Raw genomic sequence first — 66322 nt, forward strand, 5'->3', positions numbered from 1 at the left:
GTGCTGTCCAGCATCTGTGCTCCGGGCCTCCTCCTGCTGAGTGGTTGTCTCCCAGCATCCTGTTGGGGAATGGCCACCTCTTAGTGCTCCTCCCACAGTTTCTGAGGAAGCTCTTGACTTGGAAGAACATCAAACGCTGCCAGGCCAGGTTGTGGAACGTGGAGAAAGCTGTTCTGGATGTAGAGCTTGTAGAGAAGCCCCTGGGGGATTGGGCATACTGTGTGTTACAGTCCCCACTGCCTCTCTCATCCCCATTCTAGTAAATTTTGAAACGATGTAACTATTAGAACTACCAGACTTACACACCAGTCACTAAAAGAGACTATGTGACATCCTAGGATATATGAGGGAATATAGGCTGTTACCGGGCAGCAGACAGAACACCCTAAAGACACAACTCAAGCTAGCGGAGGAGAATACAGGCCAGGGAGTCTGCTGACTGAGGTCCCTGCCCCGTTATTGAGCTGAGTGTGCACCTCTCATTCTGTCGGAGTGTGCTCCTTGGGAAGCCCAGACCTGTAATTAAGGGCAGGGGATCTGTGTGCTGACCTTTACGACTTACGGGGAGAGACAGTGTAGGGGCTGACAGGAAACCAAAAGGCAGCGGGGGCCTGGCACCCAGGTCTCTCCAGTTCAGGAATAAATTCTGGCCTTGGCAGCCCGCCTGACCCAGCCGAGTGACCAGCACGATGGCATTGGCACCTCTGAGATCATAACCCCTGAGGATGGAGCTTTGGGATTTCAGCTGAGGTTGAGAAGGGGATGTTTCAAGATGAGAGAGAGCCAGCAGGGCTGGTCTTCTTTGTGGGTTAGGTGTGTAAAAAGGACCAGCTCTGTGGGAGTTCCTTGAACATCTCCCCCAGGAGCTGGGGTCACTTCTCTGCTATCATAACATGGCCGGGGTCTGATCTTCTCACTGTCCATGAGGAAACAGCATGCAGGCCACATTGCCCAGCCTGCTCAGAAGGGGGCTTCCAGCCAGATTTGAGAGGACTCGCCTGCTGCTCCCACACAATGGGGCCCTTGTTTCTCTTCCTTGAACCAGTATTACCCGAGATTGAGTGACAGCCCAGGAGAGGATGTGGGTCTCACGCAGGGAGCTGGAATCTTCTCGGCCATTAAAGTCTACTGTTCACTGCTCCCCTGCGGGAGCCTCGCTCAAAAGTTTCCTGCCCCTGCACATGTGCTGAGTCTGTGCTTGTTTGTGTATGTGGGGGGACCGTCCCCATGGGGCGCATGTAAGCTCTACTGCTGGGTCAGGCTCTTCAGTCCTGGGTTCACCTTCTTCCAGTCTGGAGCATGGTTTGGTTTTGGCTGTCTCCTTCAACCCAAAGAATTTCCTCCTGTGGTTGCTGTAGGTGTCTCCTCTGAGCAGTGCCCTTCCAAGTTTAAGGCTTTGAAGGAAGAGCTGTGAGGGGTGGCTTGTTGATGTACATTTCAGAGGGCAGAGGTCACGTGTCTCAGCCTGTGGAGACCTTTTCTGCGATGCTGCTTCTCATCCAAATCCCTGTGTCTTGTGTGCGTACTTAGGACCTGTTTGTACTCGATAAACTTTTACACCTTCCCACGATACCGTGTTTCCCTGAAAATAAGACCTAGCCGGACCATCAACTCGAATGTGTCTTTTGGAGCAAAAATTAATATAAGACCCAGTCTTATGTTAGGTAAGACCCGGTCTTATAGTAAAATAAGAACAGGTCATATTAATTTTTGCTCCAAAAGACGTATTAGAGCTGATGGTCCGGCTAGGTCTTATTTTCGGGGAAACACGGTAGCTAGCCTTTAATGTGGAATTAAATCATGTATATTTTTAAACACTTAAAATTTTCTTTTCCTTGCTCTAAATTGTAAAAATCAGTGCATTTATGTCTTCTGTTTCTAGGAAAATTTTTATTTTTGCTTTTTATTTGCGGGTAGTGGTCGAGAGGCATCTCTTCCCGAGAGGGCCACCAGGGCTTAGCATCAGAACTGGGCAGCGGCTGTGGGTGAAGTGGGGCAGGCATTACAAAGGGTTGGGCGACCCAGCCTCAGCATGGCTGTGGTTCCGATTTAACTGGAGAGCGCCTAGCTCCTGGGAAGCTGTTTGCACAGTGGCTGGGTCTATAGCTGCTCCTTCTGCTCGTATATCCACAGCTACCCATCATACTTGCTCAGCCACACTGTAGGTGTCACTTTTTCAGCCTTGCCTTTCCTGCCCACCCCCCAGGAAACTTGGCCCCAGGGTCTGGTCTCCCCCAGATTTAGGCAAGGAGAATCCACAGTTCCCCACTCCCCTTTCCCCTGAAGATCTAGTGTCCTTTTCCTAAACTGGCTAGAACCTAGGGCTTTCTCCGGCCTCTCCCTGCACCCTCTTGCCTGGGTGCCTTTCTTTTCCCATTCTCCAGATCTTCTCCACAAAGTTTTGTTTCCAACTTCAGCAGAAACAACACCCGGGAGCTACAGCAGGAGGGGGGACACAAAGTTGGGGTGCCGTGGCTCATGGGAGCAACTGTGATCACAGAAACCACAGGCCAAACCAACCCTGCCTGAACAAGCTCCGAAGGCCTCAAGCTCAGTAGCCCTACCTACCCCACCCCTAGCCCACGTAGGGAGATGGCCAAGGGGCACAGGGCCAGATTACAAAGTACCACGTCCATTATTTCAGGATCTTCATAATAATTGTGGAGGTGGGGAAGAGCAGGTATCACTGAGACCATGAGCTCATTTTTCAGAGGAAAAAGGTAAACTTTTTCCCCAAAACATATGGGAAGTTAAGTGTCAGGGTCAGGCCCCAAACTCCGGTTGTCTGCTGCAAGGCTCAGCTTTTTCCACCCCAGGTCCTTCGCCCATAGCAGCAAAGAGGGGACAGGAGAACTTATAGAAGAAGCAAGGGCTTTTATTAGGGTCTGGCAGACACGGTGGAGGTGACATCCCAGGCCTGGGCCGAGGAAAAGGCAAAGCAAAGGGCCCCAGAGCAGGAACCCAGCCCTTCCTGTCTCTACCAGCAACCCCTACCCCATCCCAGGTTTCTCCCTCCAGCTTCCCCCTGCCTCTGGAAACGCAGAGCACCAAGAACTGACAAGCAGGACCCTCCAGGGCCACAGCTTGGAGTGGAGTTCAGGATCCAGGCTTCTGTCCCCCAACAGTGGGAGAGCTGAGCTCAAAGCATTCCTCTCCACCAGGATAAAGTGGGGACGCTCCTTCTCTGTCCCCCAGAGCAGAACAAACTCTTGTTCTCTGTGATAGGGGAGAGGGAGTGGGGCGTGGGCTTCTACGCATGACCTAGGAAGAGACCAGAGGTGAAACCCCCAGGAGTTCCCGAGATTCCACCTTTGCACTTGCAGTGTCTCCACTTTTCCTTCCCATTGGCTCTGGTGAGCAGCTCAGAGTCTGGGCAGGGCGACTGATGGGCCAGTGGGGATCTGCTCCAAGACATCTGTGGGTTTCAGAGTGAGGGTTTCCCCAACACCAGATTCATCGATATATACATAGGGCAGCATCCCGGCAGCAAGGGAGCAGCTGCTAGGGGCTAGTAGGAGTAGCCACCCTTGGGGCCAAAGGGTTGGGCAGGGCCAGCCAGCTCTGGCAGGTAGGCCGGGCTCTCGTCCAAGTGGGACAAAGGGACTGTGTCCTCCTCACTGACCGGCCGGTCAAACTCGGCCTTGAGAGCTGGACGCTGATTGTCTGGGAAGGCCAGAGAGAAGAGGGCCTCAGGCTCGCACACGAACTTGTACACGTAACGTTCGCCAGCCACCTGTGGGAAGAGAGGGACTGGGTTAGCCTAGCTCTCCCTCCAGGTCATTGTAGGGTCCAGGCAGATGGCGTGGGGTCCATTTCTCTCCCATGCAGGTTCCTCCCTTCACCGTTCTTGTTTGCCTCTAATCTCACTCTCTCCATACTTGTGGCTTCTCAGTTACTGTTTAGCACTTTTTGAGGAGAGGGAAATGTCAGGATTGTCCACAATGTCTTGTCCCTTCTGACTGGTTCATTATCCGCTCCTACAGACTCACTGAGAATGCTCTCCTGCCCCCATCACCTTCCCACAGCCACTGCTGCCGCCCCCTTCCCCGTCCCTGGACCTTTAGTTCCTGACCTTCTGCATGATGCCTTTCTCATAATAATATCGGAGTGAGCGGCTCAGTTTGTCGTAATTCATGGCTGGCCGGTTCTTCTGGATACCCCAGAGCCTGGCAACCTGGGGGGATAGGAGACAGTTTTGGGATAGCGATGCTAGCTCAGAAGAGGATAAATGGGGGGCAAGTCAGAAAGAGCACTTGGAATTTTTAGTGCAAAAGGCTAAGCTGGTCCTGCAACTAAGCACCAGCCCACAGACCCAGGTCTGGTAAGAATTCAGCTTAGGTAAAGCGATGATGATGGTGAGGGCACATGCCACCCGTTCCTGGGTTCTCTCATGTCCAGCCCCCAAAGCTGTTGGGAGGTTCGGTGGGGACGTCTGAGAGGCCCACCTCCTCAGGCTCAATTAGTTTGAACTCCATCCCCCGGCCGGTCCAGGCAATGAAGTGGGCATTTGTTGGGTCATCCAACAGGGCCACCAGAAACTGCCACAACTGCAAGGCACCCCGGCGCTGGTAGGGCGGTCCCTCTCGGAATGCTCCAACTCCTTCCTGCTTGATGTCTCCTGCGGAACACAGGAAACAGGAGTGGCGAGTTTGTGCCTTCTGGTCCCCCAATCAATCCCCTCTCCCAGGGGGTCTGTCCATGCTCTTTCTCATGAAATGTCATGTAATTCCTGGGTGGACACAGTCAGAGGGCCTGGAGAAGACCCTGACCCTCTCAGGAACAGTCACTTCTCTGACCTTCAAATTTCTCAGGGACGACGCAGACATCATCTGGGAATGGTCGCACAGGTTTCTCATAGCCATAGCCTTGAGAAGGAAGTTGGGGAATCATCAGATCTGAGGGCTCACTGATGAGATCCTCGAGCCCAGAGGGAGTCCTTGAAACAGACCCTCCCCCAAGGCACGCAGCAGGACTCCCTCCTCCAACGTGGAGGGCATGGGTGGGAGGAGGGGGCTGCCTTACCAATGGTCCCGTCACCTGGAGAGGGCCCAGGGAAACCCTCTGTGTGAAGGTACATTGACGCACACCCGGGGACATCTGGGGGTGGAGAAAGAAAAAAGGGTGACGTAGGGTAGAGGCAGGGCAGCAGGCCTACAAACATCGAAGAACTTCCTGCCAGCCTGTTCTGGTTCTGTTCCCAGATGCCTGCCTACCACCAGTCCCAGGGGAAGTTCACCCAGAGGGGGCGTGAGGCTGGAACCCCTCAGCGAGGGCTGGCCCAGAGGTCAGGGATGGCAGCAACTGGGGCTGGGCAAAGCTGTTCCAGGAGGCCCAGGATTCCAGGGAGCAGCTGTTTCCTGTGAGTTTAGCAGGAGGAGGGAGGGGTAGGGATGAACCTCCGGGGAAAGGCTACAGTGTCCATCTCTAAGACTCTCTTGGAATGGGCTAACCTCCGGTCAGCAGGTCAGGTTCCCTGCCCAGTTTACATGTGAAGGAGGGTGTGAGGGAGGGTGGTGGGGAGGAGACTGCACGTTTCTGTATCTGGGGAAGAGGCAGTGGGCACCGGGCTGTTTTTTCAGGTCTGACAGCACATTCCACTCCGTTTGATTCCGTTCCATAGGATTGAAACCTCCCCACTCCACCTGGAGGCGGTGGTGTGAAGCCACCCATTCAAGTTCCAGCCCCTTCCCGCCCTCCCCCTCCACTCCCACCTATGAATGAGATGGTGAAACCCGACACCTCAGGAAGGAGGCGGGAGGGTGGGCTCATTCATGCCTCCATTTTGTGAATGGAATTCCTGACTCCATTCAGAGGAAGCTGAAGGGGGAGGGACAGGAGTTCAAGGGCATGTAACACGATCGCCTCCGGTCTACATCCTTTGAAGGTCGGCAGCAAGAGCGGCTCCCTTTTTTCCTGCATCTCTCTGCCCGGCCTGGCTCAAGCTTATGCCCCGGGTTTGAGGAGAGGCGCACTCTTCTGGTTCTCACTGGGGCACCCGGGGGGTGGGGTGGGGGTGGGGTGGGGAGGTTGTCGCTCATGCCCCTGCCCCTGAAAGACTGGGCATCAGGATAAGGGAAATTCGAAAGCTCTGGCCAGCTCTGAGCCTACTCTAATGGCTTATTTTTCTCATGCAAGTTTGCAGATAAACTCAAATTTGGGGATGGTAGCAATGTTATCAATCAAGTCAGAGTTCTCTGGGGCCTCCCTCTGCGTTTGGGGCTTTGAATTACAGCTATCTATGAATATGGCTGAGTGCATCTCTCTCCGGTCAACAACAGGTGGAACTAGAATATATAGCAGCCCCTACTTGGGGTGCCCAGCTCTGGCCAGAATGCTGGGTCATCCATCAACCTGGAGGCTAGAACAGGTTGTGGAAACCATCTATTAACCCTGAGTCCCAGTTGCGAACAATGAACCTGGCTAGCTGAAGTTCACGGTTCTCTTCATTCAAATCCCTTTGTATTTTTAAGCTTCTGTGGGGACAGGGAACAAGGATACATCCTATTGATCTTTGTATCCTTTAACTCCACACACTCCCCTCCTGGCACAGTACTTTGTTCTCAGTAGGAAATTCAAAGCCCAAACACTTGCTAAATAGAAATAGAAATGCCTTAACTTTCCTATTGAGTTACATGCTACCTGAGCGCAAGGACCTACATTGCATTTATCTTTTATCTGAATATAAGTTTACGGATTGAAAACAATGACAATTCTTTTGAATCTATGAAAAAAATGAATGGATGAATGGGTTGGAGGTATGAACTGGTAAACAGAGGGAAAAAGCTTATGGGAGGCCACTCCACCAGCAATTCCACCCAAACTCCCTCACCCCCCAGCATGTCTTACCTGAGTCATAGGTGAAGTCTGTCTGCTCCTGTTTGATCACCACCCCCGCCCCTGGGTACCTGTGCCCATTGACCCCACCCTGGCCCACGGCCAGCTGTTCATACAGGGGGTCAAGATATTCCTGCTTGAAGCTCTGCTGGGGGTAGGGTGGGCAGGGCTCCGACAGCTGGTGTTGGTAGGGGGCTGGGAGGGGTTCCCGGCCCCCTCCCTGAGAGGACGTGAAGGAGTGACAAATATCCAAGGGCTGCTGGAAGACAGAGCTGGATGTGGTTGGATGGAGAAGAAGAGAGAATATTAGGTTAAGCGCTCTGGTGCCTGGCACTCCCAGAGCTTGCAGAATGGGTTCTAGTGGGTGTTGTGTCAATATCCCTTCCCCCTACCTTCCCCACCCCAGGTCTCTTAAGGGCAGGTGGACAATACTCTGGGATTGAGGAAAAACTGCTGAGACTTGGGTCTACAAGTCTGGGGGTTAGGGGGTGTCTCCTTACCTATGCTCCCCGAGGTACCCATGGCCAGGGTGGGGCTGAGAGGTGCTGGAGGACCTCAGGAAACTCCGTTGTTCTGCCCGGGGAAAGGGCTGCAGGGGCGACTGTCCAGGGGCACCAGGGGCAGGGGACTTGATGGCGATTTGTCTAGGGGAGTCATAGGCACTGGAGTTGAGGGGGGAGATAGGGATGAGGGGGCAGAAAAGCGGGGCAAGCATCTTTGAACCCTTCATCCATCCCCAGGGAAGTGAGGGCACAGGGATTATGGGAGGAGAGGAGAGGATTCCAGGAAAGGAATGGCATGGACCAGATTCAGCCCCAAATGAACTTTTTCTCCTTTCCTAAATGCTAAAACTGGGTGTAATCTTGAGAACACCTCAACTAGCCCAGACCGCAGGGTTGGGCGGGAGTGGTTTCTCCAGGGGAAACAGATTCTGCCCTGGCCTTCACATACATCCCGTGAACCCCCTGCTGTGTTTTCCATCCTGACTACTCAGAGGAAATCCTGAGCGGTGCTGTTCCCTTACAGGAGCTCGGAAATCCTTTCTGTTCTCTAATTTGCATCTCAACCGTGGCCTCTGCTCCTAGGTGCCTCACTCCCTCCTCCAGACTACCCTTCACCAGAGCTCACCTGGAATAAAGGCACTGCTCGCCATGGTGGTAGGGGAGTGGCGGCTTCCTGCTGCAGGACAGGGCCGGGTCTGTGCGGGGACTCTGGGGCTCCTTCTTGATCCTGGTGGTGGGGCTGTGGAAAGCTACTGTGGGGGTGGGAGGAGGCAGAGCAAGGCCACAGTGTCACAGAGGAGGCAGTAAGAGCTTCCAGCACCTTCTGCTGAGAACCAGCTGGTACAGCCTCATCCCCTCTCTGGATCTCAGTTTTCAGAGAGTTGTAGTCAGACACTTTTAAGAACAGTTTGCCTATTTACATTATGTCTAGTTTTATACATCAGGCTAATGTCCAATATTAACCAAAGGAACGGTCTAAAGTTGAACATTTAATGCAACACCAACACCCCAAAAACACTTTTGGAGGAGTGAGCACCTCCAACCTAGGGCCTGTGGTTTTCCTGAGTGCCCTGGAAAATTCCAAGGAAGAGAAATGTTTTCTTATTTGGGGCTATAAAGAATCTTTCTTTTTCTGGTTAACGTTGGATATTAGCCCGCTTGCAAGTCAGCTGACTAACATTATACACATGCTCCTAATTATCTGTGAAGAACATTGGCCTTTCCTGTGGCTCCTGCTGGGGCTGAAAACTCCAGTCACTAGGCTGAGCAGCACAGAGTTGGCTCCAAGTCGGTGAGTGTGAGATTCTGTCTTACTGCAGTCGAGTCAACGGCCTGCAATCCACCGTTCCGATACCTGCTGTTTTTGATTATTTGTGTCCTGTGTCATTTCATTGGTGAAGACAGTTGAGAGTAAAGTATCTGACATTAAAGCTGGGTATCTCAACAGCAGCACTATTGATGTTTGGGCCAGATAACTTTTTGTTGTGGGGAGGCCGTTCTGAGCATTGTCGGGTGTTTGGCAGGGTCCCTGGCCACAACCCACTAGACAGCATCCACCTTCAGTTGTGGCAACCAAAAAAGTCCACAGACATTGCCACATGTCTCCTGGGGGGCAAAATAGCCCCCAAGTTGCATAAAAGTACCAGAATGGTAGAACTGGACCCTGCTGAACTTGTCCATACCCCTCATTTCAGAAATGAGGAAATGGAGGATCAGAGAGAAGTGTCTGTTCCAAGGTCACAAAGCTAGCATGGAGCAAGCCCAGAAGCAAGGTTTTCAGCTCCCCGTTACTGTCTTGGTCTTTGAGTCCAAACCCAAGAATGGGGAGCCCTGCCCTTTACCCCTTTCTTTAGGAGAGAACAAGTTGATCTTTTGTGATTCCCTATCCCTGTGACTCATTTCCTGCCCTCCCTCACTCCCCATTCCCTCTACCCAGGGCCCTCTACTCACAGTTTTCTGAATGGAAATCAGGAACAAACTGCTCATCACTATCTGGTACCTGAGCTGCAGAGAGAGGTCAGAGGTGAGTCTGGGGTGGGGGCCCTGGATGGCAACCCCTGGGAGACACCATTATAGTGGCCTTGCAGACTAGCACCCGCCAGAAAGAACAGTCTTCCTAGGACTGAAGGCAACTCCACCCCGGGTCCTAGTGCCCGCCATCTCTGGGCTCCATTAAGACCCTGGAGGGAACGCTGCAAGTTCTTGGAACCTGTCTGAACAGATTCCAGAGTCTTTTCCTGGATGCTTTGTCTTTATTCCCTCCATTTTTTCTGACGTGAAGATAGCCCTGCCCCTCAGAGTTTACAAAGGTCTCTCAAAGCTTACAGCAGAGTCATGTCTGAGATGGGGCAGGCATTAAAAGGAATGAGATCCTGTGGGCTTAGAATCATGTGGGGAGATTCTGAATCTTGAGCTGAGCCCAGGAATCTGCATTTCATACAACCTCGGGGTGAAATCTAGACATCTAGAGCCTGGGAAAGGAGATGGAATGGAGGTAAGAGGGTGGTTCAAAAGAGACTGACAATGGGAGAGGAGGAGGCTGGGGACACTGGCAGGTCAGTGTGCTTTGATGTGCAGCTGGGAGAGGAGGGCTTCCCAAGCATGGAGGTCTGAGGTGCACTCCCACTGCGCCCGTGTGGGTGACGCTGGGTTTGGGGATTAGGTAGCAAAACTAAAATAGAACAGCAATTCATCCATGGCTTCCAGCCTGGATATCCGGGCTTTGATTTCTAGTTTTTGTCATGGCCTCAAACACTCCTTCAGGTAGGTATGCAGCTGAGTACCTCCCCTGACCCCAGAGACTGCCCACTTTTGCCCCTCTCTCAAGAATAGAGATCACAGCCGGAAGGGGGAGGGTAGATACCAAGGAGATTGGTCTCTTGTTCCCTGGAGACAGCTCTCAGATTGGACAATGGGGAAGCTGATGGATAAAATGATTAGAGTTGGGAATGGCTGGCTGGTAAGGGCCAGGAATTTGAGGAGACGGCTGCAGAACACCCCCACCCATCCTGGCCTGTACAAGTACACACCCCACTCTCTACTGCTTCGCTCCTGGGCAAGGGCTCCGTCGTTTCTTCCTTGGATTTCAGCCACAGCCTCTGGTCAGAACTCCCTACTTCTCTCACTTCCTATAGTTAGTTGTTCTCCACATAACGGTCAGTGATCTTTTTACAACAGAAGTTGGATCGCTTCTCTCCCTTGCTTAAAGCATGAACCCCAAACTCTTCCCCTCGGCCTCCAAGGCCCCGCATGGTCTGGCGCTGCTTACCTCTCTGATCTGCCTCCCCTTGCCTTTTACTCTCTAGTGCTCTGGTCTCCTTTTGAGTTCTCAAAGCCCATCAGCTTGATCTCTCTTCCCCAGATCTTTGCCTGCCTGTTTTTCTCTGGCCACTTCCGTCTTCGCTAACTTGGTCACCTCCTCAGAGGCCTTCTCTAACCAACCAAACCCGAGCGGTCCCTCCCAGCCCTCTCTCGCATCCCTGTTTTATTATATTTTCTCCAGCACTTAGGGCTACCTGAACTTATTAATTTACGTTTACGTGTTTATTGTCCATCTCCTCTACCAGAAAGTTAAGCTTGCTGAAGGCAGGGGCTTTATCAGTCTGGTTCACGTAATGCCCCAGCACCCCGGAATGGAATGGGGTCTGGCTCAGAATAAACAATGCGTTATTTGTTGGCTCCGTGAACACACACACAATGACCCGTCCTCAGGCTTGTGGGAGCCAGCATGGTGGGCGGGGGAGCAAGAACTAAAGAGATCCTAACCAGCCAGCCCGTCCCTCAACCTGAGGGCTCCCCCTCCCTCTCCACAACCAGTTAAATTAGAAGCAGGTGCTCTGTGGGGAGCCCATCTCACAAGGAATACTTTAGGCCGTGGTAAGAAGATTCTCCATCAACTTGCTTTAAGTATCAGAGGTATCAAGTGTTCTAAAATACACATTTATAGATAGTTGACTTCTTGACAGAGAGACTGGTTGGAGGGGGTTAAGAATCAAAAGCCACCAGCAGCTAAAGAAGAACTTATGAAACGTCAGCAGAAAACAAGTCTACAATGATCAAATAAATCAGTCGGACATGAAATCTCTTCGCCAAAACAAACAAAAACACACAGGCAGCACACATTTTTTTTTCAGGAGCGCCACCAGGGCACAAAGGCAACCATTCCCAAACTGGCCTGAGTCAAGAATTTGGGGGCACTGTTAAAAACATGGATTCCCAGGCCTCCCCCACCCCCCCCAGTCTCATTGCATAGGCCACCCGTGGGGCCCAGGCATTTTAATTTTTAGCAAGTGCCCCTGGAGGCCCTTAACAATAGGCAGGTTTGGGAAATACTGGATAAAGAGCAGGTCGCAAAACCTGCTCGCTGCCCAGGGAAGCAAGGCCCAAGCTCATCCCTGCTGGCCAGGGGGCGGATGAACAACATTTCTCTCCGTTACTGAGGCAAGCAGGGTCCCCAGAGCAGGGGTAGGGGAGTGGGGCTACGTGCAGATCATGGGGGAGGCTGACGCACTCGGGGCTCCCTCTGGGGCTTCATTAACTGCAGCTTTCCACTGAGGTAATGGGCTGAGGGCTCTCCTACTGGCATCACAGGCGTCACATGATGCTAAAGAGCCCTAGGGGTCATCTTGCCGTTGCCAGGGCTTCAGGTTTAACCAGACACCCACCCCCCAGCAGTCCCAGAGGAGGCCACCCCCAGCACACAGACCACATGCCAGAAGAGGTGGTGCCACTTTTTCCTGAGCCAGGAGAAATCAGAAGAGGCAAAAATGGGCTGTGGTATAAACCCCAATCCCGGGTTGGTTCTTCCCCAGAACGCTGGCTTCTCTGAAAGGGGCTGGACAGGGCCTCAGTTACTCAGAGAATGTTAACAAAGATAGAAATAGGAACAGTAACACTGCCTCACGTTCCTGGAGAGCAGGCGCATTTCTGATGACCATGTTTGGTCTTGAGTGTACACCACTCTCTTTATTTGTTGACTTGGCTGAGGTTTGGCTGCCAAGCCTGAGTGCCCGTGTCTTCCCCCAACTCCATCCTGGCACTAAGGTTGAGTTTATCTGCCTGGGGACATGGCAGGTGACTAAAGAGGGATGAGAAGTGCCAGCCAGCATAATGCCCAAAGAGAATTGTAGGGAACGTCCCTCCAACAGGAGGGAGTGCTTGGGGGCGCCTCCCAAGCTGGGCTCCAGGAGAATGGGGAGGTTAAACCATCCACGCAGCTACGGCCACCCCAGGTTAGCTACCCACCTATACCATATAGGCCCTATATCCTTCTCCCCTTCCTAGGGTCCAATCGCAGGGTGAAGAGCCCTCTGAAGGGGTCCCAGTAGAGAGGTGGGGAGACATTCTCCTGAGCTTCTGCACCATTGTGTCACCACTGGCCTCAGCTCTCACCCTTACCCTGACCCCACTCTGGCAGCCTCTGTACTGGAAGGAACCGGTTCTCTATCTGTGGAGGGGACAGAAAGATGTAGAAGGAGGCATTGTAGCTAAGAAAGACTGGGGGAGGGGATTAACCCCATCTCTCCCCACAGACGAGCTGAGGCACCGATGTGCATGCACACGATTCACACACACCCTGATTCCTTTTACTTCAAGGCAGCACACGAGAGAAAATCCTCCAGGACACCCTTTACACACGGGGTCTCCTTCTGGACTTACAAAGATGATGGGGGAAACCAAAGGGAAGGGGACTAGAGACCTTGGAGGATTGGGGAGCAATGGTTCTTATGAAAAGGGGAACACAGACCCATCCCTTTGAGAATCCCATAAAAGCTATGGATCATTCTTCTCTTCCTAGGAAATCCATATTCCTTTGTATATGGTACACCTCCAAAATTTTCCACAATGTCAGAGGACTCAAGGACCCCCGCAGCCTATCTGCAGAGCTTCTGAGACTCCACAGACTCCAGCCTCACACAAAGGACATACATGGCCCAGAGTCAATGTTCCTTACTACAAATAGACCAAAGCCATTGTCCCTGAGGGTTCCGACAAGCCAGGAGTGGAACCCTAGACCAGAAGCAGCACGTCTTTTACCACAACCAGGCACAGTTTGGGTTTAGCCGACCTAAGCCTGGGTTTCCTACAGCAGCCTGCTCCTTTCTCCAGTAACTCAACAGATCCTAGGCACCCCCAAACCAGACACGCCCTCTTAGCCTCACTTCATCCCCCCCACATGCTGTCTAGAAAAACCCCAACCCCTAAGATAGCGGAGCTGTCTCTACAGAGCCCCACTCACACTGACCCCCAGTGATACCCAGACACCGGACTGTGAACCCACAGCCACAACAGCGGGATCTAATCTGGGCATCCCCCAAATTCTTCAGTCCCACCCACACTACAAGGACCTGCTTTCCCCAGACTGGGGGTTTAGGAAGAAATCAAGCTGAAGGAGGGCAGTTGGTCTCTGGTCCCCGTCCCTACTGACGCATACCCCACCACTGGCAAGTTTCCAAAGGAGCTAGCCCCTCCCTGCCACCCCAAAGCTCCCCCTGGGCTGCAGGGGTCACTGACCTGGTGGGAAGAGGCAGGAGAGGAGGCTGGGGTGGTGCTGGGATGGTGCAGGGGGACAGGGCCCCGGCAGCTGCATCTGTCTCCGCAGAGAGAGTGAGAAGGAGCGAGCGGCCTCAGCATCACCCCCTCAGGCCTGGCCGTCCATTGCCAGCTGGGAACCTGAGCTGCTCCCTCAGAAGGAAGGAGAGGGAACCAAGGAGATCCCAGCGCCCACCCCCCCACACACTCCGCCTTTCGATCCCCACCCCCCACCTCCCCACCCACTGGATTTAAATGTACAGAGACTCCCAGGGCAGCAGCATGAAACATACACATACACACTCGCTGTCACACTGACACACAGATAGACACCAGTACAATCTCTAGACCCCCCACCGCCAAGGGGTGGGGCTTCCAAGGTTGAGAGGAAATGAGGCTGTTTTCCTCCCCTTCCCATTCCTAACCCAGGCACAAATGGACCAGCTGCAGCCGAAATGCCAACCTCTGAGTGCACCCCTAGATCACAGCCCTGGGAGCTGCCCACTGTGGGGAGCCCAGGGACCCTCAGCTGACAGACAAGGAGCCTGGTGAGCCAGACAGAAATCAGGCGTTGGGAAAGGAAGTCTTTGAGAGACCGTGGAAACTGACACCTCTGCGTTCTTCAGTTCCAGCCCAGCTCCGGAACCCCAGGAGGATGGGCAAACTGGGCATAGCGCTGCCTGTAACTCAGAGCCGGGCACTCAGGGTTTGCAGAATTGGGAAGATGTGCACAATACCCCCAGCACCCCCAAGACCCCTTCAGCACTCATGCAGCTGGTCAGCCATGCAATCCACAAAATGTCTGGAGTACTTGCTCTATGCTAAATAGTCATTCTGTTTATCTATCTATCTATCTATCTATCTATCTATCTATCTATCTATCTATCTATCTATCTCACAGTGGTCCAGAGATCTAGTCTCACTCCAAGGACTAGTCAGGGGTCTTTCCCTTCTACCCCAGTCTTTTATAGAGGGTTTCAGAGGAGCTGGATTGGAGCTTAAAAAAATCACCAAGGATACAGAGGTGAGAACTGTGGAGATCCTAAGGAAGAGAAAAGCCTCCGTAAAGGTGTTGCTAGTGTGGTGGTTTCTTGGTTTTCAGAGTGTTAAAATAAAGGGACCCTAAGATGGGGGTGTTAACCCTTCCCTCTCAGAGGCTGTCTAAACACCATTTGTCTCCTACCTATAGCCCCACCAGCGACACCCTCAGGCGCCACCAAAACACATCAGTGAATCCAACCAGGAGACCCCCAGAACACAGTTCTCCACCGACCCAAGGCCCAGCTACTGACCCCACCCCAGCCAGCTTGTAGCTACAGCTAACCTCAAGGCAAACAAGAGGAGAAATTTGCCTGGGGTGGAGGATTTCAGGACGAAAGGAGGAGGGATCAGTACCATCAGAATTACAATCAAGGCTATTGGGGGGAGGCGGGCTAAACCCTCTTTGCCACAGTGCTGCAAAAAGAATTAATTAAACGTTTGTTGTTCTTTTGGCTCAGACAGTAACTTGTTTGGCACTGGGAGTTGGGAAGAGAAACCAAGGGGGCAAAAATCAATGTCTTGGTAACTCTTGAAGACAGGTAACAAATTAATTGCTCTTTCTCCTCATCCTCCTGTTCCTCACCCCCCCCACCCCCTACCCCAAACACCCCAACATACACCTCGGCCTGGTGGCTGCTGCCAAACAAACTTTGCAAATGAAAATTTCAACCAGGAAAACGGGCCTGGGGCCAAGTTCCATTCAAATAAGCAAATACCCCGCACAATGGTCTGATTCATCCCCAGGCCTAGTTACACAAGCCTGGCTCAGGGCAGAGAAAATAAATATCAATATAAGTGTCCACACTGGGCGCTGGGGAGAGGAGAGAGGCCGGGGACTTGGGGAGGGGCCCTTGGAGAGCTGCTTGAGGCCTGGGAGAGAGGAAGTGGGCTAAGTTGGAATGCTGGGGTAGAGAGCACCCCCACCTCAATAGAAAAGGTCACAAAACTACTCACCTTCAGCGAGCCACGTCTCCTGGAAGTGACTTAGATCCTGGAAGAGATCTGAGGGGTGAATAATGGAATTGGAGGTGAGGTGGACGTGATGGTGAGAGAGAGCCCCAGCGAGCCCGTTGATACCCCCGCCCTTGGGGTTAGGGGCCCAGAATGATCAGAGTCCCTGGGAAGGCGAGTCTTTTTGGGAAAAGGGAGGGGGTTCCCGGATCGGCCCTTGGCGTGTGTGTGTGTGTGTGTGTGTGTGTGTGTCTGTGTGTGTGTGCGTGTCGCGGTTTGTCTCTCTGGCTCTTTACCTTCGGAGTCGGGGGGCGGCAGGGAGCCGGGGTCCATGAGCTTCCCCTGCGGGACCATCAGCGCTTCGCGCAAGCTCCCATTTCCGGGCGATTTCTGCGGGGAATGGGAAGAATGCCCGGAGTTACCCTGAGGCCCGCTGGTCTGGAGCGGTGGGACTCAGGTCCCGGGGTGACTCGGGCCGGGCAACCCTGGACCCCACCGGGCCGCGGAGAAGGGGCTGTGGGGCGGGTAGGAACCCGGTACAGGGCGGGGGCGGGCGTGGAGGCCGGCGCGGCGCTCACGCTGCAGAAGGTGTAGGGCACTTGCTGGTCCAAGTATCCGCCTTTCATCCTCCGCTCCATCCGGCCGCTCCCTTCGGCCGCACGGCCCGGGCCCCGCGCGGGGGCAGAGACCTGGGAGGGGGGGCTGCGTTCGCACACTGTCCTGGGAAGGCAGGGGGTGGGGGTGGGTAAGGGCGGCGGGGAGGGGACCGTCCCCAGGCTCTGGGTCCGACGGCAAAACTTCTCCGACTCACTCAGGCGATGGGGGGGTTTCCGCTTGCTGAGCGCCACCACTCCCCTCCCGCCAAAGGAGGTCCCACCTGCTCCTGGGAGCCTGACTCGCCGTTTCGGCTGCCTTCTGCAGCCCTGCTCTGCCCAGGCTCGGTTACATAAGACGCGCGCGTGTGTGTGTGTGTGTGTGTGTGTGCGCTCGCGCGCTGAGGAACCGGCGAGGCGCGCACCATTCGGGTGCTCACAACTCCCGCGCCCCCTCCAACCCTGAATCCCAGCGCCTCCCACCCCCGGCCCTGGAATCTGCGCTGGTGGCAGTGAGCGAGTGTGGAGTGTGTTGGAGGTGAGGCGAGGAATCACCAACACTCTCCCTCCCTTCCCTTCCCGCAGCCTCACCTGAGGCCGGGGCTTCAGTGCTGGAGCCGCGGGGGGTCCCGAGCATGCTCCGGGGCCGCAGCGAGGGCCGCGGGGCTAGGCCGGAGCGAGGCGGCCCCGGCCCCAGGTCCCCCGCGCACCAGCTTGTTTTCCCGGCGCCGCGGACAGTTGTGAGCCCGGGGGAGCCGCTGATTGGTGCATTTCCTCCTCGGCCTCGGCCTTTTCTCCCCCCCCCCCCACCCGGTTCCCTTTGTTTCATTGACTTTTGTGAATGAAACCCCAGGGCCGGGCACGCCCGCCAATCCGGAGACTCGCTTGGCCAAGCCGGGGGGGCGGAGTTTCCCAGCCGCGAGGGCCAATCAGAACGCAGGGGCTGGCTCCCGACTTCATTCACGGCTTGGGCTCCCATTCATAAAAAAATAAACTCTTCGCGGCCGGAGTTCATTCAGAAAGAGCTGAGAGAAAAGGAGGGAGGCCAAGGACCTGATAGCTTCTCCGCGGGGCTCGGCGGTGGCCCTGGGTCTGAGGCTCGGTGAGCTCCGCCGGCTGGCGTCTGCACGCGTCTCTGTGTATCTGTATGTACGTGGGAGTGTGAACATGTCTGTCTGTGTGAGCCTGGGGGAAGGCGAGTGGACTTGTGTGCCCAGAGGAACAATAATAACTAACATTTATGAAGCACTCTTCTTCCACATGCTCATTTCATTCCCATAACCTGGCGAAGTGGCTCTATTGTTTCCATTTACATAGATTGGAAACGAACACTCAGAGGAGCAGTGACTTGGCTGAGGTCACTCAGTCAGCTAGCTGCTGGGGTTTACAGCTCCCAATCCCCCACATTCTTCTAACAGCCCTTGGAGGCCACAGTTAAATAAATTAAAGCTATGTGACAACAACTAATACATGGTAAGCACTCAATAAATGAAAGCTGGCACAGAATCCAGGCTTTTCCTCAAGGGTCTGCTCTGCAGAGCAGTTCTGTGACCCACTTTCTATTGATTGCAGCAGAAACCAGAGCCCCCAGCTTGGACCTCTGAAAGGACAATTCCTCTCCGCCATCTTTCCTCTTATCCAGAGAGCAAATATAGGGTATTAAGGAGGCCCCAGAGATCTGATGATCTGAGGGCAGGACTAGTTTCAGTTCTAGCCAAAAAAGCTGGCCATAGTCTCTGTCACTACATTTATTCACTTCATTCAGTAAACATTTATTGTGCCACAGTGCTGGGTGCCAAGCAGGAAGCAGTGACCAAGACAAGCACTTGATGGGAGTTGGGCTGCTTAGGCTGCAGCCATGGGGACACACGGGACACAAAATTCCCCAGGCCTTTTTTCTGAGACAATTCTGAGTCTACAGTCTATGCACTTCTTTGAAGAGAGCCTGATTTTGCTTCCTGCCTGTTTGTGATAAAACACAAGAGAATGGCCAAACCCCAGGGCAATAGGAGCTGCCTTCAAATCAATCTAATCTACCACTCCACTTTATAGGTAAGGCAGTGAAGCTTCAGAGAAGGAAAGGATACACGTGAGCTTTCAGTTGGTTGGGATTAGAGCTGAGACTAGAATACCAAACCTCTAGCACCTGTTTAGAACTCATTCCACAAGACCATCTTGGGCAAATGAGAATAACTTCCTCTCTTCTCTGCTGAAATATTCTTTAAGGCTCATGACTACTGCCCCTCTCCTCCAGGAAGCCTTCCAGATAGCCTGAATCAGTTCCTTAGGGTCCTACAACATTCTTGCCTGTATCTCTGGTGTGGATGTCTTTTAGGCCTCATACCGGTAGTATCGTAATCCCGATGTATGTAGAGCTCTCCAGGGCTCCAGGAAGTCTCTTATGCCTTTGTAATTCTTCCCCCAGCCTGCTTCACACTTATGAGGGTCCCATGAATACTTATTCGGTGAATAGTTACAATAAAGACAAAACTAATGGAGCTTAGCAGCAACCCTGCCCAAGGGAGGAGAGACAAGCCCAAGCAAATCCCAGATTCAGGCTGGATGGAACCAGTTTAGTTAGGGAGGAGCTTGTGTGTCCAGGCCCAGACAAGCAGGGGAGGAGGACAGAGGGTTCTTCTGGAACGCAGTTGTGGTATAGTCTCAATGACGATGACGGAAATTCGGGCAGGTCCTTGAGAGGGCACTCCAGTTGGGGGCTCTCTAGGGGTGCCACTAGTTCTGAGTTTTTGCTTTTTTATAGTGAGCTCCTGGCTCCCTGGAGAGTAACTGCTCTTCCCCATTCCCCATCCAGGGACCCTCTCCTCTGTTTCCTGTTCAGCATGCAGGCTGAGTGAGAGAAGGCACCCGTGCTGCCACCACTGCTGTTACCTGGCCTCCTGTTCAATAACACCCAGGCTCCGAGTAGTAAGATCTCCAGAGAGAGCATCTGAGCTTCTTCCAGGGCTTGAGATAGTTGGTGGAGAAGAAGGAATAAAGCGGCTGGAGATTTCCACAGTAACCAACATTTACTTGCTATCGCTGCTGCAAGGACTGGACCTGTGTTAACTCATGCAGCCTTCACAGCAGTCCTGTAAGGTGTCCCCATTTTACAAATGAGGAAACTGAGGCCTCAAAAACACACATCTACTCCAAGAGTTCACTCAACAGACTGAGTATACCCCAAACGAACGAGGCACAAAGACTACACTTTGAGGGAACACATAACGAGCTGGGTGGAGGACAAACCTGAGCCAGAGAGTACACATGGACACCCCCAGATTAAGGATGCTTCTGGACGCACAGCTTCAGGGAGGACGCGCACACAACTCCCTGACATCCCCCAACACACTTTTGGTGGGGGTTGCAATAGGTAAATGCTTCCTCCCCTCTAGCATATTGGAGCTGGACTCTGAACAGTTTTCCAGGAGTCTAAGTTATAAAATGTAAATGTATGTTTTAAATATGCAGATGCTTGTACCAAGGCACCCCAAAGCTGGAAGGTTGGATTTCTGGGGTAAGAAGGGAGAGGAAGCCATTGAGACACTTGGATCAGACTAAGAGGCTCAGCAGCCAGCAGCGAAGCAGGCTCACCTCGGGCCTCCAGATAGGCCTTCCGATATAGTGGCAGGGGGCTCGGTGATCTGTAAACCTGACTACGAAGGGAGAACAGAAATGTCTTCAAAGGCCTGGCTTGCTTGATGTCTGGAAGAACTGAGAGTCCTAGAGACTTAAAGGATGGAACTTAGAGGGTAACCCAGGGAGACAGCTTGGTAAGGCCAGATAGATAAGATAAATGGGGTTAAGTGATGTCCTATGTCCCTTTAGTGTCTCCCAGACTGGAATGGTTACCTGCGGGAATGAACCAGAAAGCAAAGTCAGGCGGTAGGGGTGGAGGACATGGGGTCTTCCCAGGGGCTGGTGAGTCAGGACCATCAGGGAAAAAAAAGTCCCACTCTTGGATTTCCTTTTGTCCTTGTCTCACAGCCCCACTTTCACATTACTTCCTGTAAACTGTCGGGGTCCTGAACCCAGGGACAATGGATGTGCAATCCCCTGAAACTAACAGCCTACATCGGTCTGTGCGTCCATGTGTGTATTTGCTGAGAAGAGTGTCTATTGGGTCATCACAGAGCAGGTCTATGAAGCTCCCCTCCCCAGGTTAAGTACCACTCTCCTATGACTTTTATCACAGATGGCTTTACAAGATTATAGGTCTTGTCAATATATATTACCTTAAAAATGGTTGGAAAGGCACCACTTTTGGAGAATGTGCTTGGGAGGTGGTAGAACGACTTCCCTTGTTCTTCTTTACTTTCCACTTAGCCTGAGACCTCTCATGCGACCCACAGAACAGGTGACCCTCCCTTCAGGTAGCTGGCTGGGAGCATGTTGGGTTAAACAAAGAAAGGTACACAGAAAGCTGGTGACTTGCTCAACTCCCGAGGGTACCCTCGTGGAGGAGAACTGTCTCAGGAGAAAAGACAGAAAGATGAGGCCTTGGGTGGAGACCGGGCCTCTTTCCCTTATGTTGTAGGGGTGGGATGTCCTTGGCAGAATCAGGAGGAGACAATAACCTCAGCCTGACTCCCGTGGGATCTCCTACTGCAGACGGAGCCACTGCATTTAGGAATCCGAGGTGGCAGGTTCTGGTTCTGGGAGAGACTCTCCTCTGGGGTGACAGCTGTGATATTCTCAGCAGTCAGCAGTAAAGCAATAGACAAAATGACACCAATGTGTGGCCAAGCCAATCAATCCCTGATTTTAGGATTCTTCTTGGGGGGTCACCTTTTGGGGAGCTGTATAAGAACTTGTCAGAAATCCAGTGAGGAGCATGGAAATATTTTTAAACAAGGATGAATAAACGTGTCCTCCTTTCATCTGGAATATCGTCCCAGGAGGGAAGGTTGAGCCTAATGCTGGGAAAAGAGTCTGGGAGGCCAAAGAGAGACCAAGGGTACGCCAAGGAAAATAATTTTTATTTTTCAAGGGTGCTGATGACTTCATCTTTTCATATTTGCCGCCTGCAGCAGCTCAGGACTCCCCCAAAATGTAAAACCTTCCTTGTTCTGTTTTGTCTCTTCCCCTATTGGTTCAGATTTCAACCCTCTGCTTTTAAAGATTTCTTTATTTTTTTTATTTTTTTATTGGGGAAGGGGAACAGGACTTTATTGGGGAACAGTATGTACTTCCAGGCCTGTTTTTCCAAGTCAAGTTGTTGTCCTTTCAGTCTTAGTTGTGTCGGGCGCAGCAGCTCCAGGTCCAGTTGCCATTGCTAGTTGCAGGGGGCACAGCCCACCATCCCTTATGGGAATCGAACCGGCAACCTTATGGTTGAGAGGATACACTCCAACCAACTGAGCCATCCGGGAGCTCAGCTGCAGCTCAGCTCCAGGTGCCCTGTTCAATCTTAGTTGCAGGGGGCGGAGTCCACCATCCCTTACGGGACTTGAGGAATTGAACTGGCAACCTTGTGGTTGAGAGCCCACTGGCCCATGTGGGAATCGAACCTGCAGCCTTCGGAGTTAGGAGCATGGAGCTCTAACCGTCTGAGCCACCGGGCCGGCCCTCAACCCTCTGCTTTTAGATGAAGTGCCCCAGCTCAAGGACAGGCCCTCTCTGAAAGCTGCAGGATATAAGATTTTATTTTTCCTTTTGAAGTTTTCCCCTTTCTGTCAAAGAGAGACAAATGGACAAATGTCAGCAGCCTAAAGGATTGGAATGGAATCTGTGCCAGTTGGGCAGAGTCCAGGATGTTCCCTTTTTTAATTAAGTGCGGACTTGAATTATGAAGGCCACAGCTCCCCCTGGGTGGGGCTCTGCCACGGGAAGGTGATTTCTCTCCTGAAAGATTAAATGTCGTTTATTCCACTTAGTCTCTCCTCAGTTCTCTGAGAGTGTCTATATTTGCTTTTGCCATCACGAATTATGGACAATCGAGTGGATGCCCCAGCTCACTAGGGCAGCAGCAGGGAACCCCATAGCTGGCAGAGGCCTGAGCATTTGACTCATCCTGGACTCTTTTTTGGGGGAATGGTGGTGGAGGTAGGGATTCCTGGTTTTATTCCTGAAAAATTTCCTTCCAAACAGAAACTCTTAACCCCCTCTGTCCCTGTCTGTCACGCCCACCCCACCCCACCCCTGACTACCCCTGAGGCTCTAGGGCTTCCCTGTGACTGGGGGAGCTGCTGCTATAGATTTATGTCTCCTGTTGATTCTCATCTATCCTGCTGGGCACCCCAACCCAGATTATCTGGTAATTTACAGACAAAATTATTAATTTACGATCTGGGGCCATGGAACCCTGAGCCAAGGAAATGACACTCCTCCTGGGTGAGGGCAATGGTTTCTTCCCACTCCGTGAGGACCAAACGCCTGGGTGGAGAAGAGCATGGCATAAAGGAAGGACGTTGTGGGGACACATGCTGAGAGGACACAATACCTAACCAGATGGGGGCTACTTCTGGATCCCAACTGGAGTTTCCAAAATATGGTGTCTGCATGTACACTTTACACTTGACTGTTTTCTTAAGCCTTTTCAGATAATGTTACCTTACTCTGTTTTCCCAGCATTCCTCCAAGTAGGTTCTTTTAGTTCCATTTTATAGTTGAGCACTCTAGAATTTGGAGAGCAGTTTGCCTTAACGTCACCTAGGGTGGGGAAGTAGGAGAGGGGACTAAACTCCTACCTCCTGATTCTCATTCCAGGGCTCCACCTAACTCCAGGGGAATCTGCTTCTGAGCCAAGTAGGGACAAAGCAAGTGTGCTCCTCAGCCTGATCCCCAGTCCTCTGATATCCTGACCCACCTGACCCTCCCCTCCCTGACATTTCCTTTTTAATGTTCTTTTTTCTCCCTATAAGTCCCACTCTCCTGTTAAGAAATACCTGTTAGGGTCTTGTTAATTGTGAGTCTTCTTAGGGGGTGGTTCAGCATTTTCTTAAATTGCACATCAGACATGAATGTCTCCCACAAAGGGAAAACTGATTGGGGGGGGGGAGCATGTTGTTCCCTAGAAATTGAGAATGTAAAGTATATTTAATTAAAATGATAAATCTGATTTTCAGTTTTGTTTTTACTACTGCTAAAACTAATCTATTTTATGCACGTTTGCAGAAGGCTGCAGCCATCAAATCAGAGAATATTAGAGCTGTGAGGCACCTGGAGATCTTTCTGGGCTAAACCCTTCATTTTATAGACAAACTGAGTCTCACAAAAAAATTAAATAAAAAAGAAAAGAAAAGAAAGTCTCAGATTGGGGAAGAGACCCCTGAAGTTCCAGTGATGTGTGAGGGGCTGGTTCTTCAGGGCTATACCTTCTGTCCCTACTTAAACATACTGGTGTACTCCTCTCTCTTTAAATGTCTCCCCTTCCCCCTGAGTCTCCAAAGCAAACTCTGTTGGGAGGGGCTTGGCCTCGGGAGCCCCTCCCCCCACCTCCCAGTTGGTACCAATTACTTCTCCATCCAGTTTCCTCCCTCTGACCTTCTGTGGCTTTCCGGGCTGAATCCTTACTCTGGATGGATCTCATCTGGTGAGATTTTATTTATTTTTATTTTTTAAATTTTTACTGGGGAATATTGGGGAACAGTGTGTTTTTCCAGGACCCACCAGCTCCACGTCAAGTCATTGTTTTCAATCTAGTTTTGGGGGGACTGCAGCTCAGCTCCAAGTCAAGTCGTTTTCAATCTAGTTGTTGTGGCAGGATCCATCAGCTCCATGTCGTCTTTTCAATCTAGTTGTGGGGGGCCGCAGCTCAGCTCCAAGTCAAGTTGTTTTCAATCTAGTTGTTGAGGGCGCAGCTCAGCTCCAGATCAAGTTGTTGTTTTCAATCTAGTTGTGGAGGGTGCAGCTCACTGGCCCATGTGGGAATTGAACCCGGGACCTTGGTGTTATGAGCACTGCGCTCTAACCACTGAACAAACCTGCTGCCCCCTCATCCGGTGAGATTTTAAATCATACTTGGTTCTCTCTATTTTTCTCTCTGCCTTACGACAAGGTAGTAACCCAGACCTTTGTTTTTCTTGTCCCAGCTATGTCTGTCGTGTTGAAAACAGAAGCTGTGAATTCATAAAATGTGAATCCACATTTTATGTCGCTTTTGCTTAAAAGAAGGTTGTAAATGTTGTGAAATGTTTCTTTGAATAAGTAAGACAGTTACATGGTACAAAATTCAAAAGTCATATAATGCTCTCCGGTTTAATTCTATAATCTCTCCCCTGGCAACCCATTTTAACTTCCTAGAGGCAGCTAAGGTGTTCAATGTCTTGTGCATTGTTGGTGATACAGACCATTCATATGTCCTGTATTCATATGTACACACACCCACATCACCAAATACACACCTCACAGATACATTAATCCCCTCTCCTTTGTTTACACACGTGGTATAGAACTGTGAGTACTGTGACATGAATGTATCAAGAGCCAAAGAAACTTCATCTCTACAGAGCCTGGCATAACCACAGCACATGTAGTTCAAGAAGCAATGTATGTAGATCCAGAGAACAAACATGGTTACCAGATGGGAGGGAGGTGGGGGGCTGGGTGAAAAAGGTGGGGGGGATTAAGAAATAAAAATTGGTAGCTACAAAATAGTCATAGGGATGTAAAATACAGCCTAGGGAATACAGTCCATAATATGATAATAACTATGTATAGTGCTGGGTGGGTACTAGACTTATTGGGGGGATCACTTCATAAATTATATAAAGGTCTAACCACTATACTGTACACCTGAAACTAATATAAACTAATATTGATTGTCAACTGTAATTGAAAAAAAAAAGGAAGCAATGTATGCAGCTGGACTAGAACTTTTGGAGGTTGTTCTGTGTTATAATGGTTGTGCCCACTCCCTTACCTCCCATACAAATAAAAATAAAGGCAATATAAACCATAGAATAAGTTAGAGGAGGTTCAGACAAGATTTGATTTTCATTCTGACAACCGATACCAAAGTATTTTAAAGAAAAAATAAATTTGGTGCTTCCGCTTTGGTGGAGGCCTAAGTACAGTCTTAGTCTGACTGGGGTTACTTGACGTGGGTTCTGACATAGGCCCAGGTCCAAATCCTGGTAGTGCCTCCGACTGACTTCATGATCTGAGCGAGTCAGTGAATCGCTCCGAGCCTCAGTTTCCTCATCTGTACAATGGGGATAATAAGATCTACCTTGGCTCTTGATTTGAATTACCTTGTAGGAGAGTGGGGACTAGAGATAACGTGTTGTCAACAATACCTAGTTAACAGGAACCAGCCTCCTTTCACCCTTATAGGTGTGCGTACACACACGTACAGATCTCTTCCCCTTGCACATCTTCACTTCACTGCTTCCTCTACTTTAGGCCTCTCCTACAGTAGATGGAGAAGGAGATTTGAGAATCCTCAGGGGCGAGCCCTGCCCTTCACTCACCCGAGTCCACAGTCTGAGAAGTGACCCCTTCTCCCAGGGCTCAGCCACCATACCACTGGAGTTGGCTCCGGCCTGCACTCTGCCACCTATGAACAAGGGGTTAAACCAGCGTGCTTTGTGCTCTCTCCTTCCTTTCTGCACCCACACGGAGGAGGCAGCTGAAGACATTTGGGAAACTTGCCTTGAAGAACAGCTGAGTCCGAGAGATAAGCAGAAGACCCTGTGCCTGGGTGGCATTGACCAATGTGGGAAGTCATTGTTGGGGTCAACCTCAGGAGACCACCTTGAACAGCACTGAGCTTTCTTTTTAAAGCTTACCCCGGCAGTGCTGGCCCTGTCCTTCCCCGCTTGTTTATTCATTCAGCACATGTTAGTGGAGTACCTTCTGTGGGTTGAACTTACCCTTTGGTAAGGAAGATTGACAGTCTCTGCTCTGGGGAGAATGTTGTAAGTGAAATAGAAATCACTAACGTTTGTTGAGAGTGTGCTAGGTGCCAGGCACTGTTCTAAACCCTGTGCCTGTATAAAATCGTTTAATTCTCTCAAAAATGCTGTGGGGTGGGGTTTGGAAAGGTACTGTCATTGTTCTTTTATTATAAATGAGGACACACAGACTCAGCCAAGAGAGGGAACTTGTCTGAGGTCACCCAGTTGGAAAGGGGCAGAGCCAGCCTATGAAGCCAGGCTTGTCTGATTTCAGAAGCCAAAGTCCTAACCACCTAAGCCTGAACTTAAGTGTTCAAAGGAGAGAGAGAGAGAGAGAGAGAGAGAGAGAGAGAGACAGAGAGAGAGACAGAGAGAGAGAAAGACAGAGAGAGGAGAGAGAGAGAGACCCTTCTACCTGGGAGGATCAGAGAAGACTTCTCGGAGGAGGCAGCAATGGAGCTGGCACTGAGGTGGGTGGGATTTGGGTATGGGGTTGTGGGGTGGGTATTCCAGGCTCAACAGATATCAGGACCAAAGGCTGGGAAGCACGAGCTGGGTAGGGGAAGAATCCAGGGTAGCATGGTAAGGGGTTGTGGGGAGACTAAAAAACCCTGAGACATTTGCCTTGGAATTTTCTCTTTGGAATCTTGGCTCTGTGGCCTCAGACCTGATGTCTATGCTTACTGTCCACTAAGCTGAGTGAGAAATTCCAGGCCAGTGTGAGAGAGAGAGGCTCCAGTTGGCCCTGACCTTCTCCAGGCCTGCACACACCAGTAGCCTTGGACACGTTTCCCAGGGCTCAAGCCTGGTCTGGATGTCGGGATTCCCCGGAATGGAGCCCGGACTTGCTCCCCACGCTGAGATTCTAGGTCCTGCTTGTGTATTTTCCGTGGGGCCGTCACACCTCTGGCACCATGGGAAGGAAGAAAGAAGGAACTTTTGTAAGCATGCAGCTTGTGGCTTTTCCTCACCAGGCTGAACCCACTGCCCCCTTGTGGGATGGAGTGGGGGAAATTTTACCCTCAGGAACCCGGGAGCCCAAAGTTGGGGGCCCAATTAGAGATTTAGCAGCAGACACCCCAAAAGAACGAGCCTCCGGCATCCAACCTGGGTCCCTGGCACCTATAGCAGTGCTTAGTCAATACGTGGAAATGAGGGAAGAAGGAAGAAGTTGAGTGTATGCTGGGGGAAAGGGTTCGTTCACGGAGGTGTAAAACAGGCCTCTACTTGCCAGAGGCTTCCTGTCTAGGCCCGGAGGTGGGTGGGGAGTGGCAGTGGAATGGATATAATAATAACAATGTATTTCATAACTCAAGTTTGAGGCAACAAAAAGGCGACCTGGGTGAGGTATGTGTCAACACAAAGGTGAGAGCCACTCCGGGAGAGGTCATCCCCAATTTTAGCCTGAAGAGATTTGGAGCTCCTGCTCTGCTCAGCAGTGGCTTTTCCTGGAGGCCCTTTCACGTAGGGCCCCTCACACCCACAGTTTGGGATGTCAGGTCCTATTTGATTTCTGCTGTTCTCTGCCCAGGATAGAGACTCCAGACCACGTCGATCAGTGTGTGTCCTTCTTGGGGTGGGTGTAGGGAGAGGGGGCCTTGGTGATTTCCCACCAAGAGGACCCTCACCCCTGCAGCTGCAAAGCTTAGTTTCTGTACTCAGACAGTGCCGGGGATCGAGTTGTGCTTTTTCTTCAAACCCAATTTTAGCAACTACCCATGAAGGGGGAAACATGGCAGCCCTGAGCCACACTCATAGTGCTTTGTCCCATGGGTCCCCGTGGAAGGGTGTCTGCTCATGCTCTCCAAGTCATCCATTTTTCTGTGGCCAGGATAATGGTGGTATCTCTATATCCCACCCCTCTTCCCAGATCCCCTCAGAATTTCAGATTCTGGAGCTCTGCAAGGTATTCAGCCCTGACCCCTTCCTATATCCTGTCCTCTTTCCCAGGATAGGCAGCTGTCACAGGGAAGGGAACCCATCAGAATAATCTCAGTGAGGCTTTATATTGCTGAGTCTCACCCATCTCTCTACATTATCATATCACTGGGGGCTCAGAGAGGTTAAGTAACTTGCTTAAGGTCACATAGCCAGGAATGGCAATTGGAACCTGTACCACTCAGACTCTGTCCTGTGTTCTTCTATCAGTGGACTCAACAGACTAAGAACAGGAGATGTGGGCCTGCCCCAGACACTCGCTTCCTGAGGAGCAGGGCAAGGAGGCAGAGTCCCAACTGAGGACTCCTGGTTCCAGATAATAGAGATGGGAACGAGAGTCAGAGAAAGCAAAGTGAAAAGGAAAGGAACTGCTTGTGGCAAAGCTCTGTGTTATCCACATCTGGAGGCCGGAAATCCTGGTACACGCCTGACAGCTGCTGGTTCAAAACGCCTTCTGCTGCCTGGTGCGGGAGGGGACCAGGTGTTAATTTATGTGGAACCCTTGGAGGCCTGTCTTCCAGAGGAAATACCAGGCTAACGGAAACAGCAAATAGGTGCTACATCTGGGCTCCCAAACTTGAACAAACAGCAGCATTTCTGGGGTTGGGGTGGGGAGAAGAGGTGGAAGGTAATTAATTAATCAGTTATTTTATCCAGTGTATTCATTTATTGAGCAACTGGTACATCCCAGGCACTGGGCCAGGAGATGGGATTACACAGCCAATGACAGCCAAAAACAACAGGGAATCGTTTTTTCAGCACTCACCATGTGCCAAGCTAAATGTTTGACATGTGTTTTCACTTACTCCACATCACGCACATGTGGGGCTCAGAGAAGTTAAGTCACTTTCCCAAAGTCACAGAGCTAGTAAGTGGCAAGGGGAGACAGCTGAGTACGCTCATGCTGACAATACAGCAGACCAGGTCTCCTTCCCAGAGAGATGCATTCTGATTGTCCTGGGGGATTTGAGAGAGGGGGCTTTGCTTGGGGAACTGGGGAGGAAGCATTTGGGGGGAGGTTTGTTAAGATGAGTAGGATTTCATCTGTGGGGGAGGGAAAGAGTTTCCAGGTTGAAGAAGCTGCATTTGCAAAGGTGGAGAAGCCCCAAAGGAAATATGGGTTCCAGGGTGGTGATAAGTTTGGGTATGGAGGGTGAGGCTGGGGAGTATGGACATTTTGGAGATCGTGTTTAGGAGCTTGGATTGTATTCTACAGACAATGCGGAGTCACAGGGCAGGGTGGGGGGGGCGTGTTAATGTAGTTCTGACCCATCAGACCTTGGGCAGAGGGAGGGAGGGAGGGTACTGGCTTGGAACTTTCAAGAGTATCCCATCCCTGGTCTCCTGTCCTGAAGCCTATACCTCCTGCTTCTTGCCGCATAAGACACGATGCCATCCTTCAACCCAGAGAGAAGGCAGAGGCATTACCGTGGCAAATGAAAGCGTGGGCTCTGGAGGCTGACTCTTCTTGCTCTGTCATCAACAAGATACAGGGACTTGAGCAAGTTAACCTTTCTTGGCCTCAGTTTCCTCATCTATAAAATAGCAGTGTTAATAGTACCTACCTCAGAGAGGTGAAGGTGAAGATAAAATGAGAAGCCCAGTGTCAGGCTGTCAGTAAACATTCAATAAAAGCTAGTTCTTGTTATCAGATGTCAGTTCCCCACGCTGCCCTGGGTCCAGTCAGCACCTGACTGTCAGAACTTCCTGAGTCTGATCTAAATGCCTCCTGCTGCAGATGGATCCCCGCTTCCATGACAGCCTTTCAGGTCCAGGATGCACTCTGTGTGCAGTGCTCCCTACCCTCCTCCCACCCCTCTGATCTCAGGTCCTTCCTTTCTCCCCTCCCCTGTGATTATCATACCCCCCCTGCTGCGGGCAGGCTTGGCTGGGCCCCAGGGCCCTTTGAAGTCCTCAGCCAGGTTCCCAGCCCCACACATTGACTTCTGAGAAAGCTGCTTCCCATCAAATCCTGTTGCCAAAAAGACTCCTCTCTTAGGTATTCCTGCCAACTCCGTTTTATAATCTCTGAGATGGGGAGGGAGGACAGTACAGGCACTTTGTGCGCAGGAAGGAAGCAATTAAATTATTAGCACTTTGAGAAATTAAACGACATAACTTATGGCGGAATAAGTTTAGCAAAAAAAAAAAAATCCTGTGTAATGTGAGAAAACAATTAAAAAGAATTATATAAGGTTGGGCTTGCTCCTTTATTGCAATAGAGTTAGCAGTTCATTGATTATCGTCTTGTTATAATGCAGCAGGATGGAGCGGGCTGCCATGGAGGCAGCGACACTCAGGAAGTGAGGTGCTTAGCTGGGTCCTGCAAGAGGACACAGGAGGAGTTGAAAGGTTTTCCTGGAGGGAGAAGGGTGAGGGGTGAATGGGGTCAGGGGAGGATCACCAGAGCAGCCCTTCCTGCTCGGGGCTCCGTCTGCTTTGGTAAAATTGTCAGTTTCAGTCTGTCCAGCCCCTGTGCCCTAGCAGTTCTCCTAGGTATTTATTTATCACAGAGAAATGTTCACACAGCTCCATAAGGGGACATGGCCCATATGGGCTGATCACCCAGGCACCGTGTGTGTCCCTCACTGGAAGAGTGAAAAGGTAAAATAGGGTGGAAATTCCACGGAGCTGCAGTGAAAAGCAGACCACTGGATGTATACAGAGCCACGTGGCTAGATCTTAAAAACGGAGTGCTCCGTAGCAGTAAAAAAAGCAAACCGCTGCCCCCACACCACATGGAGGAGTCTCCCAGAAGTTGAGCAAAGGAAGCAAGACATGAAGGAGGACCCACTGTATGATTCCATTTAGATGAAGTTCAAGAACAAGCTGAACTAATGGGTGGTGACAAGCTGGAAGAGTGCCTCTGGCAGAAGGGGGAAGGGATAGTTCATTGACTGGGAAGGGACACAAGGAAACCTGTCTGGGGTGCTCAAAATGTGTTATATTTTTTGTCTAAGTGGTGATTACACACGTGTACATATAGAGAAAAAAATCAAGTTTATGCTTAAGACCAGTGCAATTACACACTTTACTGTATGCATGTTATGCCTCAATAGGAGAATACAGAGTGAAAAATGTTGCCGAGGGCAAAAAGGAAACAAGGAGATATGACGCAATACCATTTATGTAAATAAAATACCACACGCATATGAAATAATGCCAATCATTCTGTAAGAACTCAGCAAACAGAATGGTAGAAGCTATCATTTGGACATAGGCTATAGGAATAAAAGAGAATGAATGAATGAATGAATGAATGACTATCAAGAGCAGGGCTTTGCACAGACTAATCATAACAGGCCATGAACAGAGAGTGTGGTTAACTCAACCCTCTGCCTATGATTTAGAAGTTTGTAGAAAATCACTAGCTAATTAATCAGAAGGTCTTTGGGCTGGAGGTGGTCTGTGTGGGGTATTGGGGCATTTTGATCTGGAGGGTGAGTGTAGAGTCGGTCACTGATGCCTGCCAGGAGGTTAGGATGGCATCTGACTCATGTTTCTATCCTTTTCTGCAATTTGCCAAGCAAAGCCACCATGCCTGCTTCCTCAGAGGGCCTCACACACGGTGGGCAGCTCCCTGGGGAAGGTGAACTGGAGCTTCAACCTACACTTGGCTTTGGATCTTCCACTCCCAGCTGGGATCCCCTGGCAGGTTTCTTAACCTCTCTGGATCTCAGCTTCCTTATCTGTTACATGGGACGCTAAAAAGAGTGCCCACAGTGAAGGTGGTTTGGAACAAGGGTCAGCAGACTTTCAACATAAAGAGCCAGATAATACATATTTTCAGCTTTGCGGCCCGTAAGTAAAGTCTTTGTCACAGCTACTCTGGAAACAGTCATGATGTAAATGAATGCGTATGGCTGTGTTCCAAACAACTTTATTTATGGACACTGAAATTTGAATATGATAATTTTCAAGTATCATGAAATATCATTCATTTTTTTTAAAACCATTTAAAAATGTGAGAATGACTCTTAGTTTGCAGGCTATACACAAACTGGAGGGGAGGGACCGGATTGGCCTGAGAGCTGTAGCTTGCTGACCCCTGGTCTAGAGAATTAAATGAGTTAAAGAGAATTAAATGAGTTGGAGCAGTGCTTGGCACATAGCAAGTGCTCAAGAGAGTTGAACGATATTATTACTCTCACCCCCATTGTGCAGAAGAGAAAGCAGAGGTGCAGAGAGGCGAAATGACTTACCCAGGGTCACCAGGGAGTTAGTGGCTCCGACCCAGATCTCCTAAGTCTGTGGTCAATGAGGTGGTTTCAATCGACTTTGAAAAATGCCCACGGAGGGAAGAGTCAGGTAGCACCTCATGTCCCCTTCCAGGGCCCACATCTTGCAGCAAGAAGTCTGGCTTCATTCTTGGGTGGCTTGTTTCGCCTGATGGATCAGAGAACCCTTTGCATTCGTAGGGTACATTTTTACTCTTCAAAGCCCTTCCTCATGCTTTGTCTAAACAGTGACCAATGCTACTCTACACTTCTGTTTCCTAGTCTTCTTTTCTCTTGTGATGTCAGGGTTAAGAATTTTTTGATGTGGATGTCATTACAGGGAGTCAAAGTACACTTCTGATTGCATTTATATAAAGTGCAAAATCAGGCAAAGTTCATCTATATGCTGTTAGAAGCCAGAAGGGTAGTTACCCCGGGAAGGAGGCATGTGGGGGCCTCTGGGGTTCAGGAAATGTCCTGTCTCTTGATCTGAAAATGGTCTTTGTGAAAAGGCAGTGAACCTACACTTACAATCTGGGCACGTTTCTGGGTAGATGTTCTACTCCAATAAATGGTACATAAAATAGCTCCAAAGGCACTTGGGAAAAACAGTAAACTTTTGGTGAGTCTAGTTGCGGGAACAGGAGGACAGTGCTGATATCACCCAAGCCCTATTGCTCTGCTGAGCAGCAGAGAACACGACTGAAAAAGCTGTGCAGATGAGACCAGAAGTTCGCCGGCCGATACACACCTTTCACCTTAACATAAAAGATGCTAATCTTGCTTCCCTGGAGCACGGAGTATGTGTGAGTGTATATGTGTGAGTGGGTGATTGTGCTTGTGAGTGTGTGGGGGGTGTGTGTGAGCGTGTGAGATGTTTGTGTATGTGTGAGTGGGTGTATTTGTGAGTGAGTGTATGTGTGGTATGAGAAGTGTGTATGTACAAGTGGTTGTGGTTGTGTATGAGTGAATGTATATGTGTGACTCTGTGTTGTGTGAGATGTATGTATATGTGTGTGTTTGAGTGTGTACCTGTGCATGAGTGTGTTTGTGTTTGTAGGTATGTGTGAGAGATGTGGTGTGTGTGTGTATCTATGCATGGGTATCTGTGCATGATATACGTGTGATGTGTGAGGCGTATGTATGAGCAAGAGAGTCTGACTGTGTTGTTGTGTGTCAGTGTGTGAGATGCTGTGTGTGTATCAGTGTGTGAGCACCAGCTTAAACAGGGCCCAGAAGCTATCCCCTCCTGCTGGTGTTGTGATTTGGGACCTCGCAGGGGCCCGTGTGTACACACATGTGGGTAGCGTGTGCCAGGCATGGAGGTGCTGGGGCTCATCTCTCTGGCGCGAGTGCCTGGCACACACTGTGGCAGCTCCTCCGGTGACCGGCCTTTATGTGCTTTTGTAATGCATGGCCCTTGATTGCTGCAGATTTATGCAGAGAAAATGGGTTCTGGTAACCGGCCGACCCTTTTAGCCATTGCTCATTTGGGTGCATCTCAGGCCCTCTACTTGTTTCTGGAGGGTTTGCTGGAATTCTCTCTGAAATGTGCCAAGCTTCCTGCCTGGGAGAAGAAATTTATTTAATTTATTTAAATCAGATGATTTAATTCTCTCATTCACAGGGAGCAAAACATAGGTTTTGCATTACAGGGGCTGAAGGAGGGAGATGAGAGAAAGGGATGAAGAAGGTTGAAACGGTGATTTCAACTGGAGCTCATAGAGAACTTCTCTCTACTGGAAGGAATTGCACACTTGTACCCAAAGGATAAGGGCCTGTCTTCCCGGCCTTTCTGTGAAAATGGGCTGATCTTGTTGGTCAGATCTGGGAAAGGACATTCCTTTCCTTCCACCCAGTGTCACCCCTCACTGACTGAGCTCCCCTATTCCTCGCCTTCAGCATCAGACTCCACCCACTGAGATCTACCTTGACCTACCTCTTTCCCCTCCTTTGAACTTGACTGTTCTAGTTCCAAGAGCACACCATGCCCCTGCATGTTTCTCTCTGCTGCCTGCAACACCCTCCTTCACCCTTGGCCTACCTGGTGAATGCTTATTTGTCCTTGACTCTGCTCAGATGTCGTGTTTGACAAGATGCTTTCCCATCTTCCCTCCCTTGCAAATATCTTGACTGGGTATTCACAGGCAGCTGTAATTCTTTGCACATGTGTTTTTCTCCCACATTCCGCCACAAGTTTCTCCTGGGTAGAGAATCTATCTTGCTCATCTCTGAATCACCAGATCTCAGTGCAATGCTTGCCACAGAGGAGATGCTGGACAAATGAAAGCTTCCTGAATGAATGAATGAATGAATGAATGAATGAATGAATGAATGAACACACAGCAGGGGAACAGACAGAAAGAACTCCACAGGTCTCAAACACAGGCACACAGACGTGTACAGTCCATCATGCCACCCCTCATGTACTAAAATCATCACACAAATATTCACCTATACAAACACAGGTGCCCCAGCTCTAACTCGTGGCTGCTGCGTTAAATTCTATTGATTGATTCTTATTCTGCACACCTTGGCACTTTGCTTTCAGAAGGTCTCTGGGTAGCGTTGGCTGTCCTTTCAGACAAGGTCTACCCGAGTCTAAAAAAAGCACAAGATGAGAGTGAAAGGTGGGACTGGAGGGACATTCTGATATGGGACCAAGATCAAGTTGGGGACTTGGTGCTTTGGGGTCCTAGCGGACATGGGCTGCTCTGCCTGTGATCACAGGCTGGGGTGGGAAGGCCTGTGGGGAGAAGGGTTAGATCAGTGATCCAGAGCAGAGCAGGATCACAGGCTGCCTGGACAGATGCTATCTCCACATAGATGGGTATTCCCACAGGTGATTAGTGAGAACACATACAAGCACCTGGCACGGAAAATGAATGAATGAATGAAATAATCCATTGTATGAATTGGGCACTTTCTTTTACATCCCTTGGACTTTTTTCTCACCTGTAAGTGAGGGAGGGTTGAAGTGGATGCTTCCTGGAGACTTTCCTATTCTGTTTCTGCTCTACTCCCCTCTTTGTCTAGTAGTGGCACATGCACTGCACGTACATAAATAATCATATACTTACATTAAATATTAACTTTGCCTTATTCCCTTGGGCTCTCAGCATAGGAGGATGAAGACTGGAGTTAGACAACTGAAGGTTTAAAATTTTGAGCTAATCGTGTGATTTAGGGCCGGTCCTGTTAGTCTCTCGTCCTTTATCTTTGAAGTAGGGATAATAATCGTTCTACTGATGGCTCAGAGTTGTGAGCATCAAGTGAGATAATAAATTTAAAAGACTTTTGCAAGCTGTAAATGTTACTAAGACATTATTTATGATTGTCCCACACAGTAGACACTCAGTAAATGCTCACTAAATGAGTGGGTGATCTTCTGGATTTGTTTCAATCTTCCCTCAAGCTCCGTCTGTGTGTGTGTGTGTGTGTGTGTGTGTGTGTGTGTGTGTTCAATGGCCTTTACCCTACTGCTGCAGAGAGCTTGAGACAATGCAGCCAGAAGTTCCCCATCACTCCATAAAGCCCCCCACCTAAGTGCTCTAACTTTGTCCCTCCGGTAAGTCAACAGACCGGGTGGGGGCTGGGAGGGGGAAACAAAGGAGCTGTTAGCAGGTAAGAGCAAGTTGGCTCATCACTGCAAGTCACCACCAATAAAACCTAATCAATGCAACCCTTTTTAAGTTGGTTGGATTAGTGACCCAGAAAATAGCTCCCCTGTAGAAAAGGAAATGATAGTCAATAAACTGAGACGTCAATGGGAAAAATCTATTAAAGTGAGTGAGATATCAGGAGACCTCTGGTGTTAACGGAGACCTTTTGGAAAGGAGCCATGGAGTGAGAGTGGGTTTTTAACCCTCTCGAGGCTGAAGTTGTTGCCTGGGCTGCAACGCAGACAGCAGCAGAGGCTGCAGCTTCTGCAGCTTCACTTGGCCCCGGTCTCTCCAAACAGGATCCAGGAGCCCATGTAGTGCTGAGCTCTGGTCTGCTTGCCTGTTCAAGCCGGTCCTTTGGGTGCATGTTCCCTGCTAGATGATCAGCAGGTGAGGCTGGTCCGAGGCTCTGTCTGGGGTGCTGTACTTACAGATGATACCTCTCTGGAAAGGAGCTGGTGGGCTCTGCTCCCTCAGTTACAACAGCTCCTCTGACTTGGGTATGGAGAGCCAGAGGGCAGTGCCTCCCCCTGAGCCTGGCCTGCAGACACCACCTTGACAATTAGCAGGCTTCCCCTCCTCTGGAGTTTCCAAGGAAACAAAAGCTGTCCCCAAGAAACTGGCCCGGCCTGCACACTGCTTCAGTGACTCTTCAAGCTCTCTGTGATCAAGTAGGTGGGAGATGGGCTGGCGGGTTTCAGAGTAAAGCTGAAAAATATGGAAGCCCCTGGGCAGGACAGAAGCTTTCAGAGTGGTATGTGCTGGTTCTGGGAACGCCGTACAGCCCACCCAGGCCCTTGTCCCACACCCCTTCTCACCACCAGCCCCAAGCTGCACACATTGCGCCTGCGTGTGTGCAGCTGTGGGCACGTCTCACCGGGTGAGGGCTGCTGTTAAAGAACGTCACCATCATAGCACACTCAGCAGTCACGGTATCTTAGATAAAGGATATTTGGATTTGCTGATGTAGTGTGAATAAATGTGAACATGTAAGAGTAAGTGTAAAGGGGGCAAGTTAACAGGGACTTGGGGTTAGCTACACGGGGCTGGCCTGGGGTGGAGGTTTGCAGGGAGCAAGACCTTCACTGGGCTGTGCCTCCTCTCACGTGCATGTGACTCCACCCATCCTTTGTATATTATGGTTATCACTACTGTTTAATCTTTGAGTTTTACAGTCTCCTTTTGGAAGGGGTAGAGTCATAGAGCTGTAGTCTTTATGCTCCCCCAGAGCTCTGAGCTCTAGGCAGTGTCTTGGTCTATTTGGGGCATTTCCAGGGCCCGTGGGTGGGTGTTTATGCTCCAAGAGGCCCCAAAACTCCACAAGAATAAGATAAGATCACTGATGAGACAATTACAGACAATAGCTTCAGAATGGGGGTAAAGGTCATCCTTGCAGTCTCTCCTTCCATCTCTCCTGATGATGCCCACATAGCTTGTGGGGTGTCAGCCGTTGTGGGGTGGGGGTGGTTACATTTGCTGGGGATGGGGAAAGATGTTCTAATGTGTTTGAAGAGGTAACTGATAAGCAACTCTAGGAACGTATAATTTTTGGAGCTGCGCTGTCCTGTTCCCAAGGCGTAGGAATGCATCAGGAGGAGACACAGTTTTCCTGAGTGTATTAGAACCAGATGGGTCTCTGTCTTCATTCACCACCTCAGGTTAGTCATGGCCTCTGGGAAGTGGTGGGGCGGGTTCTACTAGTGGTGACAGAATACATTGACAAACATGTCACGGACACATGAGTCTAGTTTCTGGTTTCTCTGAGTAATGGGTTCATGCCTTCTTCAAGATCGGGAGGTTTCTCTTTGGCATTTCAGGGAACATTCTGAAAGCTTCTGATGTGCCCCAAGTCTGCTTGGTGAGCCCAGAGCTTTGGGTGAGAGTCCATCTACTCCCATCCCAGGAGCAGGCAGGGGTTCATTAGAGACCTCGCTCCCTTGTCCTTCAACTTAAGAGGCCTGTGAAAATGGAGTTTGAAATACCTGAGAAAAGTCAACTTCTCGTTCCTGAGGAGGTAGCCTGAGCTTTGGAGTCCGTTGATCTTTCTCTGTATTTGGGGGTAATCTCTTTCTTGCTGTGTGACTTTGGGCAAGTCACTTCACCGCTCAGAGCCCCAGTTTTCTCATCTGTAAAATGAAGGGCAATTAATTATATCTTCCTCACAGCATTATTTTCAGGATCAAACAAGACAATGTGTAACTTGTTTACCACGGTCACTGGCACATAGGAGGAACTTGGAAAGTGGTCGTTACCTATCTTTTCCAAGACAGGATCATATTTGCAACAATGAGTGTCCTATGATACAAAGCGTAAGAGAGGGATTTTTCAAAACAGAGCCATTTGTTGATATGAATGCGTCTCTGTTGTGGCAGGGGGTGGGGTGCAAGGACCCTTCTGGCCTCCGTGGTTTTGACCACAAAGGTGCCAAATCGAGGCCTCAAGCTGGGAGTTATGTATTTCTGCCACAAGGTGGCAGTGTTGTCAAACACACCGTCTCCCATGCACTGCGGAGAGGCCCTAAATCAGAAGAATTTTACCTCTAATTTAAATTATTTTTAGAATGGGAATGCTCTTAGAGATCATCTAAATCCATGATTATACATACACCTCTGGAAATGGAGGCCCAGAGAGGGGGAGAGCTTTCCCCAAGATCACAGAGCTAGTCAGTGGCAGAGCTGAGTTCACAGTCCATGTACAACTTCTGACTAGATTCATTCATCCAATAAACCCACCTTTGTCATCCTGCTCTTTCCCATGACATTCTTCCACTCAGGGTGGGTGGTGGGAATTAGGCGGGTTTGAGAGCCCTTGATTCAGCCTTCATGTTTATTTTCAGGAGCCCCCAAACAGTTTACATGATGACCCAAAATAAATTGAGGGACGCCTGAGTCCCCAAGATCTTAATTATATATTTTGCACCTCACTGTTAATTAGTATCCTAGTGACAGAGGCAATGAGAAAGCTATTGCTCCCCGCCTCTCCCTGAAATAGTCTGGTATTTTCTTAAATCCAGGGTGAATGGGTGGCCTCGCTCTGGTTTGCCTGCTCCTTCACAGAATTAGAAGGCCCGGCCTCGCTGTGTTTGCTTACGGTTCAGTCTGTAGGCTTCGGCTTCATGTTAGGAACTAGATAATTCCCTGACCCTCCCTGGGTGATACTGGGAGAGGATGATTAACACCCAACTCCCAGCTGAGAAAGCTGACGCTCAGAGGCTCAGAGAGCAAAGTAACTCACCCTGGGTCACACAGGATGTCCAGATTCTGAGCTTCTGCTCTTTCTGGGCTGGCCCAGTAGGGTGGGGGAGGACTGAGATGGCCCACCTTTTATGATTTGTGTCTTCAGACCCAGGGCTTTGTTTTGCCATGACTCCTTCTCTCCTCCCACTTCGCCCCCTCCCCACTGCAGCTTCCCACCAGCTCCTTTCCAGAGCAGTCACTTGCTGAATAGGTTGCTAGTGGAAATGTGGTTTTCAAATTTGGGAAATCTCCATTAAGTCCTTTTATTTAAGGAGGATGTCATTATCGCGCCTCCCCGAGGACTATTACGGTTCTATTAGGCAAGGCCGCAGACTTCCTAGGTACTGTCTGGGGTCTGATTCCTGGGCAGGAAAATGTGAGACAGGAAGAAGAGGCGGGGGAGGGGGACAGAGAACAGGGATGGTGGGGAGGAGAAGGAAGAAAGGAGAAAAATGAAAGAATGCAGGAGGTAAGGAGAAAGGAGGGAGGAGTGAGACAAGGAGAGGCAGACGGCACGCACCCTGTGGCTCCCCAAGGTGGAGAAGAGAGGGCCGAGACCCTGGGCCACTTGGCCACCTGCTAGTCTAGAGGGTTCAAGATTAAACAGGAGGAGAGATACTCAGAAATGCCTTCCTCCTTTCCCCTTCTGAGCAGACAGGAGCTACCGGGCAGCCCAGACAACTCAGTCCTCATGCTCTCCAGCTGCCAGTCCAGCCACAGGCCTCTGGGTTCAGACTGGGGAGGGGACTCTGGGAGTGCCGGGAGAGAGGCAGAGGACACCCCGCGAGGGCAGCTCTGGGCCTGGGTCTGCACTCAGGGCTTTGGCTTTTCTGACCTCTTTGGTGAACATACTGCTTTCCATCTCTGCCCCTCTCTCTAGAAGGTAAACAGGACCTCTTCTCTGCTCTTTGCTGTCTCCTGGGCACCAAGAACAGGGCCAGACACACGGTAGGTGCTCTGCTCATTAAGTGTTTTGTGGAATGAATAATAAACGACGGATGAAGAAACAATTCTGCTGGTTCCCCATCTTCTCCCTTATCGCGTTCAGAGCCGTCCTCTGGTTGGAAAGTATTTTCTCTCTGTTCTCTACAGAGCCTGGTGACGCTGGATCATTATCCTTACACACACACACACACACACACACACACACACACACACACACACTACACACTACACACACCCTGGGCAGGGTTTAGGGAGGGTCAGGAACTGCATGGCATGCGGCTGACGCTGGCTTGGCCAAATGAGAAAGAAAAAAAAATATATGCCTCTCCCGGGACCTGCCTGTTAGGGGGTTACCAGCCACAGGCTGGAAGCGGTTTTTAACCTCCGGGCAGGAAGGCTGCTGCTCTGCGGACAAACATCCTGGCTGGGAAATCCCCTGGCCTGGGGGTCCCCGGGGCCTGGTAGCCTTGCTCCATGCCATCCTGGCCTCCTCAGACCTTCCCTGGGCTCTGGGATTGAGGCCAGGTCCCCTCCTGCCTCCTCCAGGAGCCCCTGTGAGAACTAGCCCAGTGACCCTGGGGTGCCCCTCCCTCCGAGCTCCTGTGCAGAAGTGATTAATGAGGCTGAGGAAGACTTTCTTCCCAGCTGTGTCAACACGCCCCTGCCGCCTCCAAAGTGGCCCTGCTAGCTGTAGGAATGGCCTCCTCCATGCCTGTTCTCCCCTCACCAGAGGCCCCCTTCGGGGCCCTGGGCGTCCCACGGGGCCCTCGGAGTCTGATGGTGGTGATGATGATAATGAAAATGATGATGATTTTATGATGTCTACAGCACTTGATATTTGCAGAGAGTAAGGCCCTCACTTTTCTCTATTCCTCCTTCCAGCTACCTGAGCGAGAAGATCAGGTGTGTGGCTATCTTTGGGTCACAGGGATCAACTGGGCTACTACTGCTCGAACTTATACCACCTCCTCTATGAAGCCTTCCCTGATCACAGGCAGGCTTTGTGCGTATCCCGCCCTCCAGTCCCTGCTGGGTATTGTCATTGTGTGGGGAGCACATCTGTTTCCCTCACTGCTTCCATGAGGGAGGAGACTGTGTTTCTCTGGGTCTTATTCATCTTTGTACCCACAACACTCTTCCTCCACATTCCTGTCCTCACAGCAGCCTAGCACGGTGCTTGGCATGTGCTGTGATAAACACAGGAATGAGCAAATGGCCTGGAGATCTGGAATGATCTGGAATTCCAGGGCTCTGGTCTGTCTGTGGTTCTGCAGGCTGATCCCCTGGTGTTAGAGCTGGCTCAGATCTGCTCATGACCACACATCCTGCCACCGGTCCCAGCTCGTCCTTGTGGGGCTGTCAGCGGTTGCCACCCAAGGAACTCTGGTGGAGCAATTGTGAACTTGGCGGGGAGTGGTGGTGGTGGTGGGGTGGGGGGGCCAGGAAGTCAGAAGCAGCCACATGATTAAAAAAAATAATAACCTTTTTATTTTGGAATAATTTTATATTTATAGAAAAGTTGCAATGATAGTGCAAGTTTCCGTACACCCTTTACCCAGTGTCCCCTCATGTACACATCTTATATAACCAAGGCACTTTCGTCAAAACAGAAATTAACACTGGTGCCTTAGTAGTAATTAACCTCTAGTTTTTATTTGTACTCTACTAGTTTTTCCATTAATGTTCTTTTTCTTTTTCAGGATCTAATCCTGGATGCCACATTGTAGTTAGTTAGCCCACATGATTTTGAAGATGGCATTTTATTTAAAAATGTGCACGAGTGTTGCTTTCTTTCTTATGATCTATCTGGGTTTTTATGGGAGAGCAAAGGTTCTTCCTGCCAAATAGTCCAGTAAATGAATGTGATCACGTCTGTTTCTTGTGGCCTGTCAGGCTCTTCTGCTGCGGGCCTGAGGGAGTTGAGGACAATCTCTGGTCATCTGGATTCACAATAGTAAAATCTGCTGACCGCAGGTCTGAGCTGAACAAGGAACAGAGGGATCTTTGAGCCAGTGTAGGGCTGGGGATAGCAGAGGGGCAGGAGGGAAAGGATGTATGTGAGTATGTTTGGGGGAGGTTTTGGGGGGAAGAGGGACTGCAGGGTGGGAGCCTGGGGTCTCCTGAGAGACAGAGACATGGTGTTTGAGCTGTGAGTAGGAGAATTGTCCTGTGTTCCCTGGTTATTGGTCCTCAGCCTCTCTCTCTCTTTCTCTCTCCTATCTTTTCACACGTGTATCTATTTGCAGTATCACACACAGTTGGTCTTGGTTTTGCTTGTATTACTGGTCAGCTGGTGGAATAATTAGAGTTAAATTTTCAATTAAAATGTTACCGGATGTTCTGTTAATAGCAAAGGCGAACATTCTGCCTGCTTTAGGAAAGACAGGATCTTCCTGTGCAGCTAAGGCTTTGGAGGCCCAAAGGGCTGGGGGAGAAAGAAGCTGGAATGCAGGTGGGGAAATGGGTCAGTTAAGATCCCTGCTCTCTGGCCCCTCCACAGACCGGCTCCCCTTCTGGTGTGCTGGTCTCTGACCAATGTCCACTGATGTCATTTTTTGTGCTTCTGGTTTCTAATTCCTTTGCTCCAAGAGGTGGACAGGCTGGTGGGGCTATGGGAGGATGTGGGAGGTAAGGTATTTGGAGTTTGGTTTTGGAACTCTTCCCACTTCTGAAAGGCTAGCCAGTGACTTCTGGGAGAGCCCTCCGCAGGCTGTCTGTTCTGGGCGGAGGTGGGAGGACAGGGAGGAAGAGGCTAAGGATGGACAGAAGTCTAAGTGACCTTCCTGCCCTGCTGGAGACAGAACACCCTGCTGGGTGGGCCTGAGGTTGGAGGTCCAGGACTCTCCCTCAGACTTTCACCCCAGGTCTCCCAAGGCCTCTCACTATTGGAAGGAAGAGGCCTGCAAAAGGCCAGTGCCAAGTCAGCAGGCAGGAGACCACTGGGCACAGGGATCTCCTGACCCACAGACACCAGGGCCTTAAGGGGCAACTCCTCTCATCTCGGGGTGGAGGGAGCCACGATGTGTGCAGGCAGCACGGGGCATTCACCACTATCTCCTTCATAATTCTCTACTGCAAACCTACTGCCTGGTCTGAATGTGATAACCTCAGAGGTCCATAGCAGGTGGTCGCTACCTTAAAAACCCTTGAATGGTGGTTTGAAATATCATCATTTCCTTTCATTCGGACCAATCGGCTGGTTTAGAGAGGAGCATGTTTACTGTGCTAGGTGTGCTTTGGGGTTCTCGTCTGCCCATCCTTCGTTCCAGCCTCAGTAGGAAGTGCCTGCTTAAATAGTGGAGGTGTCCTGGGTCCCTGGGTCCCGATTGCCACTCTCAATGATTGGAGCAGGGGTGGGCACCTAAAGACAGGCAACTATAGACTGGATAGGGACCCAAGGCCTTGTCCAAATCAGGAGCTGGGCCAATCAGATCCCTGTTTTGAATCTCAGCTAGAAAACAGAAGCTGGACCTGGTAGGGGCTATGACAGTAGCTGGTGGGGATTCCGTGAAGTTGAGGATGAAAAGCCAAAGCCTCATGCAAACCAAAGTTACAAGGGAGCTGAAAAAACAGAGTGAAGGAAGCTGGCTGGCAGAGAGAGGACCATGGAACAGATGCCCAGGGAGAAACAGGGCCACCACAAGACAGGGGCCACACACTGCCACCTCCTCTATGGCTTTCCCTTTTGCATTCTGGTTCTAGATCTCTGACTACATGTATCCTTGCCACAAACTCCCCTTTCTTTGCAGTGACTTAAGTGGCTCTCTGTTCTTGGCAAATAAATGAGCCAGACCAGAATATAATAGGTCCAGCTTGCCCACTCCTGGGAACCCATTTCCCTCCTTCCAGCATCCTGAAGAGGGTGAGATATTCTCTAGAGCTCAGAGCTGGGACAAGGAATGTACATAATTAGTACTACGCTTCTGGTGGATTATGGGTGAAATAGGTTTTGGGGGCGTCTGATTGGGGAACCTAAGCACTACGTGGGAAAATGAGTTAAATTCGAAACAACCAGTTCAACAAGGACGCCTGGGGTTGGGGCCTGACCTGGGGCTCCTGTGCAGCCCAGCTGGGATACCACTTCTCTCTCCATCGTCTTTCCTCTTGACCCTAAAACCCTACTCAAGTCTCTCTCTCTTTATTAGACCGACTCACTTTCTCGCTACCTCCGGATTCTGCCTGTCCTACAGGCACCATCTTCTCTCTTCATTCCCAGATCTTCTTTTAACCATTTTTTAAAAAATTTTATTGGGGAACAGTGTGTTTCTCCAGGGCCCATCAGCTCCAAGTTGCTGTCCTTCAATCTAGTTGTGGAGGTTGCAGCTCAGCTCCAAGTCCAGTCGCTGTTTTCAATCTGTAGTTTCAGGGGGTACATCTCACTATCCCATGCAGGAATTGAACCAACAACCTTGTTGAGCTTGCCCTCTAACCAACTGAGCCATCTGGCTGCTCCTCCAGAAGCTCAGCGGCAGCTCGTTGCCTTCAATCTAGTTGTGAAGGGCACAGCTCACTGGCCCATGTGGGAATCGAACTGGCAACTCTGTTGTTCAGAGCCCAAGCTCTAAGCAACTGAGCCATCCGGCCGCCCCCAGATCTTCTTGAAGGAGCTGTCCACCTCCTCACCTCCTGTGGCTTCCTCCTCCCTCTTCCCACCATTCCTTGGAAACAGATGTGGTAGTCCATGGGTTTAATGGAGATGCAGATTTTGGTTGATTTTGAAGTTACTCTTACTAAAGTCACCAGTGACCTCCTTGTCTTAAAACTACAGTTTGGTTCTTGCCTTCATGCCCTTCCCTCTCTTTTGCATGAACCCTTCCTCCTCCTCTAGTTTATCACCTTTCCTGGGTATCGCTCTTTCCTGTTCTTCCTCTGCCAGGATTGCCTTGCTGGCCCCTGCTCTTCCTCATCTCTTTCCGCCCTTCCTCTGGCAGCCTCTCATCTTCAGCTCTCTTCTCCCTCTGAACTTTCTCTCTGGTTCAGCTCATCAAACTTTTTCCTAAGCCCGATCCCTTCATATTTCACCTGGTCATTTCATCTGAACATTGCCTATTCATTCAAAGTCAAGTCCAAGATTGAGCACATCCTCTGCTCCCCAACTTGCCTCTCCTCCCATAGTTCCCTGTTGTATTTGCTGTTGCCACTATGCACAGTTGCCCACATCAGAAACCTGGAAATCAACTTAGACTCCCCCCTCTCTCCCTCACCCTCCACATCTAATTGGTCACCAACTTGGGTAGCTTCTTACCAGAAATCTCTTTAACTCCATTCCTGCTCTCCATTTCCACCATCACAGTGTTGGTTCAGGCCGTTACCATTTCTCCCTTGGATTATTACAAAATATCCCAACTGACTTTTCTATTTACAGACACTTCCAGCTTTAATCCCTCCTCTCCATGGCTGCCAGCATTCTCTTTCTAAAAACAGATTGAAAATGCCATTTTCTGTCTAAAAGCTTCCAATGGCTCCCCATTGCCAATAGAATACAATCCAAAATTTTATCTTAGTATACAGGGCTTTTTTATGGTCTGTGCCAAGTTTATCTTACCACCTCCCTCGCCCACCATTGCTTCTCCTGCATGCTTTGCCCAGCTATCCATGCCTCTCCTGATCTCAAATCATGCTACCATCTTTTATAGTCTACTCTGCCTTAGCACATACAGGTCTGCTATGGACTGAATGGTTGTATCCACCCCAAAATTCATGTTGAAATCCTAATCCCCAGTTTGAAGTGTTTAGAAGTGGGGCCTTTGGGAGGTGATAGAGTCATAAGGACAGACCCTCTTGATGAGATGAATGCCCCTATAAAATGAGATCCCAAAGAGCTCCCTTGCCCCTTCTGCCGTAAAGACAACCCTTTATGAACCAGGAAGTGGGGCCTCCGCAGACACCAAATAGGCCGACACCTTGATCTTGGTCTTCCCGGGCTCCAGAGCTGCGAGAACAAATTTCTGTTGTTTATAAGCCACCTTGTCTATGGTATTTTTCTTATGCAGTCTGAATGAGTTAAGACAAGGTCCTTGTTTGAAAAGTGCTAGCTAGTCTGTGTCTGACACAATTCTACTTGTAAGGAATTCAAGGCCCTGCTCTGAAAAACCTCCCCCCGCTGTCAGCTAAATAGTTGTCCTCGCTAAATTCCATATTTCTTTGTCTCTGAAGAGCACACATCACTCCATACGGCAGTTCTTTTTCTGTCTGACTCTTGTAGGTTATCAGGATCTTGGGGCCGAGGGTCACGTCTGATTCAACCAAGGCCTGGCAGCGTCAGGCATGCGTAGGTGTTCAGTAGATGTCTATTATTGAAGGAATGAATGAATAAATGGACACATGGATGAATTATTTTGGTCTGCATTTGGGCCTAGCTCTTCCTAATCTGTGGGTACAAGCTGCAGAGGAGGCTAGGGGTTGGAAATACATTTCTCACATGCTGTTTATTGCCATCTCCCCAAGACAGTGCCCGGCACGTGATATGGGCTCTGAGTGTTGGTGGATTGGATGCACAAAAGGTGCTGGGTTTGGGCTGACTTAAATGTCTTTGACATGAAAAGCAACACATAAATATTCCTCTCCCCATTTTACAGGTGAGGCAGCCTGAGCTTGTACAACTTTTCCCAGGTACACGGTAGCATCAGATTTTCTAAGTGACAAGGTGCCAGGATCTGTGGGGCCCCTTGGTTCAGAGTTGCGGACCAGTGTGGCGCCCTCAGCACACATGGGATCAGAACACTCTCACGTCAAATTCACGAGGACATGTTGCCCTCTGCAAGCCAGAGCTTCTCATTGGGGTTTGTATTCCAGGAAGGGGCCTCTAGGGCAGCCCAGGTCTAAGGTGAGGGGAGTGAGGTCCTTGCCACAGGCCCAAAATGTAGTGAGGCACCAAAACATTCAGTAATCAAGAGAAATAAAATGTAACACAGTATTTAAAAAAAAAAAAATCAGTAAACTACAGCCCATGTGTTGGCTGCCTGGTTTTTGAAATAAAGTTTTATTGGAACCAGGGCTGAGATTAAGGTGAGGTGGATGAGGTGGGGGATTGAGTACAAAAGGCTGGAGCTTGTCTTTATTTGAAAGTTTCATATTTTGTTCATCATGGATTGCTGCATTAATTTTGATTAAAGCATACGCATTAAAATATTATCTATCTGGATTTCTGAGTTTTGGGGACTTCCCTTAAATTTTGGGCCCCAGGCAAGTGCCTCACCTGGCTTTCCTCCAGTGGACTGGAAACCCTGGATCCTAAGATGGGCAGCTGTAGGTCAGTGCCAGGTCCCTGGGGCTCATTTCTGATGTGTCCCTGGCTAACAACAGCCCTAAGCAGCCCGTATGAAGTAGCTGCGGGCCTGGATACTTTTCTGTCCTTCAGAGAGATAGGGCGTGAAGTTTTGCTCTGGGTTCTTTCTGAAGTTAGGTCTCCCCTAGTCCATTGGTATTTTATTGTTGAACAGCTCCCATCTGCCAGCTACTGGGGGTAACAGAACTGGGATTCTAGATGTCTTCTAGCCCCTGCCCTCCTCTTCATCCCCACTGCCCTGCCTTATCAGCCCCTGTCTTCTCTTTGGACTGGTCCCCCTGCCTCCAGCCTCACCCCTTTGCACCCCAACTTCCACAGTGCCACTAAAGTCACCTGCACAAAGTGCACACCTGTCCTCGGTGTTCCCCAGCGCCCTCAGCATAAATCCCAACACCCTAAACAACCCCCTCCTGAGCCAGCCCAGCCCTTAGATCCTGTCTGTGCCCCAGGCCCACCAGACTCCATGGGATGCAGGTGTGGATGTCTCTTTTCTTTCCTGCTGCTTTGTCTTTGCAAACGGTTCTTCCCCTTGGATGTCTTGTCTCCTCTCATCTACCTATCCTCTGCACCAGCCCAAAGGACTTCTCTGTGCTTCACGACTCTCCTCTGCTTACCTTGGTCATTTCATTTGTACCTCTGCACTGTAATTATTTACTTACAGGGCTGCGCCCCCAATCAAACTGCGACCTCAAGGGCGGGTCATGCCCATTTGATGTCCAACCCCTACCGCTGTCCCATCCTCACACCCTCAGTACGACAACTGGCACAAAAGAGGCTCTGAGTGAATGAATGACTCAATGCATGAACAGAAAAAACATAATCTTGTTTGCCCCTTTAGAATTTGTCACACAGCAAAATTTTGAGCAAAGCCCTAATCCCTGGCTTCATTCTAGAGCTCATAGTGAGATTCAGAAGTTAGGGGTTTCTGGAGCCTCAGCACCAGGGAGGACAAACGACCAGGCAACTTTGGGAGAACTGGGCCACTCCCGGGGAGGAAATGAAAACTAAGATGAATTAATTAATGTTCATGTTGAGCCCTGCTTTTTGAGTGTGATAAAATCTGATTAAATAAACAACAAAAAAGATAGAATCACTTTGATGTATATATGTATTTTTTTTTTTAGTGAGAGAAAAAGCCAAGATGTTGATTTAAGATATGGCCCCGGGCTGGGGGCCGGGGGAAACCTGGTGAAGGCTCCTATTGTTTAGGGTTGGAGGTCACAGGAGCAGCCACTGCCTGGGGATCAAGCTCAAGGTTCTGGAGTGATGGAAAAACCTGGCCTGATGCTTTTCCTCAGCGGACCCTTAACTCGCTAACAGGAGCCAGCTGAGCGAACACAAACAGAGGCGCTGTAACCGGCACAGATCCCAGCTTCCTCTGAAATTTCCAGGCCTCTTTTTTCCTGTCGGATTCCAGACAGATGAAATTTTCCTGGCCCCAGCCCTGTTCCTGGCAGCATCTCCCCTCTGAATCACCATAAATCAGGGCTAGGGGTGAGCAGTGGGATTTTTCCTGATTGACAAGTGGCTGCCCTGCTAAAATGGGGGCTCCATTTCCTAGGCTAAAAATAGCTCTGGGGTGCTTGCTCGAGCCCTCCCCATCCCAAGTCCCTGGTAGATATCTGCTTTGGATTTAAAATGGTCATATCTGTCTGTGATTATTATTTCATCAAGAGGGGCTGTGGACGTGCAGATGTGAGCTGCTGGGGGCCTGAAGTGGTCGTAAGTGACACCATTGTTTGCGGGATCACATTGGGGGCCGGTGCATTCCTCAAAGCCTTCATCATCCACGAAGCCCCCAATTAATTTCAATACAAACACCGGATTTGGCCTCCCCCACGCCTTTGCAGCCATAACACATGAGGTCATACCGTTTTGGTTAACTGAAGAAGTTTCAAGGTTTCAAGGGTGAGATGTGTGTGTGCGTGTGTGTGTGTGTTTGTGTGGGGGAGCTTCCACGCCCCAAGAGGTATCCATCCTGCATCGCTCAGGACGGGTTGTTTACTGCATGGGGTCCACCACACACCTCAACTCTCTTTCTTGACTTCCTTCTATCAGAAATTCTGAAATCTTTTATTTTTTTCTGTCTCTTTTCCCAGCCCCTCTATCTTCATCTCCAGCCATTGGGCTGCCAACCCACCCCCCCTGTAGTTCTTTGAAAATATTCAGAGCCCTTCCCCCTTTGTGCTCTGGCACATACAGCCTCACCCACCTGGACGGCTTTTTACCACGTCATCTGGCTCCTTGTTCTCAAAGATTCGCTGTAGGAGTTTCTTCCTCCAGGAAGCCTTCCCCATCACTCCATTCAGGGTTAAGTACTACTCTCTGTTTTGTGTTCCTATAGCTCATTGGTTCTCAAACCTGAGCCTGTATCAGAATTACCTGGAGGGTTTGTTATAACACAGATTGCTAGGACCACCCCCAGTTTCCCAATCAATAGGTTTGGAGCAGGACCTGCAAATCTGCATTTCTAACGAGCTCCCTGGAGATGCCATGCTACTGTAATTCCCTGTGACCACCTTCATTGATAGAACGTACCCTGCTGCGTTGCAACGACCTGTTTATTGGTTCTCTCCTTCTATTGGAGGGCTGGGACTGTCTTTTTCATCTCACTATCTCAGTGCTTAGCATGGTGCATGGCGTGGCAGAGTGAAGCTGTCCACTGGAGTTTTGTTGATTGAATGCACTGTGGTTATAGAACTGACTTGCTGGTTGCAGACTCAGTTGGGGGGAGGAGGGCAGCAGACAGAGCCTGCGCTTTGAGAACCTGGCTGCTACCTTCCAGAGAAGGGCAGCTGGACAAGAGGGCTGGTTATTGGGGCTCTCAGGGTTATGAAGGGGGATCACGTCAATCAAGGTGAATGGATGCAACCTCTCTCCCTGCAGGTCTCCCAGAAAGCCTGAAACAGGAGGGCCATGTTTCAGCTGCCAGCCAGACATGCCAGAAGTGTAGAAAACAGAGTCAGGATTTCAATTTGATTTTCTCTCTCTCAGACCCAGGAATGCCAGATGATGCAAGTTACTGGGGACCCTGTTCAGCTAGGTCAAAATCCCAGCCGTTTTTTCTGTTATCTTATGCTCCAGCCACGCAGTTGGGCAAGATCTCACCCCCGGCCTCAAACTATGAGGTCACATCTTATGTCTTAATCATCTCTGTAGCTGCCCTTCCTCCACACTTACAACTGTGTTTTCTATAGTTTCTTTAAGTACCATTTCTTTCTTACCTCTATATTTTTGCTCAGGCTGTCACCTCTGCTCCGCACTCCCCTTGTTTCTTTTTCACTAGTCAATATCCCACTCATTCATTCAAGGCCAAGTCCAAATGTGGCGACCTCTGTGCAGGTCAGAGTCTCCTTGGCTCCCCGGGCCTCCCACATGGTAGCAACATCACGGCCTGTTATGTTAGTTTACATGGGTTTGCTTCCTGCCCCAGATGGGAAGTCTCATTTGTTTCTCTACCTCTGTTTTCTGGCCCGGTTTGCAGTGGGCACTTGGTCAGGGTGCTTTGAACTGGGTCGTACCTGCTTATCTTGGAGTACATGTTGGTGAAGGGGTTCAACTTGGGACATCATTCCCCTCTAACTACCAGGGATGAATAAGGGGTTTCCTGCCTCAACCCCCATTCCAGGGGTGGCCCTGTCTAGCCACATGCTCAGCTGAAAGGAATAACAAGTTGGGGTGGAGGTGGGTAGTGCCTAGCAGCTGGTGTGGCTCAGAGAGCAGGGACTCCTGAGTCCAGTGGGAGAGGGTTAGAAAAGGGGTTCTGCTTCTTACCACCTGGGTCAGCTTAAGTTATTGTTGTCATTGAGCCTCAGTTTCTTATTCTGGAAAATGGGGGAAATAACGCTCACTTCCAAGGCCGTAACGTGGAATACAGAAGATACCACATAATGGGCTTCAGGCACAGGCCTTGCCTTGGCATGGCTGCCTCCCCTCTCCACCAGAGCTTCAGAACTGGGCCCTTAAGCTTTCTCTTTGTAAGTCCCAGAAGTGGCCACCTTTCTACAGACCCCCCCTTAATTTTCTTATAGTCACAGCGGACAGCCGTCTGAGAGGGAAGCAAGCTGTTTTGCCCAGGCTGATTTCGGCTGGAAAACCAGGCCTCAGACAGGAGGGAGGAAAAATTATTAAAGGATTAAATCCAGAATAATCCTATAAGCCCCAAGAGGCTCAGAAAGCAATAAGCCACAGACTTAAAATCTGATCTGTGAAGTCACGGGGGCGGAATCAGCATCTGAAGGCTGGGAGTGGGTTTCAAGTGTACAAGGGGGTCAGATATTTTATAAAAAGTGGCCTCATTTTCACTGTTCAGACAGCTTTTTTCCCCTCTTCTTGTCATGGTTTTTAATAACAATGAGTGAGCTGCAGGAGTGGGGGAACTGTAGCTAAAATTCCATAAAAATAAAAATTTAATTAAAATACACAAGTTGTGAAATTCCATCCTTGTAAAGTGAGATGTCTTGGGACTGTGCCCTGAGCAGATCTCGTTCCCCGGCCCCAGGCTCACACTGGCTCCTCCTCGGACCCTGATAGATGACATGCAGCCTGGAAATGAGTTGCCCCTCCTCCACAGCTCTCTCCTGGATGAAGGAGGTCCCCAGTGTCCTGCCCAGAAAAACCAGGAGAGCCACTGGGCTAGAGCAGGGGGCATTTTACAGGACTGGAGCCGGGCCCCTGTGTGTGGGCTGTGGAAGGGACTGAGCACTTTGGGGGCAGAAAGTATGGTTTTCACATTTTCCCAGGCAGAGAGAACACAGACCTGGCCACTGGAGTCTGGGAGTCTTACAATCTAGTCCTGGTGATGTCACAACTAGTTGGACAACTTGAGCAACTCACTTCTTTGTGGGTCTCAGTTTCCCCATCTGTAACATTAGTTGATTAGGTTAGATCAGGAATTTTGCAAAGTGTGCATTGAGGAATCTTAGAACTTCACCAAACCTTCCTCAAGGTCTCTGTGGTGTCTTCGAGGGTCAAGGCTTCCCTTTTTCCTCACCACCTTCCCTGTCTCCTTTTGTCTGTTTTCCTGTAACATTTGTTTGAACATAGGGTGCTGAGGCTGAAAATGTTTGAGAACCTCTCAGGGCCCTTCTGGTTGGAACAGTGGGTGATCTGCCCTGTGGTGTCTGACTCCTGCTTCCATCTGACAGCGTGCTTCTTCCTCCTGCTCTAGGGTATGAGTAGCCCCCTTCTCCAGTCCCATTACCTTTTTTTTTTTTTTAAAGATTTTATTGGGGGAGGGGAACAGGACTTTATTGGGGAACAGTGTGTACTTCCAGGGCTTTTCCAAGTCAAGTTGTTGTCCTTTCAATCTTAGTTGTGGAGGGCGCAGCTCAGCTCCAGGTCCAGTTGCCGTTGTTAGTTGCAAGGGGTGCAGCCCACCATCCCTTGCAGGGGTCGAGGAGTCGAACTGGCAACCTTGTGGTTGAGAGCCCGTGCTCCAACCAACTGAGGCATCCGTCTGCCCCCTATTACCTTTTTATCTTTCTTGATTTCTGAGTCATGGAACTCTTTGAGAATTGCATGAGAATGACCAAGCCTCTCTCCAGAAAAATACACCTAGAAAAAAATATATACGTATTATGAAAATATAAATATTTTAGCATCTGGATTCCTTTGGGGAAAGAAAATGCCTTCATTTGGGAAAATTACTTGATGGGGCTATAGGTACGATGTTGGGGGATGAAGGGTGGGAGCAGAACAAAGAGAGGACTAACTAGTTCTGCATAAGAGACTGGTGCAGTTTGCACAAAGTTTCATCGCACTGCAGATACTGCTGTCCTGCTCTGGCTTGACCCAGACGTGCAAATCAGCCCTTCCTCATGACTTCAATACCAAAAAACGTGCTGCAGACTTGGCTAAAGGTGTGAGGACCAGCAAGGCAGAGTAGATGGAAACCCTGTGTGTTTTTAGTCTTTTGATAGCAAGTGATTAGACCTCAACTCAAATTTCTTAAAAAAGAAACCAGGAAAAATGGAATGTGTTGGCTTGCCTAACCGGGAAGTTGATAGTGGATCCATGGTCCCACCGAATTGCACAACTCAAGGGGGTCCTGTTCATATTGTGGCAGCTTTCACATTGGCACAACAGGATCCAGGGACTCAAAGGACATTTCCCTTCTCGTCCCCCTGTCTCTCTTGGCTTGGCTTCTTTTGGTCTTGGCTTCATTCTCGTTCCTGGAGAGAGGCCTCTTTCACACAGTTGGGAAGATGTCCCCAACAGCCCCAGGCCTACCTCAGTCTCTGGGGGATGGGGCACCCTAATTAGATTGGGCCGGGCTTGGGTCAGGTGCTTACCCCAGTGGCTGGTGGGCTGGGATACTGTATATGGCAACACTTCCAGAAACACGGAACTGGGAAAAAGCAGTTCTCTGTTTTTACTGGTTGGTGAAAGGGCCACTAGGCAGATAAAAAACAAAACTCACACACAAATACAACAACATCGAAACAAAACAAATGTTACTCTTGGTGGTTCTCAGACCTTTAGCCCAGTCTGCAATTTGAGTTGATCATCGTATGAGTGATTTTGCGTATGTGTATTGAAGTCACAGAGAGGGGCTGAGTTCTGTGTCTGGATCAATCCAGAGCAGAATAAGAGTAGGACTTCCATGGTGGTGAGATGACCTATGAACTGAACCAATTTGGAAGACAGTAGAGCCTGTGATAACCAGGAAAGTCATTAGTCAGATCCCAGAATCCCTGAAGTGGCTGGGAGGGGTGCACGTGGGATAGGCACCGATTTTACTGGAACTCAAAGGATCAGGTGTCTTTGCTGACACATCTGGATCATGCACCCAAATTATTGCATACAATTCTGGGGAATTCAGGATCCCCCCGAAACCCATGCAGTGGAAGCCCCCATCGTGGACCCTGCCTCTTTCTCTAGTCTTTACTTTCTTGCTCCATACTCATTTGTGCACTTCCTCTCAAACAGCAGATTCCAAGGCTGAGGCCCCAATCCTAATACTCAGCTCTCTCCAACTTCTCTGAGATCTGACACATATGCCGCCTGTGGGAATTTTCTGGACTGTTCTCAAAGGACTACTGGGCAAGCCTGCCTTCTGCATTTGTATCAGTTTTCCTCCCCCTCAGGATGAGGTAGAAATCCCAAGAGACAAGAAGTCCTGCTACCCTCACCCCTTCCATCCCCACTGCTGAGAACCCGTCCTGCCTGATGACGTAATCTCTGGCACATGGGCCTCAGCTAGAATGCGCAGCTGTGGGTCACCCACTACAGGCAGCTCCTAGCAGGGGAGCTGCCACGACTTGGTCCTGGGCCTCCGCTGCTGTGGGATTTATAGTTACCTGCTTTTTTTTTTTTTTTTTTGGATCTGACAACTGCAGAAAGGGTTGGAGAAAGAATTTTGAATTTGTCCCAAGGAAATAATTCAAAAGAAGAAAAACGCTACAGGCAGAAAGTATCCATTGGTATGGTAGTGGTCCTAATCGGCAAAACCCCAAAGTCCAGTAATGCACATAACCAGCATTTGCCCTGCACATGGCCCAGTACTCCTCCCGGTAGGCACTCAGCCCAGGTTTGCACAATGAGCAAGAGGCAGAGCTGGGCTTTCAGCCTGAGCTCTTTCAACTCCCCACTACAGCTCGACTCCCTCCGTCTGGTTTCACAACTTGCCTCGTACAAGTTAGGTGAGCTAAGGATATCTTCTATTGATTACTGGCTGACTGTGCGCCGGGCACTGTACCACACATGCTACGTGTGTTCTCCTATCAAATCTTCCCCAAACCCTGTGTGACGGATGTTATTTTAAAGATGAGGATGCTGAGGCCCAGAGTGGGTATGTGATTTGCCCAGAATCACAGATGTACTTTCAGGCTGGGTCTGATTATTATTGCCATAATAATATGCCTGGTGCCTGGTGTCATCCCCAGGAGACTGATGGACTTGACGGCAGGCAGGGCCTGTTCCTTTCTCTGGCACTGTAGCACCTACTAAATGCCCAGTAAGTCCTGGTGGTGGTTGTGAAAAAACAGTAACTGACAGCTGTCTGGTAGCATTTCTTGGGGTCTAGCACTCACTCAGGACCAGGCTTCAAGTTTCTGGACGGCTACCGTGTTTCCCCAGAAATAAGACCTAACTGGAAAATAAGCCCTAGCGTGATTTTTCAGGATGATGTCCCCTGAACATAAGCCCTAATGCGTGTTTTGGAGCAAAGATTAATATGAGACCCGGTCTTATCTTTGGGGAAACATGGTAGGAGGGTTGTGGATGGGGGCTGGGAGCAAAAGGAAGCAAAGGATTGGTGATCTGGTTCTCCCATTCTGCACAGCCCACACCAGCAGCTATAGCACAGCTAGATGTGCCAATCAGATGAAGCAGAAAAGCTGCAGGTGCTTTCTGAGGAGAGCTGTATGAGGAAACTGCCTGTCCTCCCCTCCTCTGTCTTCTGTGTCGTGGGCTGGAGCGTGGGATCACCCTAAGGAGTGACAGGGCAGCACAATGGAAGGAATCCGGGCGTCCAGAGAAGCTCTGGGAGTTTGCTCTGGTTACTTGCCTAACCCTGGTGCATAGCATGAAAGAAAAAATGAAATTCTCTCCTCTGCTGTATTTCTGTTTGTTCCAACATCTTAGCTCGTACCTTCACCCAGAGAAGATCATTCACTTGCCTTCCCACTGTCACCCCCGCTCCAGCCCTTCATTCACCAAATTGTCCCTTGTTCATCAGAATGTGGACCCAAATCCACACTTTTCTTAATTTTCCTTAGCAAAATCTAAGACAGGATGGGGGGAATAAAATTTCATGAACTTCAAAGAGAAGTGAAAGGAGAAATAAAATCCAGGACGCCAAGCACAAGCCAATTTGGTTTCTATCATAGAGAGACCTCATCCCACCATAGTCAGGACCAAGGCACGCCCACTAGGGTTTTTGCCCAAGGGGCTGGAAATGTAGAGGATGTGAAATTTTAAAAAGATAATTCCAGAAAGTGATAAAATTTTAAATGTTGCAAAATTTACATACTGATAACACATGTGCTCCTTCAGGGACACAGAAACAGAGGGATTTGGCTCTTCCATAGGAAGCTTCCAGAGGCTCATTGTTAATAACACCCCCCTCGTGATTCATAGATGGAAAATCAAAGTTGGCTTGAGGGTGTGTTTCGGGCCCTTGTCTGAGGCAGCCCAAATACCACTTAGCGCTCTGCGTCCTACCATAGGTGACTCATTCCTTACCGCACCTTTCAGAACTTCCAACTGGTACAACTTTGTGACCACTTTCTGCAGTTTCTTGCTCCCGACTCTCTGGCTGCTTCTGTACAACTAGCATCATCTTGTTTTCTGCCCTCTCTGGCCTGGGCTCCTGGCCTCACCTCACTGTTTCTTTCTTGGCCAAGACCAGGGAAGTTCCCTCTAGCTCCCTGGAACCCCTCTTCTTAATTCTGGGTTCAGTTCAGAGTGACTTATGTCAACCCCAGGCCATGCCAGGACTCTGGTGATGAGTACAACAAATAACTGGTGACCCCCTTATTTCTAGTCCTATGGGAATTTAACATTTATAAATCGCAAAGTCTCACGACTGCTTCATTATATAACATCCTTTGCTTCCACAGGAAGAAAGGACGGAGGGAAATGCTAAATGAGCATCTACTGTGCTCTAGGTTTCTTCCCATTGGCTTTCTCATCTAGGTGCAATCTAGTAACAGATGAGACAGCAGAGGCCCAGAGAGGTGAAGGCCCTTGTCCAACATCACACAGCCAATAAGTGGTGGGGCTGGGATTTGAACTGAGGTCTCTCAGATTCCAAAGCCTGGGCTCTTCCCTTCACACAATCTCTAAACAAAAATACACACAGACACTCAAGGGTGTTGAGGGGGAGTGTTTGGTCCAAGATGCAAGACGATCAGGGGAACAAATACGAATGGGCTCAGATCACGAGGAGCGAGATGATAGAGAAGGGAGGTTACAGACGGACTAGCTGATGGAGGAGGGAGGTGATGGGAAGGTCAAGGGTTCTACTTTGACAAGGGATTTGGGATTCCAAGCCTGGATCTTTTTTTCCACACTGTGCCTTGCTGGAAACACCTCACATCCCCACATGCAATGAGCTCACCCTTTTGTTGGCACTGACTCACCTCTCATCTTGGCCCCGGCGGGTGCGCACCAACATTTCTGCAGGAGGAATAAGCAATAACAGGAATCTCATTTTTCTCCCTAAAATAATACCTCTCTGTTCTGCCAACAAGCAGAGAGCTGCTCCTGCCAACAGTCCTGTGGGAAGCCTGTTCCCAATCCCGCAGCGTTAGTCTGATGCCGGCTTCTCAGGGGACCCCAGCGGGCAAGGCAGCCCCCAGGTGACCTCAAGCTCCGGGCTACAGGTCCCCGAAGCCTTTCTCAGCGCTGGAGGGTCCCTCACCTCCATGGCCCCATCCTAGGCTTTCCAGGGAAAAGGGACACGCTGCTCTTACCAGCGTGGGCCACAGGCTTCTGTAGCTGGTGGCTTCTTTGGCATTTCTCTAGGACCTAAGCAATTTCCTACAAGGAAAGGATCCTTGGAAAAACCATTTTGAACAGGAAGAATTTAATTTTTCTGCAACAGGCTTTTCCCCCTTTAAAAAAAAAAAAAAAAAAGAGTCCTCATTTACCTAAAGGTCTGAGTGCCTGGAAATTTCTTCCCTATGTGCACATTACCCACTTCCTGGCTGCAGAGATGGAAGGACTCAGAGAATTCAGAGGATATTAAACAGATTCATAATGGACCCAGCAGTATAAACATGTCTCAAGTGCAGACAGAAATGCCACAAGTTCCTGTTTGGTTTAATGTAAAACATACACCCGTTGTGTCTGTGTTCCCATTTTACAAATAAACAAGGTGAGGAGATGGACTCTGAAATTGTCTCAGGGGAGCCAGGTGCCTCTGTTCCTTGCAATTTCCAGGCTTCTCCTGCCCACAAACAACTCGGAAAAGAACGCTTAATGTAGCCTTGCAGATCACTGCCAAAAGGCAGAGCAAATGGGAGAGGCCTGGCCAAATGGTCTGCAGCCATTCCCACCCTTCGGTGGTGATGCCCCAAGTAGCTGGGGGCTCCAGGCCCCTCCGAGGGTGTTACCAGCGGACTGGTTCAGGCATCGGGAGGCCTGGATTCGAATCCGGCCTCTGCCTCCACCTCCAGCGGGCTGTGTGGTCACGGGCAACTGACAACAACCCTCTGCCCCTAGCTGGGTTTTCTCATTTGTGAAATGGCGTGACCTGTGTACCCCACCATGTGATGGCGAGTGCCCCATGAGACAAGGTGGGTCAATGTCCTTGGTTAAGATGTAAATGATCTCAGGAATGGCCATTTTCCCATTTTCATTCAAAATCAGTATTTCCTACCACTGGTCCTTTCAAACCCCGAGGTGGAGGGACGTGTCACTGTCAGAAAGTCTAAACATGTTGAGGCAGGATTGTTGACTCAAGGGCCAAAATGACTAATTTGGCCGCATAACTAATTTGGTGTGGGGAAAATCAGCCAAACCAGTGAGATGGCTGAATTGACCAGCGGGTTTAGTCAAGACGCGCCGCCTGGTGGCTCCAGCAGCCCTGCTAGACAGAGAAAGACGATGCATGAGACATTGGAGGATTGATTGTGGAGCCAACCTGCCTGGGCCTTGCTGTGTGACATGGGGCAAATTTCCCAACCCTCCTGTGTCCTGGGTTCCTCATCGTCAAAATGGGGAATGAAAGAAGGCTCCCAAAGGGGATTGGGAGGATGAAATGAGGTCATATGTTTGAATTGCTTTGGACAGCGCCTGCCCCCACCCCTCAACCCTCACCCCCACCCCCCCCCCAAGTTCTCTGCAAGTGTTAGCTATTATTTCTGTCAGGGGAATTCTGGGCATTGAAAGTGGAACATTTCTAGAGAAAAAAAAAATTCTTCAGATAAGGAAACTGAGGTTCCTAAATTGGACATGATCCCCTGAAGGTCATACAAGTTCAAGTAGCATTTGCCTGATATTTTCCAGGTACCATGATCATAGTCACAATTGCATGGTTCACATTTATGGATCCTTTTCTCCATTCCGGGCATAGTGCTAAGCACATCTCACACTTTGTCTCATTAAATCCTCACCACCACTCTGTGAGGAAAATATCATTATCCCCATTTTACAGATGAGGAAATTGAGGCTCAGAGGGAAAGACTTTGCCTCAGCTCAGACAGCTGCTGGCTGGGATTAGTAGAGCTGGTTGTAGGTCTGGGATCTTGGAGTCCAGGTTCTTTGTCCCCGGAATGCTCACCACCCCTTCAGCCAGGCCCAGGAGCCTGGTTCTGGACTCAGTCCAGACTCCAGTCCTCCTCTGCATTGTCCCCTGCAGTCTCTCCCTCTCTACTCCAGGCTTACCAGGGCCTGCGTGTGCTGTCTCACCCAACGTGGGAAGTGGAACAGGATGGCTTTGAGCCCAGTCTTGGGCCTGCATCTCCTCTTCAGGTGGGCGTCACCATGTCTCTCCAAATGTCCTCACCTAGCACTACATTTTTCATTGTGCTTGGTGAGGCTTGGAGCACTTTTTCCCCCTAGGTTTTTGGCCATGCTCTTGTCTAAGGCTCTAAGGAGTCTCTGTTTTCAGACAATATATTACAAGCCTCGGAGTCTTCCAGAGAGGTGGGAAGGGAGATGCTCAGCAGCTCTGAGCTTGGAAGAGGCCTTGGACCTTACCCAGGAGTTCCTGGCATCCTGGTTCATCTGTCCCCAAAGGCATCTACTCTCCCACTTCTCTGACTGGCTGGCGTGTAAATTATCCCCAAATTCTTCCCAAGGAAAATTGAAAAGAGAGGAGAATCAGCAAGAGCGAGTGAAGAAAGAAATACCCAAAGTAATCCCCCTCCTCACCATCACTTTAGAGTTTAGACCAAAAGGCGGCCCCTGATCCGAGTCCTAAACTTCGTCTAAACGTACCCCTGTCTGTAGCCAAGGGGATGAGCCTCCCTGGAGCCACCCCCCTTCTACACCATGCTGGGCATACCTGGGACCTGGGAGTTTCCGAGCTTTCTTCCAGGATCCACACAGGTGTCTTTCTTGAATCCATCCTCCAGTGTGTGCACCTCTAGGTCCACAGCTGTTTGCGGTGTGTGTGCGCTTGCGTGTGCGTGCTTATGTAGTTTAGACGTTAGGGCTGGGCCGTCCTCATGTGTCATACACTGAAACCCTTGCTGTGCGGGATGAAGCTGGTGATGGGACGAAAAGGGGGCGTGAGGGCCACAGGCTGGCTTCCCCATGCCGTGGTGTTCCATGCTGAACTCCAAGGGGTCCAGGAATTCTGAATTCCGACCTGGCCCTCCAGGTTGTTATGATAGAGTATTTGTCAAGATCAAACATATTTCATTGAAGAGTTTGTTAAATTTGACTTTTAGCTCTTTAGTGTTTGGACATATGCAGGTGAACCTCCATCTATATTCTTGCCCCTGGCCCAGCCATTGTCAGGGGTGGGCCCAGTTTCCAGAGCTCCTCTCACCCTGCCACTGACATTATCTTGTCTAGTCAGCACAGTAATACTATGAGCTGGGTTTGATCATTTTCAGTGACAAAGGAAGCTTTGAGGCTCAGGGAGGTTAAGACACTTGCCTGAGTCAGCATAGCTGGGAAGTGGCAGAACTTGGACATGAAATCAAACCTTCTGGCCCCTCATCTGGCTCGCCCTACTTTCTGGACCCCCTTTTGCCATGTGGAGCCCCTTTTCCTTAGGAGGTGGTGCCTAGGCCAAGTGGTCAGCCAAGTGGAAGGGGACACACGCAAGCTGGGAATATAAGAGGACAGACTCACCCCAGCACAGGAGGCTCTAAACTGGGGTCAACGAAGAAGAGCGCCTACTTAGAAGAAAGAAAAATGAGAACATTGTCGCCTGTTAGATTGGCGGTTCCAGACAGCTCCTATTTCAAAACCATAACCTCATCAAACTCCCCCCTGCCCCCCTAAAGTCTCCCGTCTCCCAACAAACTTAGAGTTTTCCATTGTAGAGAAGGGAAGAAATGCAGCTCTAATCCCCTTTGTTCCATGATTTCATCTCCCCCACTCTCTCTTTCTTTCCCTGGGGACTCCAAGCAAACAGTTGGAGGAGGGAAGATGGGGCAGGGAGGGGAGCCAACACTCTTTTCATGGTCTGGTGGGGGGGGGTCATCCTGGGCTTTAGGCAGGAGGGAGGGGAGCTGGAAGGGATAACCCCTCCCCTCCCCCAGCAGCCAACAAGAGCTGGAAACCTGGGAGACTTCCACCCTCCGCATCTCCGCCCCAGCCCACATGCCATTGATTTCATCTCTTTAACTGTGTCCCCAATGATCTATCATGAATATGCCCACGGCCGGCGTGCAAGTCTCGTCATTTCTCACTGGATTTTGCAACAGCTGCCGAAGTGGTCTCCCAGACTCCAGTGCGATTTGCCTTGGGCCTATCTCCACCCAGCTGCCCAGTGAGCCACCAGCTCACCCCTCAGTGGCTCTGTATCATCCAGAGGTTAAAGCCCAAGCTCCCGTGTGGTGCTCGAGGGCCTCCTGGCCTCTCCCTACCTCCTCTCCAACCCTGGTTGTCACAGCGTCCTCTTGGCACTGCAGTCACTATTCAGCAGCCCTGCACTCTTTGGGGGCTTGCTATCCTTCACCTCCAGCGGTCAGCCGTGTTGCTTTCTCTCCTCCAGGAAGCCTTTACACTCACTCGCATTCTCTCTGTCTGGACCGACCACTTCTCATAGGGGCTCCTAGAGTCCCCTGTGCTTATCTCTGTCATGTTCTTACCACTTTTTTTTGTTTATTTCTTCATCATCCATTTATCTCTCACTCACTAAGGCCCTTGAGGGAGGGGACCTTCTCCACATCTTCATCGGTTTTGCTTTCCTAAGCCCTAGCAAAGCTCTTGGCCAGTCACCCCATCCCCCATTCCATGTGCTTCAGGGAAGCCAGGCAAGCCGTCTCCGTCTCTCATTTACCTCCTCCCAGTCCTTCCTGCTGCTGCACACGACCCCACTGCACAGCCCTTCTTTTCTTCCATTTAAAGATGGCAGACAAATGCATGCACATCAACTTGACTCCCTCCCAAACCCAAATCCCACTGAAACAACAGGTTGTTTGTTTGTTTGTTTGTTTTTTAAAGAATAAACCCACAAGGACAAGGAGACCAGGAGAGGAAACAATAGAAACAACAAAAGAAAGCTCAGGCTTACATCAGCCACGGGAAAGCTGAGAGCCAATCAGATTTTCACTTTGGGAATGGTGGCACTGGGGACCTCTGGAACTTCTGGGAGATGGGTCGGAGCTCAGCTAAGGCAGACTGGTTGGAAATCAGAGAAACAGACCCAGGTCCCTCACACTTTGAACAGCTAGTGACACAGGTCTTCTCAGGGCCTTAAATAAACTGATGTGCAGTGTATAGTGAGACTGTCTGGGAAAGGGATTCATTAGGCAGCATTTTATAAGCATATTTATTCTTGAAAAGATTTCCCCCACTTTTTAACATCTTGAGGAACATAGCTCGGGCAATGGCTATTAAAACGTGCCAATGGCTGGGAGAGGGGGTGAGCATGTATCAGACGTTAGTCCAAGTCACCATTTGAGCAAACTCTTCAGTCAGGTCTACTAAGTTCATTCATTCATTCATTCATTCATTCATTCAATCAATGTTTATTAAATACCTACTATGTGCCAGGCTGAGCATGCTCTGGAAACAAAGATGAATGACATTGTTCTCATCCTCAAGGAGCTGATTTCCTCGTGGGGAAGTAATCTGTTCCCATCTGGCCCCATTCAGGTAAAAGAAGAATCTAGCCCTTTCTCTTCCTCTCTCTAGAAACACCTTCCTCTAGAATATTGAGGGCCAGTGTGGTATCTCCAATGTCTCTGAGGGCTCCTGGGTTACGCAGTTCTCACCTGGACCCGCCTCCCTGAACCTGCCTGCCTCTGTCAGGAGTCTCCTCCAACCTGCTGTTGCTCATCGAGCTCCGCGAACACAGGGCCGGTGTGTGGTTTATGGACTTTCACTCCAGGTTTCAGGTACTCTGGGCTTCCAGACAGGAAGCCACTTGAAAGTGAAGATCAGCCATTGCTAGACCAGGGATCAGCAAACCTTTTCTGTAAAGAGCCAAATAGTAAATATTTTAGGCTTTGTGGACCAAGAGGCAAAATCAAGCATATTATGTATATACTTACATAACAACAATGAAAGCAAATTTCCACAGGTTTTTTTGATTAATGAAATTCAAAGCATAATGATAATAATTCAGTGAATTTCTTTGTAAGACAAGTCTACTAATGAGAAGAATTATTTTCTTTGGGCGGTGGGTAATAAGATTTTGCTTAATTGGTGTTCAAAGTTAGTGTTCCCTATCAACAAATTGTTTGCTCATGATCTTATGTAAAAACCATTTTAGCTCACAGGCCTTACAGAAACAGGTGGTGGGTCGGATTTGACCCGTGGACCACAGGTTGCAACCCTTGGCCTAGACATTCATCAGCCATTCCCGACTCCCTAACTAGCTCTCAAGCATAAGCACTGTCTGTCTTTAATCTGTCTCCTCCACACCTTTTTCCCCCATCTCTCCACCTACCCCTCCACTCCCACCCCAAGCTGTTTATTATGCAGAGCATTTAAATCTTATTTAACTAAATGTTTCCTATCTAGACCAGGGGTCAGCAAGCTACATCGGGAGCCAAATCCAGGCTGCTGTCTATTCCTACAGTCTGTGGGCTGAGAAAGAGCTTTATTGAGATATCATATTTTAAACAGCGTCATTGAGATCTCATTCACATACCCTATAATTCATCCATTTAAAGCATACACTTCGATGGTTTTTAGTATTCGGAGATACGTGCAACCATCACAATAGTCAATTTTAAAATATTTTCATCACTCTGAAAGAAACCCCATATCCTTTCATAGTCACCCCCTACTCCTCCACACCCCCAGGCCTAAACAGTCACTAATCTACTTTTCTGTCTCAATTAAGAATGTTGCTGTTGTTTTCACATTTTTTAAAAAGGCAAAAAAAGAATAATATTTTGTGACACGTAAAATTATATGAAATTCACATTTCAATGCCCATAAATAAAGTTTTATTGGCACACAGCTGTATTGTCCAGGGCTGCCTTCTGTGCTAGGAGGGCAGAGCTGAGTAGCTGCGCCAGAGACTCTGTAGCCGGAAAGCCTAAAGTATTTATTATCTGGCCCTTTATAGAAAAGTTTTCTGACTTCTAATACGGGCTCTGCCCTGAGTTGGGGCTAGGGAGGAGGAAGGGGGGAGCTTTTCTTTTCTAGCCTGACGGGCACATAAGAACATTTCTCACCTGTAGAGGAATTGAACTGCTCTCCTGGGCCAGTGGTTCTTAGACTTTTATGTGGGGAGCTTGGCTCCAATGCTGACACCTGGGCCTCATTCCCAGAGAGTCTGATTTAGATGGATCCAATGTGGGGACCAGGAAGCTGCCTTTTTCATCAGTACCTGATGATTCTGAGGCAGGTGGGCCCCAGAGCACACTGGGGAAACCCTGTCACCTGTCAGTGCACTCAGACATTCAGATAGCAGCCTTTCCCATGGAACAAGGATGTTTTCTTCCTGTTCCATAAGCGTGACCTTGAGATGTGAGAAGTGCCATAAGGACACATGTGTGCAGTGGAGGAGGGTGACTGAATAGGTGGGTGGAGGAGCCCTGGGGGAACACCACCGTTGAGCAGGGGTCCGGAAGTGATCTATCTGGTCTCCAGAATGAGCATTTAAGAAGCAGGGGCCAGATATGCACAGTTTCTCCTGCAGCCTGCACCAGCAGGCCATAGAAAAAGATTCTGATCAAATGCTGAGCAACCTGGCTGAGGGGCTGACCTGGAAAGCACCTTTTCAATTTTTGAGGGCAGAGGACGTGAGGGTGAGAGATCACACCTACTCAGGCCTCTGGCAGGATGGCTGTGTCCCCTCAGAGGGTACTTGCGCTTGGCCAGACTGAGCCAGGCTGGCTCTTCAGAGGGAGTTCTCCTCTTCCTTCTCCCCCTCTGTTATGAAAATGTCAAATGTAAAGAAAAACAGAAAGACTTGTACAATATGTATCCCACCCCTGGACCCAACAACAGTCAACATGTTGCCACATTCACTTCATTTCTCTCTCTGGATGGTTAGATTTTAACAATCACACATTAACCTTGGCTCTTTTGGTGTATAGTTCTATGAATTTTAACACATGTATTGACTCACGTAACTACACCACAATCAGGATACAGAACAGTTCCGTCACCCCTCAAAAAACCCCTGGTGTCACCATAGACACACCCTCCCTCCATTGATAACCTCTGGCAACCACTGATTTTCTCCATCCCTCTAGTTTTGTCTTTTTGAGAATGTTGTATAAATGGAACCATATAGTACGGCTCCTTGCACTCAGCACAATACCTTCGAGCGTTATCCAAGTGGTTGAGTATATCAATAGTGTTTTTCTTTTTATTACTGACTAGTATTCCAGTGTATGACTATATCACAATTTGTTTATTTGTTCACCTCCTGAAAGATCATTGGGCTGTTCCCAGTTTTTGGCAATCCTGAATAAGAGCTGCTGTACATACCGTGTAAAGGTTTTCATGTGAACGTAAGATTTCATCTGTCTAAGGTAGAAACCTAGAGTAGAAGCTGGAATGCCATTGCCACATCATACGGTAAGTGTATGTTTAACTTTGTAGGAAACTGCCGAACGATTTCAAGCATTTCATAGAGTTACAAACACTATGACAATTCATTCCAAAATCCTTGAGCCTACATTTCCAAAAGTAAGAATTTCTCACCCCAAATCA

At 49.8% G+C, this 66322-nt stretch overlaps 1 protein-coding gene and 1 long non-coding RNA gene across 10 annotated transcripts; one reads left to right on the forward strand and one right to left on the reverse strand.

Annotated features, from left to right (window-relative positions):
- Nucleotides 1-2861: 2861 nt before the first annotated feature.
- Nucleotides 2862-17248, reverse strand: ETV4 (ETS variant transcription factor 4). Of its 9 annotated transcripts, none has more exons than XM_033089563.1 (13): nucleotides 17045-17248; nucleotides 16439-16549; nucleotides 16157-16250; nucleotides 15864-15911; nucleotides 9288-9341; nucleotides 7963-8089; nucleotides 7335-7496; nucleotides 6847-7106; nucleotides 5023-5097; nucleotides 4797-4865; nucleotides 4446-4618; nucleotides 4073-4174; nucleotides 2862-3733 (listed from the first exon to the last, which is right to left on the reverse strand). In XM_033089563.1, the coding sequence occupies exons 2-13, from the start codon at nucleotides 16496-16498 to the stop codon at nucleotides 3509-3511; spliced, it is 1449 nt and encodes a 482-aa protein (XP_032945454.1). In that variant the 5' UTR covers nucleotides 16499-16549; nucleotides 17045-17248; the 3' UTR covers nucleotides 2862-3508. The 9 variants fall into 9 exon arrangements, with proteins under 9 accessions (XP_032945454.1, XP_032945456.1, XP_032945455.1 ...); XM_033089565.1 differs by having other exon boundaries at nucleotides 16439-16580; XM_033089564.1 differs by lacking the exon at nucleotides 17045-17248 and adding an exon at nucleotides 16672-17018.
- LOC117012985 (uncharacterized) lies at nucleotides 15666-21167 on the forward strand. The gene is made up of 3 exons (XR_004421256.1): nucleotides 15666-15937; nucleotides 16446-16448; nucleotides 19266-21167. It is a non-coding gene; the product is annotated as an uncharacterized LOC117012985 (long non-coding RNA).
- Nucleotides 21168-66322: the final 45155 nt, after the last annotated feature.

This window comes from Rhinolophus ferrumequinum, chromosome 21, assembly GCF_004115265.2.
Source record: "Rhinolophus ferrumequinum isolate MPI-CBG mRhiFer1 chromosome 21, mRhiFer1_v1.p, whole genome shotgun sequence".
Lineage (NCBI taxonomy): Eukaryota > Metazoa > Chordata > Mammalia > Chiroptera > Rhinolophidae > Rhinolophus > Rhinolophus ferrumequinum.

Bases quoted from the DNA above. Each gene is read 5' to 3' on its own strand.
- ETV4 (XM_033089572.1), bottom strand. From the start codon at position 17,090: ATGCTCGGGACCCCCCGCGGCTCCAGCACTGAAGCCCCGGCCTCAG. The intron at 8,090-9,287 runs GTGAGTAGAGGG...CCACCCCCACAG, and splicing joins TGATTTCCATTCAGAAAACT to TAGCTTTCCACAGCCCCACC. The intron at 4,866-5,022 runs GTAAGGCAGCCC...TTCCTTCTCAAG, and splicing joins TCCAGGTGACGGGACCATTG to GCTATGGCTATGAGAAACCT.